At 38.8% G+C, this 72,089-nt stretch overlaps 1 protein-coding gene and 1 pseudogene across 7 annotated transcripts; both read right to left on the bottom strand.

Moving 5' to 3' along the window:
- Window positions 1-26,411: 26,411 nt before the first annotated feature.
- LOC125082607 (zinc finger protein 280B-like) lies at window positions 26,412-56,090 on the bottom strand. 7 transcript variants are annotated; one of them, XM_047698395.1, is made up of 4 exons: window positions 55,967-56,090; window positions 55,097-55,157; window positions 52,435-52,492; window positions 26,412-31,314 (listed from the first exon to the last, which is right to left on the bottom strand). In XM_047698395.1, exon 4 carries the CDS (start codon window positions 31,239-31,241, stop codon window positions 29,571-29,573), a length of 1,671 nt encoding a protein of 556 aa, XP_047554351.1. In that variant the 5' UTR covers window positions 31,242-31,314; window positions 52,435-52,492; window positions 55,097-55,157; window positions 55,967-56,090; the 3' UTR covers window positions 26,412-29,570. The 7 variants fall into 7 exon arrangements, with proteins under 7 accessions (XP_047554351.1, XP_047554352.1, XP_047554353.1 ...); XM_047698396.1 differs by lacking the exon at window positions 55,967-56,090 and adding an exon at window positions 55,814-55,959; XM_047698397.1 differs by lacking the exon at window positions 52,435-52,492 and having other exon boundaries at window positions 26,412-31,329.
- A 399-nt stretch (window positions 56,091-56,489) lies between these two features.
- LOC125081775 (zinc finger protein 280B-like) lies at window positions 56,490-63,792 on the bottom strand (annotated as a pseudogene).
- Between the last annotated feature and the right edge of the window lie 8,297 nt (window positions 63,793-72,089).

Here is a 72,089-nt window from a genome sequence, read left to right as displayed (position 1 = left end):
ATAAGTCAAGCAGAGAGAGTCAATTATCATATGGTTTCACTTACTTGTGGCGAATAAGGAATAACATGGAGGACATTAGGAGAAAGAAAGGAAAAGTGAATTGGAAGAAATAGAAAGGGAGAGATGAACCATGAAAGATTGTGAACTCTGGGGCACCTGGGTGGCTCAGTGGGTTAAAGCCTCTGCCTTCGGCTCAGGTCATGGTCCCAGGGTCCTGGGATCAAACCCCACATCGGGCTCCCTGCTCTGTGGGGAGCCTGCTTCCCCCCACCCTCTCTCTGCCTGCCTCTCTGCCTACTTGTGATCTCTGTCTGTCAAATAAATAAATAAAATCTTAAAAAAAAAAAAAAGACTGTGAACTCTGAGAAACAAACTGAGGGTTTTGGAGGGGAGGGGGGTGTGGAGTTAGGTGAGCCTGGTGGTGGGTATTAAGAAGGGCATGTATTGCATGGAGCGCTGGGTATGGTGCTTAAATAATGAATCTTGGAACACTGAAAAAATAAAATAAAAATTTTAAAAGTATATAAATAACAAATATGTTTTATTTGTTATTTTATTTATTTATTTGATAGAGACACAGCAAAAGATGGAACACAAGCAGGGGGAGTGGGAGAGTGAGAAGCAAGCTTCATGCTGAGCAAGGGCCAGACATGGGGCTCGATCCCAGGACTCTGGAATCAAAACCTGAGTCAAAGGCAGACACTTAACATCTGAGCCACCTATGCTCCCCCAAGATTTTATTCATTTATTTTAAGGATATACAGAGAAAGAGAGCACAGGCAGGGGGAGTGGCAGGCAGAAGGAGAGGGAGAAGAAGACCCTAGGATCATGACCTGAGCCAAAGGCAGATGCTTAACCAACTGAGTGACCCACATGGCCCCCTTGAAGCCTTTGACTTGAATTTGGGTTGGGACGCTGTGAGGAAGTTACCACTTGGCCAATAGAAAGGATAGTGATTCCCCCATTCCTGTCCCAAAGTGACCTCTATGTCATTAAAGGACCATACCTTGGAGAAGAGGAACTATAGAGATATTTTGAGCATTGAGGAACACATGATTCAAGTGACATTCTTACTCAGGAACCAAGAGCATCACCATGCCCTCCAGTACAGTGGGGATATCTGAATATCCCATCTACTAGAGATACAGCTTACACCAGATCTATAGGGGACATAGAATCACCCAGGGGTCATATTCCCATAACTGTCAGCAGAAACTGTCAGCAGTATGGAGATACTTGCTTATTGTTCTGGTGAAGCAGGCCAAGAAGTAAGAGTATGGGTAGTTGAAAAGGCCAACAGAAAGCCTCTGGAAGTATGTCTTATTCCATTTTTTCAAGATAGTAATTTATAAAATATTATTATTGTGGGAAAATAGTAGAGATTAGGGTTACACTTAATGATGTATTGGCATTAGTCCCCAACATGCCTGCCTTTATTTCTTTAATCTGGATTCTAAACAAAAACTACCAATAACAACAACCAAAGCACATGGATCCTGCCAGATGAACATGGACTATTACAAACTCAGACAAGTAGTATCTCAGTTGAAGCTGTTCTGCTTGAGTAGCATATTTTCTAGAGCACATTAATTACCATTATTTCAGTTAAACGCATAGAGCCATAAATCTGGTGAATGCACACTTTTCCATAATTATCAGCTGGCATATAGAGTATCAGATGCTGTTCACACTCACATAGAGTAAACAATAGTACATTTAAGGTGTTGCCCCAAAACTGTTTTTACTCTTCTTCATAGACAGCATTTCCTCAAGAAAACTGGACCATCCACATATTGTACAGATCCTAACAATGATATATTATATTGCTGACATTGATTTATTTGAACAAGTTGAACAAGAGGTGGAAGTACATCAAAGTCTTTAGTAAGACACGAAAGTTCCTGAGGATGGGGAACGCACCCTATAAAGAATCAGGGGCCCATCACACCAGTGCCCTAGGGATTCCCTAGTCTAGAACATTTTTAGATACCTCTAAAATATAAAATAAATTATCAAATGTCACAACTTTCATCCTTAAAAATTAATCACAACACTTCACTAGGATTATTCTGGTTCTGGAAGCACATATTCTACAACTGGAGAAATTGCTGTGACCCATTTTCAGGTGACCAAGAAAGAGGCTAGGTTTGAAAAATCAGAGAGAAGTGAGTGTTCTACATACTCCATATGAGGCAAACACTTCAGCCTTCGGAGCATATGACCCTGGATTAGTAGAACTACCTGTCATGAGAAAAAGAATAATAAAAACATCAGGTGAAATATTTGGCAAGGCGGAATTGCTCCCAAGACTCGTAGGAAGCTTGGAGATCTGAGCATGGGCATGAGGTGGACTGTAATGGATGTAGTGGTACCCTCCGTAATGCGCTTCTCTAGGACCGAACCATGCCTCCTCCAGCCGCTGAGTGTAACTAGCCAAAAGGTCTCCCCTCAATCACGTTGAGACTAACCCTTTTTAATGGGTTATGGTTTATGGGTTCATCCAAGCCCACCAACTCTCCTAGGTGTAACTTGCATTCAGAGACTGAATGATGAATAGTTACCAGGTTCTACCCCTCTCATCCCACTTCAGGACCCTGAGGGATCTTGTCAACTCTCGAGCCCATCATGGGAGTGTCTGCCTTGTTGCAACTGCCTCACCTTCTGCCTCTGAGCAATCATGCCTCCTTCTACTCCTACTACCTGGTTGCCCTGGAAGAGTTCCCCATAATCTTTGTGGAAAAGCTTACCATCTCAGAGTCAGGAAATTACTGTGACAAAGTCTGATAGCCCAGAAAATTTAGACCAGAGAATGGCTCCCTCCATCTACTCTCCAGCTGAAGGGAGGTGGAGATGAGAGTCCTAATAGACAGAGAGAATGGCATGTGCCATTCTGTGGATAGTAAATATTCAGCATATTTATGGGAGGGACGTGAATGCCTATGAAACATATCTGCAGCTAATAGAGGATAGTGGTAGAGGCATATCTTATTTTTCTGCACTTTGCTTTATTGCACTTCACAAATATTGCATTTTTATAAACTGAAGTTTTGTTGCAACCCTGCATTGAGCAAGTTTATTGGCACCATTTTTTCCAAACTTTGCTAACTTCATGTCTCTGTATCCCATTTTGTGTTTAATTCTCAGAATTTGTCAAACATGTTCATTATTATTATATTTGTTCTGGTGATCTGTGATCAGTGATGACTTATACTGCTATTGTAACTGTCCTGGTGCACCATAAACCCTGCCCATATAAGATGGAAAACTTAATCAAAAAATATGTGTTGATTGCTCCACCAACTAGACATTCCTCCATCTCTTTCCCTCGCCTCAGGCCTCCCCATTTCCTGATTCAGAACAAGATTAAAATCATGTCACTTAATAAACATACAATGGCCCCATGGTGCTCAAGTGAAATTAAAAACTGCACACCTCTGGGCACCTGGATGGCTCACTGGGTTAAAGCCTCTGCCTTCGGCTCAGGTCATGATCCCAGGGTCCTGGGATCGAGCCCCACATTGGGCTGCCTGCTCCTCAGGGAGCCTGCCTCCTCTTCTCTCTCTCTCTGCCTGCCTCTCTGCCTATTTGTGATCTCTATCTGTCAAATAAATAAATAAAATCTTAAAAAAAAAACTGCACACCTCTCACTTTAAATCATAATCTAAAAATTATTAAACTTCATGAGGAAGACTTGCCGAAAGCCAACAGAGGCAAATAACTAGGTCTCTTTTGCCAGTTAGTGAAGTTATGAGGGGAAAACAGTTATGAAGGAAATTAACAGTGCTATATCATTGATACACAAATGATAAGAAAGCAAAAGAGCCTTATCACTGGAGAAAGTGAGAATGGTCTGGACAGAAGATTAAAACATCCACAACATTCCCTTAAGCTAAAGCCTAATCCAGAGCAAGGCCCTAACTCTCTTCAAATCTATGAAGGCTAAGAGAGGTGAAGAAGCTGTAGAATGAAAAGTTTGAATTTAGCAGAGGTCAGTTCATAAGCCATAAGGAAAGAACCCATTTCTATAATATAAAAGTGCAAGGTGAAGCATCAAGCTTTGACGTGGAAGCTACAACAACTTATCCAGAAGATATAGCTAAGTCATCAAGGTGGCTACACTAAACAATGATTTTTCAATGTAGATGAAACACTCTTCAGTTGGAAGAAGATGCCATCCAGCACTTCCATAGCTAGAGAGGTGAAGTGAATGCCAGGCTTCAAAGCTTCAAAGACCAGGCTGACTCTCTCCTTAGGGATAATGCAACTGATGGCTTTAAATTGGAGCCAATGTTCATTAACCATTCCAAAAATCCTACGGCACTTAAGACTTATGCTAAATCTATTCTATCTGTGCTCTATAAATGGAACAACAAAAGCCTGGATGGCAGCACATCTGTTTACAATATGGTTTACTGAATATTTTAAACCCACTGTTGAGACCTACTGTGCAGAAGAACAGATCCCTTTCAGAATATTATTACTACTGCTCAATGACAATGAGCCTGGTCACCCAAGAGCTCCAACGGAGGTGTATAATGAGATTAATGTCGTTTCATAACTGCTAGCACAACATCCATAGTAATTTTGACTTTCAAGTCTTGTTACTGAAGAAATATGTTCTGTAAGGCTATAGCTGCCATAGAGAGTAATTCCTCTGATGGATCTGGGCAACGTAAGTGGACAACTTTCAGAAAGGATTCACCATTCTAGATGCTACTGAAAACATTTATGATTCATGGGAAGATATCAAAAGAGCAACATGAATAGGAGTTTGGAAGAAGTAGATTCCAACCTTCGATGGGCTCAAGGCTTTAGTGGAGGAAGTAATTGCAAATATAATAGCAATAGCAACAGAACTAGAATTATAAGTGGAGCATGAATATGTGACTGAATTGCTACAAACTTGTGATAGACTTGAATGGATGATGTGTTGCTTCTTATGAATGAGCAAAGAAATTGGCTTCTTGAGAGGGAAACTGCTCCTGGTGAAGATGTTATATTGCTTGTTGAGATGACAACAAAGGATTGAGAATATTACACAAACTTACTTATAAAGCAGTAGCAGGCTTTGAGAGCATTGACTCCAACTATGAAAGAAGTTCCACTGAGGGTACAATGCTAATGAACAGCACTGCATGCTATAGAGAAACCATTCATTTAAAAAAAAGTCAATTGAGGGGCGCCTGGGTGGCTCAGTGGGTTAAAGCCTCTGCCTTCGGCTCAGGTCATGATCTCAGGGTCCTGGGATCGAGCCCCGCATCGGGCTCTCTGCTCAGTGGAGAGCCTGTTTCCCTCTCTCTCTCTGCCTGCCTCTCTGCCTACTTATGATCTCTGTCTGTCAAATAAATAAATAAAATCTTTAAAAAAAAAGTCAATTGAGATTATGCTGAGTGAAATAAGTCAAGCAGAGAAAGTCAATTATCATATGGTTTCACTTATTTGTGGAGCATAACAAATAGCATGGAGGACAAGGGGAAATGGAGAGAAGGGAGTTGAGGGAAATTGGAAGGGGAGGTGAACCATGAGAGACTATGGACTCTGAAAAACAATCTGAGGGTTTTGAAGGGGAGCGGGGTGGGAGGTTGGGGGATCCAGGTGGTGGGTATTGGAGAGGGCTCGGATTGCATGGAGCACTGGGTGTGGTGCAGAAATAATGAATACTGTTACGCTGAAAAAATAAAAAATTTAAAAAATGAGTAATAACAATGTAAGCTCCGTGTTTAGATATGGAATATAAGTATTAAATATCAAAAAAAAAATACAGTGGAAGATTGGCCTTAAAAAGGTGACACATGGTGCAAGCTGGATGAACCTTGAAGACATGATGTTAATAAATCAGTTACAAAGGAAAAAAAAAAGTCAGTTGACAGGGCAAACTTCCTTATTGTCTTATTTTAAGAAATTGGGACACCCCAACCTTTAGCACCCACCACCCTTGTCAGTCACCAGCCATCAACACTGATGCAAGACCCTCCACCAGCAAAAAGATGACTCACCTAAAGCTCATATGGTGGTTAGCATTTTTTTTTAGCAACAATGTGTTTTTTAATTAGGGTAATTAAGAGATTTGGACTTGCCTTATGACAGATGACTCAGAATGATGTCACTGATGTGAGCCTGGACCCTGAAAAATCCAAGGTATCCCAAAACACCCTTGATTCTGACACAAATTGACACAGTCTCCAAGACCACCTCAGTCTTGAAATTCCCTAGGTAGACTCAGATAACTCACTGAAACCTGTTGCATCCATAGATATGGCTTATTACAAAAAAAGATAAAGATGAAAATCAGCCAAAGGATAAGGCAACATGGGCTGGGGCTAGGAGGATTCCAAGCAAAAGCTTCCAGTTGTCTTCTCCCAGTGGAGTCATAGGCACTGATAACTTCTCCTGGTACCAATGTTGGATACTATGAATGGGGCACTGCAAACGAAGAAAGCTCACCCAACCCAGTTATCCATTGTGGGGATGGTAGGGCAGTATGCTTAGTCTTATAGACTTGCTTGAAAATTTAGCTGACTAATCTCCCCAATTCACAATAAAAGCTTTAATCCTTAGTCTTTGGTGGTATTCTTTCTTAAAGTTCTCTAAAGTCAATTATTGAAATCTGACTTAAACTAGCTGTTAATTCAATGTAAGGCTCAAATTCCTAACTTCAGTAGAGTCACCTGGTCATGAAACAATTCCTTTAATCACTCAAAACACTCAGATAGGAAATTGAGACTATATAACACTACAATTGACACTAGGATGGCATCTCAACAACTGGAGAAAGAAGTACAAACAGGAATGAGCCAAGAAGAGACAAGCAATGAATGTAGAATGACCTGCCAAATACAGTTGCAATGACAAAAAGGTAATCAATAGTTATTTGTTAAATGAATGAGACTTCACACCCTCAGGACAAGGAGGCCAGCAGGGGCACTGTGGATCTTCTCAGAGGACTGGCAGGAACTCAAGTGGTTCCAATTTAATGGACACTGTGTAAAATTTCAGAGCAGCTGTTTCCTCCCAAGGAGTAAATCCACAGCACACAGCCACCCCTGGCCTGTCCCCTGCCCTCCCACCCATCCCTGACAGTGTAGCTGCTGTCAGAGTTGAGGAACTATGCAGTGGACCGGGAGATAGAGGGCTCAGATTTGCATAATGCAACATTCAAACACACCCCCTTCCCACAGAAGCCCAGGAGGAGATAAAGAGCCATCAGAGAGTCTACCTTCAGCTCTGGGGCAAAGGGTCCTTCCAACATCTAAACCATGACCTCGATCTTCTCCTCCTCCTCCCTCTCCTCACCCAATTCCCAGGTTCATGGAGATTTCAGAGGCCACCCTTGGCGGGGGGATCCCTCTGCCTTTATTCTTCATTCCTAACATGTGTCTATTTTCATTTCAGGGACCGGTGCTGAGGCGGTGGTGACTCAGGAGCCCTCACTAACTGTGTACCCAGGAGGGACAGTCACTCTCACCTGGAGCACTGGAGCAGTCACCAATGCTCACTATCCATACTGGTTCCAGCAGAAGCCTGGCCAATCCCCTAGGACATTGATTTTTTTTTCACTTTTTTTTTTAAATTTTATTTTTTATAAACATATATTTTTATCCCCAGGGGTACAGGTCTGTGAATCGCCAGGTTTACACACTTCACAGCACTCACCATAACACATACCCTCCCCAATATCCATAACCCCACCCCCCCTCTCCCAAACCCCCTCCCCCCATCAACCCTCAGTTTGTTTTGTGAGATTAAGAGTCACTTATGGTTTGTCTCCCTCCCAATCCCATCTTGTTACATTATTCTTCTCCCACCCCCTTAACCCCCCATGTTGCATTTCCTCTCCCTCATATCAGGGAGATCATATGATAGTTGTCTTTCTCCCATTGACTTATTTCGCTAAGCATGATACCCTCTAGTTCCATCCACGTCGTCGCAAATAGCAAGATTTCATTTCTTTTGATGGCTGCATAGTATTCCATTGTGTATATATACCACATCTTCTTTATCCATTCGTCTGTAGATGGACATCTAGGTTCTTTCCATAGTTTGGCTATTGTAGACATTGCTGCTATAAACATTCGGGTGCACGTGCCCCTTCGGATCACTACGTTTGTATCTTTAGGGTAAATACCCAGCAGTGCAATTGCTGGGTCATAGGGTAGTTCGATTTTCAACATTTTGAGGAACCTCCATGCTGTTTTCCAGAGTGGTTGCACCAGCTTGCATTCCCACCAACAGTGTAGGAGGGTTCCCCTTTCTCCGCATCCTCGCCAGTATCTGTCATTTCCTGACTTGTTAATTTTAGCCATTCTGACTGGTGTGAGGTGATATCTCATTGTGGTTTTGATTTGTATTTCCCTAATGCCGAGTGATATGGAGCACTTTTTCATGTCTCTGTTGGCCATCTGGATGTCTTCTTTGCAGAAATGTCTGTTCATGTCCTCTGCCCATTTCTTGATTGGATTATTTGTTCTTTGGGTGTTGAGTTTGCTAAGTTCTTTATAGATTTTGGACACTAGCCCTTTATCTGATATGTCATTTGCAAATATCTTCTCCCATTCTGTCAGTTGTCCTTTGGTTTTGTTCACTGTTTCCTTTGCTGTGCAAAAGCTTTTGATCTTGATAAAATCCCAATAGTTCATTTTTGCCCTTGCTTCCCTTGCCTTTGGTGATGTCCCTAGGAAGATGTTGCTGCGGCTGACGTCGAAGAGGTTGCTGCCTGTGTTCTCCTCAAGGATTTGGATGGATTCCTTTCTCACATTGAGATCCTTCATCCATTTTGAGTCTATTTTCGTGTGTGGTGTAAGGAAATGATCCAATTTCATTTTTCGGCATGTGGCTGTCCAATTTTCCCAACACCATTTATTGAAGAGGCTGTCTTTTTTCCATTGGACATTCTTTCCTGCTTTGTCGAAGATGAGTTGACCATAGAGTTGAGGGTCTATTTCTGGGCTCTCTATTCTGTTCCATTGATCTATGTGTCTGTTTTTGTGCCAGTACCATGCTGTCTTGATGATGACAGGTTTGTAATAGAGCTTGAAGTCCGGAATTGGGATGCCACCAACTTTGGCTTTCTTTTTCAATATTCCTTTGGCTATTCGAGGTCTTTTCTGGTTCCATATGAATTTTAGGATTATTTGTTCCATTTCTTTGAAAAAAATGGATGGTACTTTGATAGGAATTGCATTAAATGTGTAGATTGCTTTAGGTAGCATAGACATTTTCACAATATTTATTCTTCCAATCCAGGAGCATGGAACATTTTTCTATTTCTTTGTGTCTTCCTCAATTTCTTTCATGAGTACTTTATAGTTTTCTGTGTATAGGTCCTTGATGAACACAGATGCAAAAATTCTCGCCAAAATACTAGCCAATAGGATTCAACAGTACATTAAAAGGATTATTCACCACGCCCAAGTGGGATTTATTCCAGGGCTGCAAGGTTGGTTCACATCCGCAAATCAATCAATGTGATACAACACATTAATAAAAGAAAGAACAAGAACCATATGATACTCTCCATAGATGCTGAAAAAGCATTTGACAAAGTACAGCATCCCTTCCTGATCAAAACTCTCAAAGTGTAGGGATAGAGGGCACATACCTCAATATTATCAAAGCCATCTATGAAAAACCCATGGCAAATATCATTCTCAATGGAGAAAAACTGAAAGCTTTTCTGCTAAGGTCAGGAACATGGCAGGGATGTCCGTTATCACCACTGCTATTCAACATAGTACTAGAAGTCCTAGCCTCAGCAATCAGACAACAAAAGGAAATTAAAGGCATCCAAATCGGCAAAGAAGAAGTCAAACTATCACTCTTCGCAGATGATATGATACTCTATGTGGAAAACCCAAAAGACTCCACTCCAAAACTGCTAGAACTTGTCCAGGAATTCAGTAAAGTGTCAGGATATAAAATCAATGCACAGAAATCAGTTGCATTTCTCTATACCAACAGCAAGACAGAAGAAAGAGAAATTAAGGAGTCCATCCCATTTACAATTGCACCCAAAGCTATAAGATACCTAGGAATAAACCTAACCAAAGAGACTAAGGACATTGATTTTCAACACAAACAGCAAACACTCCTGGATCCCTGCCCGATTTTCAGGCTCCATCCTTAGGGGCAAAGCTGCCCTGACCCTCACAGGGGCCCAGCCTGAGGATGAGGCTGAGTACCACTGCTGGCTGGTACATGATGGTGTTAGGCACAGTGGTAGATTCAGATGAGAAATCAGGACAAAAACGTGTTCTAGTCCTTGTGGTAAAGAGATTGCATGATCAGACACACCAACTCTCAAGCAGCCTAAATGCGGACCATGTATCGAAGGTGAAGGGAAGGGTCTGGATTGACTCCTCTAACTACCTTAGCTGAAGTGGAAGAAATACATGAATGATTTGGAAGGAACTGATTCAGGAAAAGCAAAATCCAGTTATCTCATAACCCAAAAGGAATAGTGACAACTGGATCATATCTAAGGGTTGAGATCAAACACATTTCCTCCTAAAAAGAGCACCCTCCATGATGTACTTTGCTGGTTAATTGCAGAGAGAAAAAACACTCTGTATTTATTTATAAATAAATATAAAAATAAGTAACATTTATTTAATTGGGTTGCATTTAATGTAGCATAAAATAAAAAGTATTAAAAATTATGAAAATTTTCAAAAAGGTCCTTTATGCTAAAACTTTACTAATATTAATGTAACTACAATCAATCATTTTAAACTATACTTCTGAATTTGAATGCATTCTTTAATTTTTGTTCTCAATGTTTCCACAATTGTTATCAAAATTTACACTCGTATTTCTGTATTTTATACACAGGTCCTGCCATATAAGATTAATGTAGTAGCTTCCCACTTATTAAAAAATATACAAGGGGTACCTGAGTGGCTCAGTCAGTGGATTATGGGTCTGACTCTTGATTTTAGCACAGATCATGAGCTGAGAGTCCTGGGATGGAGCCCTGTGTTGGGCTCCTCACTCAGCGGGGAGTCTGCTAGAGATTCCCTCTCTCTCCTTCTCCCTTTGCCCTGCTGCCCTTTAAAATAAATAAATCTTTGAAACATGTATATAAATATTTGAAAGACTGTTTAATATTATTTTGATTTCAGCACTAATGCAATATTATAGCACTTAGGTAATTCCAAATGTTTACTAGCCAAATAAAGGAGTGATGTTATATAATTAATCTTATTATTAATAAAACATTCCTGGTCATTTCTATAGATTTTGTGAGATCAGAGGGACATGCCTGCCATTGTCAATGGGAAGCCTCAAGTCATTACTCCTGACTATACAATGCACCAAATAGGAAAACAGGAAGTTAGTTGCTGCATATGTTTATTGGAAGCAGAATAGTGTGACACATTTGGGACAGTGCATAGCCAAAACCACACCATTGTCTTTAAGCCTGTATTAGACCAGTATTTCTCAAACTTTAATGTATTAGTCACCTGAGGACTTTATAAAATGTGGATTCTGGTTCAATGGGCCTGGAGTGAGGGCAGAGAATCCACATTTCTAAAAGCTTCCTGCCCCATAAATCCACGTGTATGTTTTAATAATAGGAAATCTGCATGAATAGTATAAATAAGGAGAATCATTGGCAGACAAGAACCTAAGAGAACTCTGACATAAAGAACAAATGAGTTTACATTATAGAAGCATTATCCCACCCCTACCCCAGCCCTCCATGCATGGATCCTGCCAGGATAAAAGAGGCTCCTCTTTCTTTAAGAACAAAAAACAAAAGCAAAAAAAATAAAAAACAAACAAACAAACAAAACCCTGTATTCCCTGGAGATCCTGCCCAATCTCCCTATTGGCTTCTCCTCCAGTCCCATTTTGAAGTGCAGACTATTCCCTATCTCTGATACAGACAGACTGCTCTTCTAAGTTCATGGCTCCCTCTCCCTTTCCCGCCAACCTTCTCATATCTTCCTCTGCAGTTAATCACCAAGGCCTTTGTATCAGGAAAGCCACTGCCATTTGTCCAGATCTTTGCTACTTGGAAGTGGACACTTAACATTCTTTCCTCCTTGAACATCTCTATTCCTGCACTTAGACCCCTAAGTGTGCTTATTCTCTTTTGTTCACCTCAGCCAGTATTTTCTCTTTCTAGTTCCCCCAGGACCCCCCTCATTTTCTAGTGAATTCAGTGAACCACACAAACATGTTAATTTATCCTCCCAAATACTCAACACGCTGACCTATGAGGAATCAGGTAAGAAGAGAAACTTCGATATGAACAACCTGGGAGGGTCTGTCTAATGGTTGAACTCTCAGCTGGGAAACCAGACACCTGTGACCCTGCCTCTGTTTTGTTCTTAGGGGCCCAGCGGCTGTGTCTTCCCAGAGTCACTAAGGAGTCACTGACCATACCCTCCCCATCTCCAACCAGCTCGACCTCAAGATGAATGTCTGAGCTCCATGCCCCATGTGAGGAGGCATAACCAGGGATAGCAGAATATATTTACAGAATCCTCTTCCTCTGCAGGGGTTGGGAAGGGAATAAGAGAGACTGGAGGCTGTTTGCCCTATTGTATGACAAGAGACAGATTTCTGGGGCATCTTCACTGTGGCTTGGATCCTTTTGTTCTTCACTTTAATCATTACCCTGATAGTTGGAGAATGGACATCAGGAGCTAGCACTGGGAGGGCCTCGGGCTCTGTATCACTCTCTTGGTCCACTGACCTGGCTCATTCACCTTCTGTCACTCTCCCATCTGAACATTCACATTTACTGAACATGTGACATGCCAGGCTCAGGCCCATAGTTCCAGATACAGCATAGACAAGATAGACAGGGTCCCTATCCTCATAGGGCTGACACCTTGTGCAGCTGACAAAGGGATTCATCACTTTCCTTCATTCCTATTCACTGACATTTATTTGAAAAGTCACTTTTCATATGGCGAGAAAGAGCTGGTTACTCACTATTGAGTGAAAGCTCTGAGAGGGTCCCAGACAGAGTATTCTACAGAGCACACAGAATGCTTTTGGGATGTACTTGCACACTCAAGAAGCTATGCGTAAGAAGAACTCAGTAACACCTTCTTTGTCCCACAAACCTTTGGCTGCTTGTCCCATTCTCCCTAGCTCTTGGTGGAAATTTGACAAAGTCCAAGCAAATGAAGTACAATTTAACTGCTCTGTAGGACTACTGGAAGTCTTCTTTTAAAAGACAGATTAGCTCTGCTTTTGGTATATCTATATAAGCTCCAACTGTACAGAACCTTAGCAGATACCAACTATGCTTTCTGGAAAAATAAATTTTAAAACAATTGTCTGGGGGCACCTGGGTGGCACATTCAGTTATGCATCCAGCTCTAGGTTTTGGCTTAGGTCACGATCTCGGTGTCATGAGATTGAGCCCAGCATCAGGCTCAGCACTTGGCGTGGAGTCTGTTTAAGATTCCCTTTCTCTCTGCCCTTCCCCCTCCTCTCTCAAATAAATAAATCTTAAAAAAAAAATAAAAAAAAAACAATAAAGCAACTATCGGAACACTTGACAGTGAAGAAAATGCAGGAAGTTCTGGATAGAAATTTATATTTTTTAACAGGTATAGTAAAACAGAGTTCCCAATTTTTATGGCTTTTAGGCTGGAGTTACTATGGATTGACATGGCTAAAACTCTTAAAGTAAACCCAAGGTCTATCTGTCTTAAAAAAGCAATCAATCAACAGACTTCAGGGAAAACACAGCCACTGAAAAAGATGCAGGGAGTTCTATAAAGAGAGCCACAGAGGGGGAAACTAACATTTGTGTATAATTTTTGCCTAACTCTCTAGCTCATCTCTGAACGAGGCATGTGGTTAGGCAGTTCCCAAGAAGCCTAAATAAGGACAAAAGGATTGACTGACATTTGAGTTACCTACCATCCAAGAGATAGGCTCTTCAGTGTCAACCCAACCAAACTTTTGCCTGTTATAAAAAATCAAAATTACTGGGGCACCTCCTGGGTGGCCCAGTCGGTTAAGCATCTGCCTTTGGCTCAGGTCATGATCCTGGTGTCCTGGGATCAAGTCCTGCATCGGGCTTCTTGCTCAGGAGGGAGTCTGCTTCTCCCTCTGTCTGATGTTCCCTCTCCTTGTGTTCTCTCTATACTGGACAGAAAAAAAAAAAAAAAAAAAAAATATATATATATATATATATATATATATATATATATATATATATTCTCTAAAAAACATCAAAATTACTTAGAGGACTATAATGGATCTGACATCAATGCAATCCATCATTCATAAAGTTCCAAATACAATCTCAAATTATTCAACATCAAAGAAACATGGTTAGTGAGTTTGAGGATCTAACATTGATGGAAGAAAAGGGCAATAAGTGCTGTGACAAGAGGACAGTAACACACAAAAGCTTTGTTTGGGCAGCACTTAGAAAGGTCAGGTGAGCAGAGAGGTCCCTCACAGCTGTAAACCTTCCAGAAAGAGTGACACTGGGCCAACACCCAAAAAAAGAAGGAAAAGAATTCCCAGGTAGGAAGAGAATCAGAGAAGGGCTTACAAGTCTCAGAGAGGCCTTTCAGCAGCACAGCCTCTGGGTCAGACAGCTACAAAGCAGTTTGGGGTCTTTAAGAGGGCAAGGATTTTTCTCATCAAGGCTAGCAGATGTCAAGTGCAGTTTCATGGGGCATGCAAAGCAGACAGGCTCTAAATGGTGAGATACATGCTCATTTGGTCTATATTTAAAGCAATTGGATGTGTAAAAAATTTATTTTGGTGCAGGCTGGGTAATGGCCATAGTCTGCACCTGAAGGGGAAAAAAAAAAAAAAAAAAAAAGCATGGGGGCCAATATACAGAGCCCATCCTTAATCTATCTGTATAAAACTGGATTCTAACAAGTAGAACGCAAAAGTAATAGGATGTGAACACTGATACTAGGTTACAAAAAGCTAGTGCCTTGTCTTTGTTGCTCTCTCTTGCTTTCTCTTGGATCACTTGTCTTGTGGGAAGTAAAATACTGTGCCCAACACAACCTCATGGAGAAGCCCACATGGGAAGCTACCAATACCTACCAATAGCCACGAGAGAAAGAAGATCCTAGTGCTCCAGCCAAGCCTTCAGCTATCCATGGCTTCTACTGATAGCTCACCTACAACTAAACACTAAGCACTTTAGCAACCTCTCAATTCTTATTGGTTCCACTCCCAGTGCCCAACTCACATCATCTTCACATCACAGATATCATTTCTTATTTTAGGTCCAGGTTGATATATATTCTTTTATTCGTCCTTTCTTCCCTCCCTTCCTTCTTCCCTTCCTCTCTCTCCCCCTTTCTTTCTTCCTTTCTTCCTTTTTACCTTTTACCCTTGCTTTATTAGATAATAAATTCATAAATTAACTTGTTATGCTTTATTCTTATGTCTTTTACACTTCTTTACTTACTGATCTGTTCAACAAGTATTTATGAGTACCCACTATGAGTTGGGCTACATTCTAGCCACTAAGGACACAGATCAATAACCTTATGGAGAATATGTTTCAGGGAGAGCAGAAAGATAAATTGTGTAGCATGTTAGAAAGTGATAAGCGCTATGGATAAAAATAAAACAGAAAATGGGAATAAAGAATGACATGAGGATGTAATTTTAAATAATCTGATCAATAGGCCACACTAAGATGATATTTGGCAAAATTTTTAGGAGGTTAGGGAGGAAACTATGCAGGGCATGGAGAACCATTGTAAGTCTTTTGGTGCAACAAATTATTTCAATCCTTTGTTTCCATTATTTTTCCTTATTTTATATTTGATAGCATTACACTTGTTTTAAATCTTTATGTTCTAGGGGCACCTAGCTGGTTCAGTCAGTAGAGCATGCAACTCTTGATCTCTGGGCCTTGAGTTCAAGCCCCATGTGGGGCATGGAGCCTACTTAAAATTTAAATTTAAAAAAATTGAAAAAATTCTAACTCATGTTGTTAAAATGTTGAGTTGATGCCTCTTTTCATAGTGTATATGTTTCTACGTGTCTTTTTATTTTTGTGACCATTCTACAAGGATATCAGCTATTTAGGTTAGAAAGGTGTAAGGAGAAGGCACTGAAGTGCCACTTCTATGAATTAAGTAAGGGAGAGTGATCTAATCAGGAACCGAGCCCAGGGCTTATAGTGCAGTAGAGTCCATCCACTATCTTCCACTGGTTTTGTCCCATCTACCTGTTAGATTCTACCATTCCCTATGTCCCTTTCTCTCCTGCTAACATTGTTTATTACAACCTGCTCATCTTTTTTCCTTACAAATTTAGGGCCTAGAGAAGGATGAGTAATGGAAGAAATACTCAAACACTGCCTGCTGTGCTGCTAATATCAGCTGCCCCATTTTTAGGCTGCAAATCCAGCTTGGCCTGAGCTGGGTTTTTTGTTTTGTTATTTGTCTCTCAGTGGTGAAGTACAAGCAGCAATCCAACTAGAACATAAAGGGGGGAGAGAAAGAAGCCAAACTTAAAAGCTATTTTGCCAACTCTTGCTCTCTAAGTCCTCTCTCTTTAAGTCCTATGCCCCAAGATGATGCTTTCTAGATGTAAACAAGATCTCTATGCCCGGATTCCCAGTCCCTCTTCCCTTTTATTTTTTTTTAAAGATTTTATTTATTTGACAGATAGAGATCACAAGTAGGCAGAGAGGCAGACAGAGGGTGAGGGGAAGCAGGCTACCTGCTGAGCAGAGAGCCAGATGCAGAGCCCGATACCCTGGGATCATGACCTGAGCCGAAGGCAGCAGCCCACCCACTGAGCCACCCAGAGGCCCCCCTCTTCCCTTTTAAACAAAAACAAAACCATTATTTCCACAGATTTGTGCTTGCTCCTCCTTCTGAGCTCTTTCAATAGAGGAGTGGGGGTTGTGGCTTGCTACTCTGAAAGTATGCACGCGTGTGTGCGCGCGCACACACACACATACACACCCCCCATTCATTTTTCAGATATCTGCAGAAGGACTTCCCTGGCTGTTACCTCCTCAAGTGCTCTGGTTAATGATGTCAGGAAGTAGCTTCTAAGTGACAACTTCACGGGTACATTTTACTTTTCATCTAACTTGCCCCCTTACTATCCACTAAAAGTACTGACATCTTCCTTCTTGAAAACATCTTCTTCTTCAGTGTTTTCCTAAACTACAAGTATGCTCCACACACTTCTCCCTTCAAAAGTCACATACACAATCTAAGACATCAAGTCCAAAAGCCTAACTGAAATATTCTCAGCCCTTTTTAGCATTTGTGACCCAAAATCTCAGCCCCATCAGTCAAGCTACTTCCAGTTTTGGATAACACATTTCTTTCTTTTCCCTAATACTTTATGTAGAATGATCTCCCATCCGGAATGCATCATCTGACCAACCCCACCCCTCTGCCTAGCATTCCCATTATGTCTATCTCCATGCTGGTCTTTCTCAAAGGTCAAATTTCATTCAGAATTTTACCTCCTCTGGAAAGTGTCCCTTGACTTCTCCAGACAGATTTACCCCACTTATTCAAGTGTTGTGATAACATATTTCTGAGCTATATATTTTCCCAGTCTTTTCTCAAATAGACTATAAACCCAAGAGGGTGGAATTTGTTCCCAAATAATTTTCTGTTTGTAATAAAAATTTTATGAAGTTGAATGAATGAATGAATGAATGAATGAATATTTAAATCCTTTAGATTCCAAAGACCCTATCACATCAGCACCTCCATGACTGGAATCATCTTGATGGACCCCAGGAAAATCCAAGCAATCATAACCTCTAATATTAGAGATGGTCCAGAAGTGGTTGTGCTGCAAGACTGTAAACTCCTTCATGACAGGATCTGTTGCCATTCTGCTTTCTGATATATTCTTCCTGGTACCTAGAAGAATGTCTCCAATATAGGAGCTGATGAGTTTTCATCCAGTGAGTGAACTCAGGCATGAATGTATTCTTGAATGGAAGGTTCCCCCCAAAGAAATATCCATCAATGTTTTCAGCGGAAAACTCTGCCTACAAGGGTGAAGAAAGAGTTCAGGACTAGGTGTGTGAATCCTTGGCCTAGGAAAAAATCTTTTCTTTTGTGCCACCCTCAAAATATCTTAACATCCAAATCTTAAAAAGGCTTCATCAAAAACGACAATAGTCAGGGCCTGAGTGGTTCCAAGTGTTTATTTAATTCCTCTAATCTTTATGTATTTCCATCACTGCCAGCAATTAACATGTATTTCTTCCATGATAAAAAAAAAATGACAAAACTACAGAGATGGACAGACTGCATTAAGGTTGCCAGGGAACAAAGATGGGAGAGGTATGCAAATGTAAAGGGGTAGCATGAGGTGATTCCTTTGTCATGCTGGAATAATTCTGTATTTTGACTGTGGTAATGGTTACACAAATGTAAACTAAAGATAAAATTATGTAGAACTAACTACACACACATCCCATACACACACAAAAGAATGCATGTAAAATATGGTGAGAACTAGACAAGGGCTGTAGTCTAGTTAACAGTACTATACCAATATCAAGTTCTGTATTTGAAATTGTTTCATGTATATAAGATATCACCAATGTGGGAAGCTGAATGAAGGGTACTTGGGACTCCATGTACTATTTTTGCAACTTCTTGTGACCATAAGATTATTTTAAAATAACTTTTTATAGGAAGATTTTTTTTAATTAGTGTTTTGCGAGAAAATATAATCCAAAACGTGGAAATCCAACAAAAAGGTAATTGTATGACTCTGGAATATCACACTAGAGATTTTTTTAAATGGTTCCATCCGACCTCAAAAACTTGTTTAATTTTATTTGTCTAAGAATGGGTAAGGATCCAGATATTTTATAACTGGTACATTTACATTAGCATATAGAAAACAGATTGGAAAAATCTAGAGGGCACCTAGATGGCTCAGTCGGTTGAGCATCTGCCTTCAGCTCCTGTTGAGTCCCGCATTGGGCTACCTGCTTGACGGGGAGCCTGCTTCTCCCTCTCCCTTTTCCTGCTGCTCCTCCTGCTTAAGCTCACTTGCTCTCTCTCTCTCACTTTCTGCCAAATAAATAAATTAATTAAAAAAAAGAAAAAGAAAAAGTAGAAAAGATAATACCAAGGGTTATAGTTTTAGGATTTCTAACCAGCTTTGTATTTAATTTAGCAGATCTACTTTAGCTATCTTATTTCAACATTTTCCCTGCTGACTATATAAATGTTACTCTGAAAATAAATTAAATAAATACATACATACATAAATACATACATAAATGTTACTCTGTCCTTGTTGAATGAGCTTTGCCATTCTGGTTGCTCATTAATGGGATAGTTAAATTAGGCATGTGCTTACTGTTTATATGATAACTGTGTTTTCAGTAATATGAAAATTATGCTTTCACAGTACTTGAATGTACCACTGAAATGCATTAACCTCATGAAAAATCCCTGGGATAGCCCCTATGTCAAAGAACAACATGACAAGCATGCTTTCAAGATCTTTAACGTTTCCCTGAACTTTGTGATTCATGAAGGTTTAATTGATACATGGAAAATCTTACTCATTTTCAGAGCTTGTACATGCCAAAGCCTGATGATCTAACACATGCCTACTGTTCATGCAGAATTATATGCATCCTCTCCCAGAAAGTGCCAATTTGTGTGTTATATTTTAATGATGTATTATTAAATAAAAAGTAAAATATATGTTACTGGAAACTTTCTTCTTAAAAAGGTGTTAAAATATTACCTTAAAAAAGTCTGTGAAATATTTTTGTGGAAGGGACAAATCTCCCCTAATGTTCTTCATCGACGTCAATCCTGAATTAAATCAGAAATTTTATTCTGGTTCAAAAAAAAAAACAGTGAGGAAGACGTAAATTTGGAAAGAAAGAAGGGAAAACTGTCTCAATATTTTTAAGATATTAAATATCTCCAAATTGAAAGACATTCAAACCGATTTCAAAATTTCAATGGGTTGGCAGAAATTATTAAATGATTTTAAAGTTACACAAAAATCTAAAGGACCTAGAATAGTTCTAGTAATCTTGAAACTTTCTATAAAACTATAATAATCAAGACCATGTGGTATGGGTGTTTCAAAAATAAACCAACACTTTATATTATATTGTATACTTTAAATTAGCTAAGACAATGTATCTTAAGTATTCTCACTACATACACACAAAAAGTTAATTATGTGAGATGATAGAATCATTAAAGTACTTAATCATGGACATCTTTTCACAATGTATACATATACCAAATCATCACATTGTACACTTTAAATATATACAATTTTAGGGGCGCCTGGGTGGCTCAGTGGGTTAAGCCTCTGCCTTCAGCTCAGGTCATGATCTCAGGGTCCTGGGATTGAGCCTCACATTGGGCTCTCTACTTGGCGGAGAGCCTGCTTCCCCCTCTCTCTCTGTCTGCCTCTCTGCCTACTTGTGATCTCTCTCTCTGTCAAATAAATACATAAAATCTTTAAAAAAATAAAAAAATAAATATATACAATTTTATTTGTCAATTATACCTCAATAAAGTTGGAGAAATAAAAAAAAACAACATATTTACAAGTGTTACAAGTTACAAGTGTGACTACTTGATTTTTCAACAAAGCTACCAATGAAAATCAAAGGAAAAAAGTGCTTTTAATAAATATACTAGAACAACTGGATATTTGTGTCAGAATAGGAAAAAAAAGGAATTCTGACTCCCTAACTCACACCAAATACAAAATTAATTCAATATGGATTATGGAACCAAATGTGAAAGCCAAAACAATAAAGACTGAGGTAGAAGAGAGAGAGAGAGAGAGAGAATATTTTTATAAGCTTGCCATCGACAAGGCACAAAGATACCAAGAATACAAGAAAAAAAATGATATATTGGACTTCATAAAAAGTAAAGCTTCTGGGGCACCTGGCTGGCTCCATCAGTAGATGTGACTCTTAATCTCAGGGTCATGAGTTGGAGTCCCATGTTGGGCATAAAACTTACTTTAAAAAAAAAAAAAAGTAAAAGCTCTGATCATCCAAAGATACTAAGAAGAAAGTGAAAGGCAAGCTACAATTGTAGGGGAAAAATTAAAAGAATTTTAAAAATATTTGTTAGTTGAATGAATGAACAGATGACCTTTCATTCTCCCTATCTCCCATCACCTCACCGTTTACATTCTCTTGAAGAAGCCCTCATGAAGCTCTCATGTGGCACTGTGCATTCCCTCAGAAGTTTAAGCACAGTCTGAAAGAAACTCAGAGCTCCAAATTGAAAGGGTTCTGGACTCAGTGGCCCAATAAAAGGTTGTTTCATCAGGTAAATTAGTCTTCTGGCAAGGGAGCTGCTTTTTGAGCTGAGGACACAGTCAAGGGGCTAGTAAAAGGAATCTATTGAGTATTTTGCATTTTTTTTTATTAAGTAGCTATATTTCTTCTTTATGAAATAGCCACATTTTTTTTTCTTTACAATAATCTCATGTTAGTGCATTAGAGATTGCTTTTAGTAATCTTTAGAAACACCGGAGTGGTTCAGTGGGCTGAACACCCACCTCTTCATTTTGGCTGAGGTCATGATCTCAGGGTCCTGAAATTAAGCCCCACATCTAGCCCCATTCTGAGCCTTGCATAAGGCTCTGCACTCAGTGTGGAGTCTGCTTGTCCCTCTCCCTCTATTCCTCCCCGACTCACACACTTTCTCTCTAATAAATAAATAAAATCTTTAAAAAGAAACACTCCAGAAAAAAAGTTTTTAATTAGTCTTTTCATGATTTTAGGTAATCATTTTGTCAACTTATATGCCATAAGACATTGTGAAATTGTTACATTTTCAAAAACAAAAAAGCAAGGTGAGGAAAACTGTATCATATAAATCCACTATCTTAAAAAAAAGTAGAAAAAATAAATTATCTAGAAGGCTAAAAAGGAATCTGAGAATTGTTAAACTTTTTGATATTTGAAGAATGTGAATTAATTACATATTCAAAGTTTTTAAACTAATGTACTTACCCCTAAAAAAATCTCATCTCAGGCTGCCAGTGTCAGCCAAAACAGCAAACTGGAGAGTGAGAAGGTAACACTGTGACCATTAACAGTTTTATCTGCATTTCCTGTGGAATATCACAAAAAAGTCTAGCATTCCCTTCTCCCTGAAGTACCCCCAAGATTGCCCCCAAGGATTCCCTACCCCCTGGTATTCCTGCCTACATGTGGTCAACTTCCATATTATATCAAGATTGGTCTTTGTAACCAACAGTATACAACAGAAGTAATGTTATTCATCTCCCAGGTAGGTTGCAGCTTCCTCCTTGCTCTCCTTGCTCTTCCTTGCACTCACTCTGCTAGAAGCCAGCTGATATCACACAAGGAACATATGACAAGGAACTGAGGCCTCCTGCCAATAGCCATGTAAGTTTAGAGGTTGATTGCTTAGTCCATCCAAGCTACTGTAACAAAATATACAGATGGGTAGCTTATAAACAAGAGAAATTTGCTGCTCATAGTTCTGGAGGCTAGAAGTCCAAGAGCAGGGTATCACCATGGTCAGGTGAGGTGAGGCTTTTTGTATCTTTGCATGGTGGAAAGGGCTAGGGAGTCTGCAAGATCTTTTATAAAAACACTAATCCCTCTCAAGAGGGCTGCACCCTCATGACCTAATCACTTCCCAAAGGCCCCATCTACTAATACCAACACTTTGGGGGCTTAGGATTTCAATATGAACGTTGGGGAACAAAAACATTCAGACCATATCATTGATCCTCCAGCCCCAGTTAAGCCTTCAGATGCTGGAGCTCCAGCCAACACCTTAACTGCAACTTCAGAAAAGAAGATGAGCCAGAACTAATCAGCTAAGCAGTTCCAAATTTTTGACTCTTGAAAGTTGTTTTATTTTTTTTTTAAGATTTATTTATTTATTTATTTATTTATTTGACAGACAGAGATCACAAGTAGGCAGAGAGGCAGGCAGAGAGAGAGGAGGAAGCAGGCTCCCCGCTGAGCAGAGAGCCTGATGCGGGGCTCGATCCCAGAACCCCGGGACCACGACCCGAGCTGAAGGCAGAGGCTTTAACCCACTGAGCCACCCAGGCGCCCCTTGAAAGTTGTTTTAAACTGGTAAGTTTGCCCTGATATTTTATACAGTCATAGATAACTAATACAGATTTTGGCACCTGGAAGGGGAATGCTGCTATAATAAATACCTAAAATATGGCTTTGGAACTGGGCAGTGGGCAAAACCTGGGAGGACTCTGAGGAGAATGTTAGTGCCAGACTGAGTAAAAACCAAACAAAATTGAATTTCGAGAACACTCCGGTATGACTTAAAAATGAGGAACATGCTATTAGAAAATTGAGAAAGGGGTTATGTAGTGGCAGAAAGTTTGGTAACACTAACACCTTCAGTTATATGAAAAGTAGAAAATGTACCTAAGTAATCAAGTCATCTAGCTAAGGAGATTTCCAGCCAGAGAGCTGAAAGCACAACCTGGCTTCTTCTTATTGGTGCTTATAGTGCAATATGAAGGGGGGATAAAAAAGTTAAGGGTGGGACTGTTAAATAAAACAAGAGCCAGAATTTGCGGGTTTTGAAAAATTTCCAGTCTCTTCAGATGGCAAAAGATGCTCAAATTAATGGCTACCAAGCAAAGAGCATACCCAGGGCACTGAAGAAATGAGGTGTAAAGATGGGAATATGACTGTAAAATTCTTTAAGGCTCAGAAAGATGAACGGTGATACACCAGAGCACCACACAGTCAGGCCAAGTTCCTCTGATGATAACCTCAATCACACAATAGGGTTTCTACTAAGCTTAAGGGTGTTGTCCCTCAGCTGTCTCAGCACAAAAAACATCTTAAGTTGTATGGTTGCGGCTCTGGAGTAGACTTTTTTGGCATGAACACCAGTAAGATTAACAGGAGACACAAATAGTTTTTAAGAGAATATACTTGAAGAAATGTCTCTAGCTTGCACTGAAAGGGCCAGAGAGTACAAAATGAAAAGAGAACTTTGGTCTTCTACCTGCTATGAGCAGGAAACAGGCTAAGCAAACAATTCAGCTATAATCATGTACTCTTTCATAAAAAAAAGGAAGTATGTCATAGGGCAGAATCAAGAGTCCTGAGATCGAAGCCAAGAGAATTCCCAGACCTTGAGTGCTAATCAATGAATGCCAACATGTACCTAGTGGGATTTCAGAATTGCTACTGATAAATTACTGCCATCTCCCTTTCCCCTTTTTGAACAGCCATGTGTATAAAGGTTGTCCTATGCTTGCCCGACCTTTGTACTGGGTGGGAATGTAGGTGGGCAGATAACTCATCTCTTTTGTTCACAGTTCTTAAGATCTAGAGCAACTGTACTTGAGATACTTCATGTAAGGAATACCACCCTAGAACCTGATCCACATCTAGACCTGATTTAGAAGGTAAGATTCAGGAGATGAATGTATTTTGCACACTAGGAGGCATGTAATAAATAATGTGACCCAGGTATGAAATCTTGTAGTTTAAAGTTATGCCCATATTGTTTTTTCCCTTAAAAGGTGGAGGCTAATTACCTTCCCCTTGGTATGTGGGCTGGACTTGGGGCTTACTTCTAATGAATAGAATATTGTAGAAAGAACAGACTAAAATGCCTGAGCCTAGGTCATAAAAGATGGTGTACAGTGCACTTCCTTGCTCACTCCCTTAGAATATTGTTCTAGAAGCCAGCTAGGCATGTCCTGAGAACAGTTAGGTAACCCAGTAGAGAGGCTCATATGGAGGAACTGAGGTTTTCTCCCAACAGTGAGCAAGGAACTGGAATTTCCTGTCAATAGCCATGTGAGTAACCCATCTTGGAAGCAACTCCTCCAGGCTCAGTCAGGCCTTTAGGTGACTGTACCTCCTGGAACTCTGAGCCACAATAACCCAACTAAGATGCTCCTGGATTCCCAATTCTCAGAAACAGTGGGAGATGATAATTTTTTTAAGCTGTTAGTTTTGTGATAATTTGTGGTAATTTTTTATAAAGCAATAGATAATATATTCCCACCTTCGTCTCTGCCTTTAGGCCAGTTTTAGCAAGAATCCTGCTAGGTTAATTTGGGGAAAACTCCCCAATATTGATATCTGACCACCCTTGATATTTGATCAAATTCTTTATTCTACAACCTAGATGTCATGAATAATTTTTAACATTTCCATGTTTTGTTATTAGAAATTTCTTTCAAATGAGTATTTTCATACTTCTACATTTTATACGATATTCATTGTGAGGGGACAGATTTCTAGAATTAAAACAGTTCATATTTTTATCAAATATTTTTTAATAACCCATGTAGTAATTTGAAAAGAATGTGTGTATATAAAGTCATTTAGTGTTTACCCCCAGTGCATACCCTCAAAGCTCCACGGAAAATTCAATTCACAGTAAACTGTAAATTCAGTATAAAACATTCAGCCTGCAAACCTTTGGAATCGACTTACTCAAAAAAGTATGTAGAATGAAGACTTCAATAAAAATGAAAATATGCCATCAAAATATTTGGGATTCAAAGCTGTAAACAAAGGTAGAAAAGTTTAAATCCTTTATTAAAGAAAAAAAAAGCTTTTAAAAAGTTCTTTACAAAAAATAAAAAGAACAATGCTAACAATGCTAAAGAAAGTAGAGGTGTATAATGAATCAAGACAAAAATAGAGAAAACAAAATTAGTTGGGATAATAAATCAAGGGTTGCTCCTTAGAAAAAGGAAATAAAAAACACTGATAAAACTGCGGCAAATTTAATGAAGGGAAAAGTAAATACATTTAAAAATTAGAAATGCGAAAAGGAATGAGATTCTGAGAAGATAATATTCAACCACAAGTGGAAATATTACTTCAGGAGAGGAAGGTTTCAGGACATCTGGATGGCTAAGTTGGTTAACCATATGCCTTCGGGTCAGGTCATGATCTCAGGGTCCTGGAATCAAGCCCTGTGCCTAGCTCCCTGCTCAGTGGTAAATCTGCCAGTCCCTCTGCCTCTCCCCCCTCAACGCTTGGGTTCTCTCCCTTGCTCACTCTCTCAAATAAATAAAATGTTTAAAAGAGAGAGAGACACACACACACACACACTAAGGTTTCTAATAGGTTGTGAATCAGGCTCAGCATAACTTTAGGATAGTAAAGAAAATGTAAATGATTGTCTCAATAGAGGTTATAAATTATCCAATAAAACTAAGCAATTTTCTTTAAAAAATATAAAGGCAGAAATTCATTAAGTAATATGAGCATTACCTTTAATGGTAAAGCATTTCTCACTAAAACCAAAAACAGAAAACTTCATTTACATCTCACTGTTTTGAAGTTCTGGCCAATGCAATATGATTAAAAATAAATACAACTGGCAAGAAGGCAAAGAGTGTGCATAATGGTACCAAACAAAAATTAACTTAAACTTTACTGGTGAAAAGATAATAAAATGAAACTTTTTTTTTTCAAAAAATTTTATTACTACAATTGCTATTTTACTTACAATTTTTGGCAACATTAACAAAATAATAAATTTCATCTGAAAGAACAAGCAAGCAAAATAGACATGGAAATTCACAAGGGGTAATAACAAAATAGTAATCTTGACAGATATTCAATATATTTGTAACAGAACAAAGTGACATCGCCTTAAAAAAATAGAGAGGTATCAATAGAAAAACAGAGAAAGCTCCTGAAAGAACTGAACTCACTGTATTCAGTTTCTTTTGATTACAGGCACAGAAATTGACTCAAGCTAGCTCAATTCTAAGAGAAGCAAAGCTTTTGGTGATTATCTCTTCCTAGCTTTTTGTGAAAACCTAGGAAATTTAACCAGATTGGAGAGGGGAAAGGGAGTGGGGAGGCTTAAAGTGCCTTTAAAAGGAGGAGTAAGAAGGTGGAGGGAGATTTCATTGTCAGTATCTTTTAAGAACATTGGTGAAGCTCAATAAACCAAAGGAAGTATCAAACAATTAAGCGAGGTAGCAAGCCATGCAGGCCTAGGAGAAAAGCATTCTAAGAGAAGAGCAGTTGCAAAGTCTTTGGAACAGGAAAAAATGTGATTTGCTTAAAAAAAGCAAGGCCAGTGTGTCAAAAATAGTGCACCAGTGGGAAAAATGGTTGAGTAGCATGGCAGAGAATGGAAAAGCAAGAGGAGGTAGACAGGGGCCATAACACCAAAACTGTAGTTGGCAATAAATAACAATTTGTACTCCTTAGGGTCATACTTTAGGTAAATAGCAAACAATAGTTAACAGTGTTGATAATACCAAGCAACCACAAAAAGACAGAACTAAAATATTTCATATTTTCACTGTTTTTAAGACAGAATTTCTGTTATAGGAACAGAATAGGGAAATAAGTATGCAAAAGTCTGCATATCTATTTATACACAAGTTTCCACCTGAGACTAAAACAATGAGCATACACACACACACACACACACACACACACACACACTCTCTCTCTCTCTCTCATTCACTCACACATACACACTCTCTCTGTCCACCTAAAGAAATAGGTTCAGGCTAAAATATTAACAAAGTGCCTTGGCCCAAGCAAACTAATAAAAAGGCCTAGTAAAATGTTCAAAGTGCAAATCAATCCAATCAAGCATTGAGCAAATAAATACAAGAGAATCTACACTCGGGAAATACTTTAAAACATAGACAATAAACTCACAACTACTTGTTTGTTATCTGTCCTCCTTCCCAATTCTAGAAGGGATCTAAGCTTCTGACGACTATCACTTCCCAGCTTTCTGTGAAAGAAAGCTTAGGTAATTTAACAAGATTGAGGAGGAAGAAAGAAATGGGGAGAGACAATGTACCATTAAAAAAGAGGAGAAAGCAAGGGGAAAAAAATGGAATTTCTCCTTGCTCAGGTATATGGACAACATCCTGGGTTCCTTAAGTCATGTACAGAGGCTTCTCAGTACATGAGTCAAGGTGGAGAAAGAAAGGATGGCACTAGCTACCCGGGAGACTCAGTCCTGGGAACCCACAGAAACAGCCAAGGGTGATGTTCAGGAACCAATCCTCAGAGAGCACTCTAGTTATGTGAAAGTCCTTGGAAGTACCAAGGGGAAAATGTTCTCCCCCACAGTATAGTCAAGGATTAGACAGCTGGATAGATTAGTTGAAGAGCAATAACTCGAAGACCTAATACCTAATGAAATAACTGGACATTTCTTATACACCAGATTGTGTCAAGGACAACTTTAAATTCAACTAGGTTGATAAGGGAAATTATACACACAACATAAAATAGCTGTTAACTGTAATACATTCATGTCTAAGGCAAGAAACAAAATTGCAGATTTCACATGTTCAACTGGGCTAAGATAAATGTACATGGGAAAAATATAAGGAAAAGCCCTATAATGGGCTTAATTTTACTCAGTCACCATGGGCTGCTTTTACCCACTGTACCTACGATTCTTGGACAACCGCCATTCCAGCTTAATAGTAAGAAAACTAAATTTAGCCTAGTCCTTGAACTAGATAGATACCATTTGTTTGGCCCTTTTCAGTTCAAATTATGGGTCCAGTGCAGTTCAAACTATGGATGTCAGGGCTTCTTTCCCTTGAGAAATTTTACTTGCTTTACTGTTCTGACTAAGAGGTATAAAGTCAGCCAGAAGGGAGAGGGAAGGGAACAAACTGAATTCCCTTTTGGATCACTAAACAGGAGGTTCACTGGCACCAGACCCCATTCTATTCATTACCCCTGCTTTTCCATCTGAAGCCAGCTGATACAGTGATTGTTTCATGTCTGCAGAGATTCCTTGCCAAGTTCCTTGCCAAAATGCGAAGCATTTTAATAGTTTTGTTTCCTTGGATGTTCTTGTGGTAAAAAAAAGACACTCTGAGACAGTATTCCTACTGCCTTGGCTCCAAGACTAGAGTGAACGTGTGTGTGTGTGTGTGCGCGCGCACCCACACTCATGTGTGCGTGCATGTGTGAGCACATGCCCTCAACCAGAATAAGAAGCCACTGGAAGCCACTGCTCTCCAGTGACTAAACTCTCAGTTCAGTTTCTGGTTCCCATTCATGCCACACCTTGTTCCTCAACTTCCCCACACTCAGGGTCTCAGAGTCAGATTACTTTAGATCAGCTCAAGACAGACACTTCTGGGAGCTCAGCAGCAAATGGGACCATGACGTACCAAAGTCATTCAAGTCTGACTAGAGTTAATATTGAAATCTTCAAGGCATGGAAAAAGTTGAAGATAAAATTAAGTACTTAAGAAAAAACTCTATAGGTTCTATATACAGAAATTAGAGATTTTCAAACTTACAAGTAACATGAAATATCAAAATAATAAATAGGTATCCACTTTCTTCTCTCTCACACACACATACACAAAAAATCTTCTATGTGTTAAGCCAGATACAGTACATGAAAACCAGGTAACAAATTTTTAAATAACATCTCAAAATTCAGATCAGACAATACTGTATTTCATGAATTTAAAAAGAAACTCACCAATGACTCATTGGTTTCACTATTTTTGATGTTACTAAGTAATGTATGGTTTGTATTTTTTTTTAAATTTTATGGCGTGTTTTTTTTTTTTTTTTTACCTTGATTGAAATACCTGCTTTAGGTTTACTAAAACTAGAATTAACGAGGTTTTTTTGAAATTCTACTTTTAAACTTGGGGGCTGATGGTTCAGAATCAGATGTGCTCACAGTAACAGATGCTACTTCCACAGATCCTGGTTGAAGAGGTCCCAGTGACACCTGAATAACAACCTTTGTTTCAGGGGGCAATCCTTCTAGTTGCTTAGGCTTTTTAAACATTTGATGACACTGGGTCTTGTGCTCCATTTTCTCCTTGAAAGTTAAAAACTGTAGCCGGCATTTGGAACACTGGTGAACACTCTTTTCCCAGTGTCCCCTATAATGACACATGTACGGTGTTGCAGTTTTGAAAATTTTGAGACAGAATGGACAGAGCAAATTCTTAGTGTTTTCATGGCATTTTCTGAAATGTGTTTCCACATCAGCAAAGGCTGATGATCTGTAATTGCAAACCTGGCACACATAGGGCATTTCGCCAGGCTTATGATTGTCCTTCATGTGCTGTAAGAGAACCTGATCTGTTTTGAATGACAATTCACAAATTTTACAGACAGCCGAAGGCTCCTGGGTAGTGTGTACACTTTCAATGTGACATTGCAGCTCGAAGGGAGTGGGAAACTGTCGGTGGCAGTGCTGGCAGGTGGTGTGGCTTTCCCAGCTGTCACCCCTCTGCTTCTCAAGTTCCAGATGGTGCTTCATGTGATTCATAAACTTGACATTTTTTAGAATTTTCAAGCAGCTGAGGCATTTAAAGGTTGTGTGAGTCTTCTGTTCTGGCTGACCATCTCCTTTATGTTGCCCATAATAAAAGTCACGAAGTAATATGACCAGACTTCCTTTCTTGGGATCAACAACCTGGTTTTGACTTGCTAGACTCAAGTCTGTTTTTGCTGGTCTATTTTCCTTTATAGGATTTATAGGCTTAAAATGGACACAGTCCTTTGGAAAAGGTGTTGCAAAAGGTGTTCCATTCTGAACCATGGCTCCATGGCTCCATTCTAAGTCATGTCCATTCTGAACATGGCTTAATGAGGTATGAACACTGTTTGAGTCTGTGCTTTGCTGTGAAGTCACTGTATGAAAGTTACCTGAAGGGGACAAAGCTGAAGCATGTCCCTCTATGATTCCGTCGCTGAGTTTAGGCCTTTTGGGATTTATATCATTTACTTCAGCAGTGGAAAGTTGCTTTGATATGCAAGGACTTTTATTCATATCTCCTACAGAAAGTGCTTCTCCTACTGGATGCTGTAATGAATTTGTGAATGTAATCAAAGGAGGACATAACTCCAAACAGCTATTAGGCACAATTTGTGAATTATTTTTAAAATCAGGTTTAGACAATGGCTCAATAATAATGGGACTATCTGTTGATCTTGATTCAGATTCAGAAACTGGCAAGGCAGTGACTGCTTCTGATACAGAGGTCACATGACTTATAGGCGGTAATTTGTGAGTAATACCTTTTCTGAGGTGACCATATTTTTTTCTCCTTGAACATGAACCTGGGGTGACTCTGTTCAAAATGTTTGAAACAACTGGTTTTGAATTTGAAGTCACCCCAACAAAGATCAGCTCAGCATCATCATTTACATGTTCCACCCCAACAAAGATGAGCTCAGCATCTTCATCATCTACTTTTTTGGTTTCTTCTATGTTCTGCTGTGGGTCTGGCTCTTGCTCTTCCTCACATAACATACATGGCTGTTCCATTTTCTATTTTTTTTTTTTTTTATTCTTGAAGGTGTGGCCACAGTCCCAGTGCTTTCTTTATATAAACTGCCACCTAAGTACAAACACACTACACATCAGTAAGTACAGAAAAATGCATTATCTTATTTAATTCTCTCCAAAACTTTTTTAAGACTACTAGAATTCACAGAGGATAAATGACAGCTTAAAGCCTACTATTATAAGTCTGTACAACTCTAGAATCATGCCTTTGCCTTAAGCTGATTACTATTTCTTCTATTAAAAAAAGAGGAAAAAACTATTGACTAATCACTAGGTGAAATCATATGTAAAGGATATATTATTTTACAAAGGCACCATTGTTCAGTGTTTAGACACATGGGCTTTGGGGTCAGAGAAGATTAAGCTGGAATTCTAAGTCAGCCACAAACCAGCTGCATCTTCTTTGGCAAGTTCAAAACTTCTAAATGTGTTTTATCCTAAAGGCGAAACCTCTTACTTCGTAGACTTAAGGTAACAGCTCTTTTTCAAAAACCACCAAGAATTCAACAGTACCTTATTTTGTAGCTGAATTAAAGAAAATTTTATAGTAAATGTACATATCTCAATTGATTCATAATTTCATAAATATTAATATAGAAAAGAAGAGTCAAATTCAAAGAACAGAATAAGAGTACCTAACAACTGTCAACAAACAGCATACTTCAATGTCAAGTGCTTAGCACATGCCTAGCAAATTGAGAACAAACTCTCTTGATAAGCTCACACCAACTCAAGGCCTTCATTATAGTCCACTGTCTCCTAAATTTCTCCTTCTAATCCTGACTTTCCCACTTAAATCCAACAGAACTGCCTCCCTCAGCCCACCTCCATCTCATTTCCACATGGCAGGCAAAGTAATTCTGTCAAATCACATATCACTGCTCAGCTCAAAACCCTCCAATGGCTTTCTCATTCACTCAGCAAAAGGCCAAGTGCTTCTAATATCTTCAGTGCCTGTTAGACCATGCTTCCAAGCCTACATACTGCCTTGCAGCATGTCCTGCTCCTCCCCCCTATCCACTTCATTCTAACCAAACTGTCTTACAATTCCTTGAACACATTAATCACTTTACTCGCTTAGAGCCCTGTATTTGCTGTCCTTCTAATATGAATGCTCACCATCCAGATACCTGCAGAGGTGAATCCTCACCATCTTCAGACTTCTGTTGCAAGTATTCTCAAAGAGGTTCTCAAATACTCCAAACAACTGCTAATTCACATTGCCAATCTCTCTTAGCTTCCCCTCAACCTTCAAGTCCTTATCACCACCTAACACATTATAAACTTTATCTACTTGATTATTTTCTACTGTCTATCCAGTAAAATGTAAACTTCAAAGGACAGAGATTATCTTTTGTTGACTGCTGTATCCCCAGCACAAAGAGTGCCTGGCACAATATGGGAGCTCAACAAATAAAGAATCTGTTAATAGTATGAATTAACAGTAACTTTCATTAATAAGAATATGTATTTGTAGAATAGACTATACTCCTTTAATTCTGTATTTTCTATGATTTACTTAGAACCTTGTCCATATCAGATATTCTGTAGGCCTATGAAGGACTAAAAGCTTCTAGCTTTTTAAAACATTTTTATCACAACCATAGTAAAAACAACAACAACATATAATATGGAATCTCACTATATAAACATATAAATAACAATTGCTTCACTACATGGATACTTATTCTAATCAATTATGACTCATCAATGGCTCACTACTAAAGGTTTGAAAAACATTTGTTTTAGGCTAGCAAGATGTAGGTACTTTAAATTATGGATCATAACTCACCAGTTTCTGAAACCTAACATCAGAATTCATTGTAACCCCATATAGACCCTTCAAACCCCATCTATAAAAATTAAAGTGGCATCAAATACATGCCATGTACCGCAAATTAGTTTAATTAGCATATCAGCATATAATTTGGGAACATATAGATATTTAATCCTGAGATGTATACCAACTTCAAAGTAAGTCAAAAAAGAAATTTTTTGAAAATAAGAAAAGTTGGGGCCCCTGGGTAGCTTAGTGGGTTAAAGCCTCTGCCTTCAGCTCAGGTCATGATCTCAGAGTCCTGGGATCCAGCCCCATATCGGGTTCTATGCTCAGTAGGGAGCCTGCTTCCCTTCCTCTCTCTGTCTGCCTTTCTCACTGCTTGTGATCTCTCTCTGTCAAATAAACAAAATCTTTAAAAAAAAAAAAAAAAAGAAAATTTATTTCTTATTTTCATCACTTGTTTCACAACTATAATTTGCTTGGCCAACAATGGTATGATACTACCAAGCACTAAGTAGAAAGTGGTGAATGCATGAAGTTTACAGTCTAGTGTGCCATGAAGAGTGATTTACAACCTTCTTAAAACTAAGATCAAGTACATAATTAGGAGATATGTAATGCAAGAAAACATACAAGGCATATCTGAAAACACCGGTCTTTAAGAGTCACAGAAATTGGTTCGGTCTGTCTATATACAATTTCATCATCTAACTCCAGGATGATGTCACCTAGTCCACTGTTTCCCAACATAAGCACCACAGACATGTCTGGACCAGATAATTCTTTGTTGTAGGGGGGTGGTGCTGGGTGCATTTAGGATTTATAGCAGTATCCCTGACCTCTACTTAGGAGATGCTAGTAGAAATCCCCTACATGTGCTATCAAAAAATGTTCTATGGGAGAACTTCTATCCTAATCTAATCTCCTGAGTATCAACTTCCACATTTCTAGTAACTGTCTTCTAGGTAATTCTACATGATGCTCTAATACCCCTCTCAAGAAATAATTCTAAATTGACATTATTAATATTCTGGGGCACCTGGATAGCTCAGTGGGTTAAGCCTCTGCCTTAGGCTCAGGTCATGATCTCAGGGTCCAGGATTGAGCCACACATTGGGCTCCCTGCTCAGCAGGGAGCCTGGTCCCCCCTTTTTTCTCTCTGCCCGCTTCTCTGCCTACTTGTGATCTCTGTTAAATAAATAAACAAAATATTTTTTTAAAAAGAAATTATAAATATTCTCCCTGATATAATAAAAATCAGAATAAAATTTAAAATGTAGGAGTTAAAAAGTAAAAAATTTAAATAAAAAATAGAATAAGATCTAATTTGACAATTAATATGACTATCAGAATTATCTGAGGATAGACTTTTAAAGCCTAGAAAAATGTATGATTCACCTAAAGTTACATGTAAGGTCTGGAGACAGAGTTTGCACTAAAATTCATGATTCCTGAATTCTAGTTCTGTATTTTTCCCACTATTCTGACTTAATGAAAGTCTAAATTTCTGGTGATGGTGCTATTAAGTTCTTAGTCTCAAAGGATCGGAGTCATACTGGACTCAATTTTAATCTCCTCGTATTTTATAAAAACTGTTCAAACCTCCCCCAACCTCTATCAAATTATTCACAGAAACTTATTAGTGGTTCTAAATAACTTTTTAGAGCATTAGTCATTCTAACTACCTTACATTTCCATTCCTATTAAAGCTCCTCTCTCCAATTTCTAGGTTTGAGTCCACCTGTTACTTCATGTTTGTACATCTGTACTAGGCTTCAAATTATCTCATCTCTGTCCTTCAAATTATCACCAACTGCATACCACCACTAGATGAATCTTCTTTTTTTTTCACTAGATGAATCTTAAAACACCTCTGTAATTATATCATTCCACTATTCCTACATGTTAAATGACTCCCCCAATTTTAAAGAATACATTTTAAGTTATGCTATGGACCAAACTGTGTCCCTTCAAAATACATATGTTGAAGCCCTAACTCCCAGTATGATAGTATTTGGAGATGAAACTTTGGGAAACTTTGGGTTCCCATCTAGTTAGATTTAGATAAATTCATGAGAGTGGAACCCTCATGATGGGATTAGTACCAAAAAGAGATATCAGAGAGCTTGCTTCTTCTCTGTCTCCCACCTACTATGTGAAGACACAGTGAGAATGTGGCAGTCTACAGGTCTGAAGGAAGCAAGGCAAATCAGCTAGCACCTTGATCTTGAATTTTCCAGCCTCCAAAACTATGGGAACAAATTCTGTTGTTAAAAAAGAATAAAAATAAACTGGGCCCCAGGAACACTGTAGGATTTTTTACCCACCTGATCTTGGTGGGTAAAAAGGCACAAGCAGGAGAAGTGAGAGGTAGGGGAGAAGCAGACTCGCTGCTGAGCAAGGAGGCCAATGTGGGGCTGGATCCCAAAGGCAGAAGCTTAACCCTGTGAGCCACCCAGGTGCTCCGGATCATGGGAATTTTCTTATCACTTCTCTTTTGGTACCTTTATTTTCTACAATTTACCAGAATCTTAAGATACCTGGGGTCATGAGGTTGGACATGTCAAAGACTTAGTAGATCTAAGGAGTTAATCCTCAATACCACTTCATATCCCCTATCAATGAAACTGCCAAGGGCTGTGGAAGAGTTAATGAGATTTCATGCCAAAGATAGCTAAGATGGCAGAGGATGATAATTCATCTCCCAGGTTATTCCTATGCATTTAAACAGCCTTCTTCATAGGGCTTTTTTTTTTTTTTTTTTTAATAAACATATAATGTATTTTTATCCCCAGGGGTACAAGTCTGTGAATCGCCAGGTTTACACACATCACAGCACTCACCATAGCACATACCCTCCCCAGTATCCATAACCCCATCCCCCGCTCTCAACCCCCCTCCCCCCAGCAACCCTCAGTTTGTTTTGTGAGATTAAGAGTTACTTATGGTTTGTCTCCCTCCCGATCCCATCTTGTTTCATTTATTCTTCTCCTATCCCCCTAACCCCTTCATGGGGCTTTTTTATAGCTACACACCAGCTTTTTTTCAGGCATCAGTCCTTCTTGAGTAGCTTCCTGAAAGCAGGCTAACCGGACTCCTTTGATATCTATCCTCACAATCTTCCCTTGCCTTTGACTCTTTTCACCCCCTATACCACTCCTGCAAATTCTTATCCCTATCCCTTCACTCCTTTCCCATCCATAGCACTCAAGTCTCTTTCCCACTACTCTCCTTCCCTTCTCTGCCATTAACCCCACACATTTGCTACCTTAGGATTTAATGCCCATTAAACACATCCTTGGGAGAAATGAGAGCTTCACAGGATCCTTAAAAACTGCGTTAGACATTTATATTCACCTTAGGACAACTAAGAAAAACAAAATGTTTTCATAAATTTTTAATAAATATTTGCTCATAAATAAGCTCAAGATGGTAGAGGAACATAAAAATGGAGTTTAATCTAGCCTAGGAGTCTAAAATGGGAAAAACTACTAAACCGAGGTTGTTCTTTCAAAAGATAGGATTATTTCTGTAGACTGGACTAAGGAAAAGCAATTTATAGAACCTCATTACTATTTTCACTTTTTCTACCTCTCTGACTTCTTTTTCCATTATTCTAACACTCATTCCCTGCAATCCAGCCACAGTGTCTTCCTGTTGTTCCCTTTAGGCTCTGCATGAAATTCTTTTCTCCCAGATGTCTCCATGGCTAACACTTCTATCTCCCTTTTTTTTTTTAATTTATTTTTTTTTTACTTCTATCTCCTTTAATGCCATATATGAACTTACCTTTACCAAAAGACTTGCCCTAATCATCCAATCTAAAATTACAACATTCCTACCCACCCCAACATTCGATCCTATGACCCTGCTCTATTAGATTCTTCCTAATTTCATAACATCACCTTCTGTATCACCGAAAAATGTATTATACTTACATTATTATTACACAATTATATTATATATGTATTATATATTATGTGTGTGTGTGTGTGTGTGTGTGTGTGTATACATATAATTTTATAGACCTTTCTTTCTCCACTGGACTTTCAGTTCTTTCCACTGGAGAAGTTCTGTTTCATTTTTTAGCTTGTTTTGTTTGTTTTTGTCTGTTTTGTTCATTGATTTCTCCCAAATTCCTAGAGTAGTCATAGCACACAAGTCTTAAATATTTGTGAAAAGAAAATGATTATCTAGGAGTTAGAGATAAATTTAACAAAGGAAAGCAGGCTGAGGGAAGAAGCAGGAAACGTTCAAACCTGGGGAACACACAATTTTCTTTAAGTCAGGGAGCCACTAAAGTATACTATTACAGCAAATATGAGAACCCTATAATCCTAGGACTCAAGAGGACTATTGTCAGTCACTTTCAACCATTTTCTCTTGTCCTTTGCTCCCAAGAGCAGGATCGTAGAAGAATTCACAAAGTAGAGATGAGCAGGATGGCAGTTCAACCTAAAAGTGGCCTGTTAGTTCAGAAGCAAGTTCTTTCTCTAAGACTGAGGATTTAGAAAGGTGGAAGTATCAGGTGAATGGTGAATGATTTAAACAGGGGCTGCAGAGAACCACAAAAAAGATGACTGGAAAAAAAAAAAGGAAAAAAGGACAATGTTAATTTTTTAGATGCCAACAAGGTAAGGTCATAGGGAATGGTAAAATAAGAAACTACAAATATTCCCTCCTTCATAAAACCAAAGAGAACAACAGCAGAAATAGTCAAAATCGAGCTTTTTCATCCCAGAAATTAACCAAAAGGCTTAATCAGGGGATTAAAAAATCAGAGGAAAATCAGAGGATTTCTTTGGAAAACACTATGGCAGTTCCTCAAAAACTTAAACACTAAATTATCATTATGACCCAGGAGTCCACTTATAAGTATTGCCTGATAGAACTGAAAACAGGTACTCAGACAACTACATGTAATGTACATACATGTTTAGAGTAACATGATTCACAAGAACTTAATGGTAAAAATAATACAAATATCCATCAATGGATAAGTAAACAAACTGTGGTATATACAAACAGTGGAATATTATTCAACCACAAAGGGGATAAAGGTGCCTCCATGTTCACTGCTGCATTATTTACAGTAGCCAAGATATCAAAATAACCTAAGTGTCCACTGATTGATGGATAAAGAAAATCTGGAATATAGAAATAATGGAATATCATTCAGCCATAAAAAATATGAAATCATTCCATCTGCGACATGATGGACCTGAGGGCATTATGTTAAGTGAAATAAGTCAAACACAGAAACACAAATATTATATGATCTCACTGATATGTGAAATCATAAATAACAATAAGCTCATAGATAAAGAGAACAGATTGGTGATTGCCAGAGGCAAGGTAGAAGGGTAAAATGGATAAAGGGGATCAAAAGGTACAAACTTCCAGTTATAAAATAAATGTCATGGAGACATAATGCACAACATGATGACTCTTGTTAATAATACTGCAGTGTATATTTGAAAGTTGCTAGGAGAGTAGATCTTAAAAGTTCTTATCTCAAGACAAAAAAAAAATTATGTATGGTGACAGATGTTGACTATACTTATTGTGGGCATTTCACAATTTAAACAAACACCAAATCATACTATATACCTGAAACTAACGTTTTATGTCAATTATACATACCTGAGACCACATTGTCCCTGCGAGGGCTCCACCCCCACTTAGCCTTCATTGTTATAGTCATATTTTAATCCCTCCATTATATTTAACCTTATTTTTTGTATACATATAGGTTTTTTTATTTTCATTAAAAATTTGGGATACAATTTCTTCCAACAGATCAAAATAAACCCTAAATCTAGCGCATGGCTTTGTTCTAGTCTCCAGCCTGAGCACATTCTTTTTTTTTTTCCCTTTTCCAACCAACTTATCATTCCTTTTTTATAATTTTTTTAAAAAATTTTCATCTTTACAGTCATATTCTATCCCTTCATCGTGTTTACTATTATTTTTGTGTATATATATGTTTTTCTTTCTTTAAAATTTTGGGAGGTAGTTTCTTCTAAAAGACCAGAATAGACCCAAGTGGGTGGCTCTGTTCTTTTTACCAGTCTGAGATCATATATATATATATATATATATATACACACACACACATATATATGTATTTTTTTTTCTTTTTCCCCCTTTCTTCTCCCCCCAGTTTTGGGTCTCTTCTGATTTGGTTAGCATACATTTTTCTAGGGTCTTTGCCACCCTTTTAGTGTATTATTCTATCGTTCATATATTATTATCTGGATAAAATGACAAGGTGGAGAAACTCACCACAAAAAAAAGAACAAGATGCAGTACCAACGGCTAAGGACCTAATCAATAAGGACATTGGTAATATGTCAGAACTAGAGTTCAGAATGATGATTTTCAAGGTGCTAGCTAGGTTCGAAAAAGGCAGGAAAGAGATTAGAGAAACCCTTTCTGAAGAAATACAATCCCTTTCTAAAGAAATAAAAGAACTAAAATCTAACCAAATTGAAATTTTAAAAAGCTATTAATGAGGTGCAATAAAGAACGGAAGCTCTTACTGCTAGGATAAATGAAGCAGAAGAGAGAATTAGTGATGTAGAACACCAAATGACAGAGAATAAAGAAACTGAGCAAAAGAAAGACAAACAACTACTGGACCACAAGGGGAGAATTCAAGAGATAAGTGAAACCATAAGAGGAAACAATACTAGAATAGTTGGGATTCCAGAAAAAGAAAGAGAGGGGCAGAAGGTATATTGGATCTAATTACAGTAGAGAATTTCCCTAATATGACAAAGGGAATGAGCATGAAAATTCAGGGGTTCAGGCACAGAGAACCCCCTCAAAATCAATAAAAATAGGTCGACACGCTGTCATATATTAGTAAAACCTACAAGTCTTAGGGACAAAGAGAAAATCCTGAAAGCAGCTAGGGACAAGAAGTAACATACAATGGTAGGAATATTAGATTGGCAGCAGACTTATCCACAGAGACCTGTTAGGCCAGAAAGAACTGGCATGATATATTCAGAGCACTAAATGAGAAAAACATGCAGCCAAGAATACTATATCCATAGGGTGAGTGGGTGGCTCAATGGGTTAAAGCCTCTGCCTTTGGCTCAAGTCATGATCCCACGGTCCTGGGATCGAGTTCCACATGGGCTCTCTGCTTGGCGGGAAGTCTGCTTCCTCCTCTCTCTCTGCCTGCCTCTCTGCCTACTTGTGATCTCTGTCTGTCAAATAAATAAATAAAATCTTTCAAAAAAGAAAGAATACTATATCCAGCTAGGCTACCATTGAAAATAGAAGAAGAGAAAAAAGCTTCCAGGACAAACAAAATTAAAAGAATTTGCAAACACCAAACCAGCCCTACAGGAAATATTGAGAGGGGTCCTCTAAGAAAAGAGAGAGCCTAATAGTAGTAGACAAGGAAGGTACAGAGACAACATACAGTTAACAGTCACCTTACAGGCAATACAGTGGCACTAAATTCATATTTTTCAGTAGTTACCATGAATGTAAATGGGCTAAGTGCCCCAATAAAAAAACACAGGGTATGAGAATGGATTTAAAACAAAAACAAAAACAAGACCCATCAATATGCGTTCTGTAAGAAACTCATTTCAGACCCAAAGACACCTCCAGATTTAAACTGAGGGGGTGGAAAACAATTTACCATGCTAATGGACATCAAAAGAAAGCTGGGGTGGCAATCCTTACATCAGATAGTTTAGATTTTAAGCCAAAGACTATAATAAGAGATGAGGAAGGACTCTATACCATACTCAAAGGGTCTATTCAACAGGAAGATCTAACAATTTTCTATATCTATGCCCCTAACATGGGAGCAGCCAACTATATAAACCAATTAATAATAAAATCAAAGAAACACATCAACAATAATACAATAATAGTAGGGGACTTTAAACCCCCCCTCACTGAAATGGACACATAATCCAAGCAAAAGATCACTAAGAAAATAAAGGCCTTAAATGACACATTGGACCAGATGGACACCACAGATATATTCAGGACATTCCATCCCAAAGCAACAGAATATACGTTCTTCTCTAGTGCACATGGAACATTCTCCAGAATATATCACATCCTGGGTCACAAATCAGGTCTCAACTGGTACCAAAAGAGAGGGGTCATTCCTGCATATTTCAGACCAAAGTTCTGAAGCTAGAACTCAATCACAAGAGGAAACTTGGAAAGAACCCAAATACATGGAGGCTAAAGAGCATCCTACTAAAGAATGAATGGGTCAACCAGGAAATTAAAGAAGAATTGAAAAAATTCATGGAAACAAGTGAAAATGAAAACACAACTGTTGAATAACTGTGGGACACAGCAAAGGCAGTCCTGAAAGGAAAGTATACAGGGATACAAGCCTTTCTCAAGAAACAAGAAAGGTCTCAAAAACACAACCTAACCAAACACCTAAAGGAGCTGGAGAAAGAACAGCAAGAAAGCCTGAAACCCCGCAGAAGAAGAGAAATCATAAAGATCAGAGAAGAAATCAATGAAATAGAAACCAAAAGAACAGTAGAACAAATCAACAAAACTAGGAGCCGGTTCTTTGAAAGAATTAATAGACTGATAAACCCCTGGGCCAGACTTATCAAAAAGAAAAGAGAAAGGACCCCAATCAATAAAATCATGAATAAAAGAGGAGAGATCACAACCAACACCAAAGAAATACAAACAATTATAAAGAACATATTATGAGCAACTATATGCCAGCAAATTGACAATCTGGAAGAAATGTACTAGAGATGTATGAAACTACCAAAAACTGAACAGGAAGAAATAGAAAACCTGAACAGACCCATAACCATTAAGGAGATTGAACAGTCATAAAAAATCTCCCAACAACAAGAAACCAGGGCCAAATGGCTTCCCAGGGAATTCTACCAAACATTTAAAGAAGAATTAATACCTATTCTCCTGAAACTGTTCCAAAAAATAGAAATGGAAGGAAAACTTCCAAACTCATCTTATGAGGCCAGCATTACCTCGATCCCAAAACAGACAAAGACGCCATCAAAAGGAGAATTACAGACCAATATCCTTGATGAACACAGATGCAAAAATTCCCACCAAAATACTAGCCATTAGGATCCAAGAGTACATAAAAAGTACATTATTCACCATGACTAACTGGGATTTATTCCTCGGCTGCAAGGTTGGTTCAACATCTACAAATCAATCAATGTGACAAAGTACATTAATAAATGAAAGAACAAGAACTATCTGGTAATCTCAATAGATGCTGAAAAAGCATTTGACAAAGTACAGCATCCTTTCCTGATCAAAACTCTTCAAGTATAGGGGGTGGGCGCCTGGGTGGCTCAGTGGGTTAGAGCCTCTGCCTTCGGCTCAGGTCATGGTCTCAGGGTCCTGGATCAAGCCCTGCATCGGGCTCTCTGCTCGGTGGGGATCCTACTTCCTCCTCTCTCCCTGCCTGCCTCTCTGACTACCTGTAATCTCTATCAAATAAATAAATAAAATCTAAAAAAAAAAAACAAAACAAAAAACTCTTCAAAGTGTAGGGATAGAGGGTACATACCTCAAAATCATAAAAGCCATCTATTAAAAACCCACAGCAAATATCATTCACTCTCGGGAAAAACTGAGAGCTTTTTCCCCAAGGTCAGGAAGATGTCAAGGCTATCCAATATCACTACTGCTATTCAACATAGTACTAGAATTCCTAGACTCAACAATTAGACAACAAAAAGAAATACAAGGCATCTAAATCAGCAAAGAAGAAGTCAAACTCTCACTCTTTGCAGATGATGATACTTTATGTGGAAAATCCAAAAGACTCCACTCCAAAACTGCTAAAACTCATACAGGAATTCAGTAAAGTGTCAGGATGTAAAATCAATGCAGAGAAATAAGTTGCATGTCTATACACCAACAACAAGACAGAAGAAAGAGAAATTAAGGAGTCAATCCCATTTACAATTGCATCCAAAACCGTAAGATACCTAGGAATAAATCAAACCAAAGAGGCAAAAAGTCTGTACTCAGAAAACTATGAATGGGGCACCTGGGTGGTTCAGTGGGTTAAAGTCTCTGCCTTTAGCTCAGGTGGTGATCCCAGGGTCCTGGGATTGAGCCCCACATAGGGCTCTCTGCTCAGCAGAGAGCCTACTTCGCTTGCTCCTCTCTCTGCCTGCCTCTCTGCCTACTTGTGGTCTCTGTCTCTGAAATAAATAAATAAAATCTTAAAAGAAAAAAAAAAAAAGAAAGAAAGAAACTGTGAATTACTCACAGAAGAAATTGAGGAAGACACAAAGAAATGGAAAAATGTCCCATGCTCATGGACTGGAAGAACAAATATTATGAAATGTCTATGTTATCTAAACCAATCTACACATTTCATGCAATTCCTATCAAAATACCATCCTTTTTTTTTCAAAGAAATGGAACAAATAACCCTAAATTTATATGGAACCAGAAAGACTCCAAATAGCCAGCAGAATGTTGAAAAAGAAAGCCAAAGTTGGTGGCATCACAATTCCAGACTTTAATTTCTATTAAAAAGCTGTAATCATTAAAACAGTATGGTACTGGCACAAAAACAGACACATAGATCAATGGAACAGAATAGAGAGCCCAAAAATAGACCCTCAACTCTATGGTCAACTAATCTTCGGCAAACAGGAAGGAATGTCCAATGGAAAAAAGACAGTCTCTTCAACAAATGGTGTCAACAAATTGGACAGCCATATGCAGAAGAATGAAACTGGACCATTTCCTTAGACCACACACAAAAATAGACTCAAAATGGATGAAAGACCTCAGTGTGAGACAGGAATCCATTAAAGTCCTTGAGGAGACCACAGGAAGCAACCTCTTTGACCTCAGCCACAGCAACTTCTTCCTAGAAACATTGCCAAAGGCAAAGGAAGCAAGGGCAAAAATGAACTATTGGGACTTCATCAAGATCAAAAGCTTTTGCACAGCAAAGGAAATAGTCAACAAAACCAAAAGACAACTGACAGAATGGAAGATATTTGCAAATGACATATCAGATAAAGGGCTAGTATCCGGAATCTATAAAGAACTTACCAAACTCAACACCAAAAGAACAAATAATCCAATCAAGAAATGGGCAAAGGACATGAACAGATATTTCTTCAAAGAAGACATCCAGATGGCCAACAGACACATGAAAAAGTACTCCACATAATTCAGCATCAGGGAAATACAAATCAAAACCACAATGAGATACCACCTCACACCAGTCAGAATGGCTAAAGTTAACAAGTCAGGAAATGACAGATGTCGGTGAGGATGCATAGAAAGGAGAACCCTCCTACGTTCCTGGTGGGATGCAGGTTGAACCGCCGCCACTCTGGAAAACAGCATGGAGGTTCCTCAAAAAGTTGAAAATATAGCTACCCTACAACCCAGTAATTGCACTACTGGGTATATACCCTAACGATACAAATGTAGTAATCCGAAGGGGCACATGCACCTGAATGTTCATAGCAGCAATGTCCATAATAGCCACACACACACACACACACACACACACACACACACACACATACATATAATGGAATACTATGCAGCCATCAAAAGAAATGAAATCTTGCCATTTGCAATGACGTGGATGAAACTCGAGGGTATTAAGCTGAGTAAAATATGTCAATCAGAGAAAGACAATTATCATATGATCTCCCTGATATGAGGAAACTGAGAGACAGGGTGGGGGGCTTGAGGGGTAGGGAAGGAAAAAAATGAAACAAGATGGGATTGGGAGGGAGAAAAAACATAAGAGACTCTTTATATCACAAAACAAACTGAGGGCTGCTGGGGGCAGGGAGGGTATGCAGAGGGTGGCTGGGTTATGGACACTGGGGAGGGTATGTGATATGGTGAGTGCTATGAAATGTGTAAGCCTGAAGATTCACAGACTTGTACCCCTGGGGAAATTAATACATTATATGTTAATAAAAATTAAAAAATTAAAAAATAATTCCCAAAAGAGAAATCCAAGATCAGATTATCCTTGTAAATTTTATCAAAACAATTCAAGAAGAATTAGCACTAAACTTTCAGTAACTCTCTAAAAATCAGATGAGGAGAGACAACTTTCCAGCTCATTCTATGAGACCAGTACTATTTATATCAAAATTAAACAAACGTATCACACACAAAACTAACAAAAACATAAAAAAAACCCAGAAACCAATATCTTTTATGAATAAGGGCAAAAATCCTTAACAAAATACTAGGAAACACAATTTAAAAACCTATAAGAGGGGCGCCTGGGTGGCTCAGTGGGTTGAGCCTCTGCCTTCAGCTCAGGTCATGATCTCAGGCTTCTGGGATCGAGCCCCACATCGGGCTCTCTGCTTGGCAGGGAGCCTGCTTCCTTCTCTCCCTGCCTGCCTCTCTGCCTACTGGTGATCTCTCCATCAAATAAATAATAAAAAAATAAAAATCTTAAAAACCTGTAAGAAGGGCTATACACTATGACCAAGTGAGATTTATGTAAGAAATGTAAAGTTGGTTCATTATATGAAAATCAATCAACATTATACCATTTCAATAGAATGAAGGACCAAAAAACCCACATCTGTCCACAAAAAAAAGTAGTGGACAAAACTGAGCACCATTTTGGGGTGGGGGGATAAAAACCACACTCAATAATTGGAAGAAGGAAACTTTCTCTGACAAGGGATATCTGTAAAAGACCCATAGCTAGCATTACAATTCATGGCAAAAAGACTGAAAGCTTCTCCTCTAAGATCAGGAATAAGACAAGGATGTCCACTTCTACCCTTCTGATTCAACATTATCCTGAAGGTGGTTTAACTGGGTAATCATGCAAGTTAAAAAAAAAAAAAGTAAAATAGCATTCAGAATGGGAAAAAAAGAAGTAAAACTGTATTGGAGGGGAAATGATTTTGTATAGAGAAAATCCTGAGGAATTATATTTGTTTATATATAACTATTATAATAAACAATATAAGATCAATATAAAACATCAATTAGGGGTGCCTGGGTGGCTCAGTGGGTTAAAGCCTCTGCCTTCAGCTCAGGTCATGATCCCAGAGTCCTGGGATAGAGACCCGCATCGGGCCCTCTGCTCCGTGGGGAGCCTGTTTCCTCCTCTCTCTCTGCCTGCCTCTCTGCCTACTTGTGATCTCTGCCTGTCAAATAAATAAATAAAATCTTAAAAAAAAAATCAATCACATTTCTATACACTAGCAATAAACACTCTGAAAATGAAATAAGCAATTCTATGTACACTAACATTAAAAAGGATGAAATACTTAGGAATAAATTTCCAGAAAAAAATGCAAGACTTTCATACTGAAAACACTGAATTATACTGAATACATTGCTGAAGCAATTAAAAAAGACCTAAGTAAATATATACATCCCATGTTTATGGATAAGATTTAATATTACTAAGATGACAAGATTCCTGATACTAATTTAGCAAAATCCCAGCTGGCTTTTTCACAAATTAAAATTCATAGGGAAATGCAAAAGACTCAGAAGAGCCAAAACAATCTTGAAAAAGAAGAAATGAAAATGTCACACTGATTTCAAAACTTACTGCAAAGCTACAGTAATCAAGAGTGTGGTACTTTCGTAAAGACAGAACTACAGATCAATAGAATACAATTCAGAGTCCAAAAATAAACCCATACATTAATGGCCAATTGGTTTTCAGCAAGAATAGCAAAATAATTAAGTGGGAAGCAGGTATGTCTTTCAACAAATGTTGGAACAACTGAACATCCACATCAAAAAACTGAGGTTGGACCCCTGCTCACAGCATATTAAAAAAAAAAAAAAAAAAAAAAAAAAAAAAACTCAAAATAGATTGTAGAACTAAATGTAAGAGCTAACTGTAAGTCTTCTTAAAAAAAAAAAAAAAAAAACAGAAATAAAGGTTTTTGAGACAACATACCAAAAGGAATAATGACAAAAGAAAAATGAACAGGATTTCAGCAAAGGGAAACCCCTTACACTGTTAGTTGAATGCAGGCTGGTACAGCAACTCTAGAAAAAAGTATGGAGTTTCCTCAAAAGGTTGAAAATAGAGCTACCCTAAGACTCAGCAATTGCATTACTAGGGATTTATCCCAAAGATCCAAATCTGGTGATCTAAAGGGGCATCTGCACCCCAATATTTATAGCAGCAATCTCCACAATAGCAAAACTATGGAAAGAGCCCAGATATCATCAACAGATGAATGGATAAAGAAGATGTGGTGTGGAATATTACTAAGCCATCAAAAATTAAATCTTGACATTTGCAATGACCTGGATAGAACTAGAGGGTATTTATGTTAATCAAAATGCTAATCAATGACAATTATCATATGATTTCACTCATATGTGGAATTTAAGAAACAACAGAAGAGCATGGGGGCAGGGAAATAAAACAAAACTAAATCAAAGAGGAAGACAAACCATAAGAGACTCTTTTTTTTTTATAATTTTTTTTTAAAGATTTTTATTTATTTATTTGACAGACAGAGATCACAAGCAGGCAGAGAAGCAGGCAGAGAGAGAGGAAGAAGCAGGCTCCCCGCTGAACAGAGAGTCCGATATGGGACTCGATCCCAGGACCCTGGGATCATGACCTGAGCCGAAGGGAGAGGCTTTAACCCACTGAGCCATCCAGGCACCCCCATAAGAGACTCTTAATCACAGGAAACGAAGGGATGCTGGAAGGAAGGGGAGTAGGGGGATGGAATAACTGGGTGATGGACATTAAGGAGGGCACAGGATGTAATGAGCACTGGGTGTTATAGAAGACTGATGAATCACTGAACTCTACCACTGAAATTAATACACTATATGTTAATTAATAGAATTTAACAACATTTAATTACAACAGGATTTCATCAAATTAAAAACTTTGTCCTTCAAAGGATACCATCAGGAAAGTAAATGGACAAGCCACGTAATGGGAGAAAATAGTTTTAAATCATATATGTAATAAGGGACTTGTATCCACAATACATAAAGACCTCTTATATCAGAAGAATAAAAAGACAACTCTATTTAAAACTGGGCAAAGGGGGTGCCTGACTGGCTCAGACTGAAGAGCATGTGACTATCTCACAGATGTGAGTTCGAGCCCCACATTGGGTGGAGAGATTACTTAAATAAAACTTTTAAAAAATGAGCAAGAAAATTAAACAGAAATTTCTCTAAAAATGATATACAGGGGCACCTGGGTGGCTCAGTGGATTAAGCCACGGCCTTCATCTCAGGTCATGATATGAAGGGTCCTGGGATGGAGCCCCACATCTGGCTCAGCATACTTGCTGAGCAGAGAGCCTGTTTCCCCCTCTCTCTCTGCCTGACTCTCTGCCTACTTGTGATCTCTCTGTCAAATAAATAAATAAAATCTTTAAAAATAAATAAATAAATAAATAAAAAATAAAAATGATATGCAAATGTCCAAGTATACGAAAAGATGTTCAACATGATAGTAATGAGAAAACTGTGAATCAAAACTACAATGATGTATCACTCACACCCCTAAGGATGGCTACTATCAAAATATATAAAAACAAATAATTACACCAGAAAATAACAACTGCTGGTAAGGATGTGAAGAAATTAAAATTCTCATGTGCTGTGGTTGGAATGTAAAATGGTGCAAAGCACCAGAGCAAAGCAACAGAGGTTCCCTAAAATATTATAAATCAAACTATTATATGATCCAGCAATCCTACTTCTGGATATATATCCAAAAGAAATGAAAACAGGATTATGAAGAAATATTTGTACACCCATGTTCACAGCAGTACTGTTCTGATAACTAAAAGGTAGATGCAGTCCAAATGTTCACTAACTAATGAAAGAATTTTAAAAAATGTGTATATACATACAACGGGATAATATCCAGCTATAAGAAGGAAGTCCTGCCACACACTACAACACTGATGAATCTCTGAGGACACGTTAGCTAAATTTTAAAAAGCCAGTCACAAAAAAAACAAATATTATATTAATTCCACTTATCTGAAGTATCTAAAGTAGTCAAAACAACAGTAAAGAAACAAAAAGTAGAATGGTGGATACCCCGGTCTAGGGAGAGAGGGAAAAGGGACTTTGTTGTTTAATGAGATGGATACGGAGTTTCAATTTTACAGAATGAGAAGTTCTAGAGATCTGTTTTAAAACAATGTTAATATATTTAGCACTTAAATGATTAAGATGGTAAAATTTATGTTATCTGCTTTTTACAATAAAAAATGAGCAAAAAATTTGAATAGACAACTCTTCAAAGAAGATATACAAATAATGCAATACAATAAGCACAAGAAATGCTGCACAACACAATTAATTATTAGGAAAATGTAAATCAAAATCAGAATAAGATACCACTTCACATCTACTGGCTTGACGATAATCAAAAACAGAAACAGTAAAAAGTGTTACAGAGAATATGGAGAAATTAGAATCCTCATATATTGTTAGTGCAACTGCTGTAAAATGGTCAGCCACTTAGGAAAACAGTTTGGCAGCATCTCAAAAATTAAATACAGCAGTATATGATCCAGCAATTTCTCTCCTAGGTATATATCTAGAAGAGTTGAAAACATAAATCCATACAAAAATTTGCTCAACAATGTTCATAGCAGCACTATTCATAATTGCAACAAAGTGCAAACTATCCAAAGGTCCATTAACTGATAAATGGATAAACTGCAGTATAGCCATAAAATGGAATGTATTCAGCTATGAAAACAAATAACAGTACTGCTATACATGTATGACATGGATGAACCTTGAAAAGATGCTAAGCGAATAAAGCTAGACACAAAAAGGCCACATATTGTATGATTCCTCCCATATAAAATGTCTACACTGGGCAAATGTACAGAGACAGAAATAAATTAGTGGTTGCCATGGGCTGGAGTGGGGGAAAGAATGAGGAAAGGTAGTCGGTTGAATAACGACCTCAAAAATATTAGATCCTGATCCCTGAAACGTATCTACGTTATCTTTTTTGGGGAAAGGGGTCTTTGCAGATGTGATTAAGAATCTTGAGATGGGAAGATTATCCTGGATTATACAAATGTGCCCAAAATACCATCATAAGTATCCTCAGTATGAAAGGCAGATTTCACGCACACAGTAGGAGAAAGCATTGTAACAAGACTGGAATAACATGGACTCAGCCAAAGAATGCGCGCCGGAAGAGGCAAACAATGGATTCTCCCTAAGAGTCTCTGGGATAGGGTGGCCCTATCAACACGTTGATTTAGGTCAGGTGATGATTTCTAACTTTTGGCCTCCAGAATTGAGAGGGAATAAATTTTTGTTGTTTTAATCCACCAAGACTGTGGTAATTTGTTATAGTAGCCACAGGAAGCTGTATAATACAAGGTTTTAGGGTTGATGAAATGTTCCAGAATTAGATAGTGGTAAAGACTGTACAATTTTGTGAAGTATACTAAAAATCATTCAATTCTGCATTCTACAGAGTGAACTGTATAGTATGTGAATTATATCTCAATTAAAGAAAAAAAATGCCTAGTGATAGGCTGGTGTGACCTCCCCCGCCCCCAACATCCTAACAACTGATAACTAAATCTTCAAAGCCCCTAAACAGACTCCATTCATGTAACAAGAGTTAGGTAATTAGAATTACAGTAACAATGCAAACTAATCTAGCCCACAAAGAGAGTTAAACTAGTATCATGTAGTCAATTTACAAATTTGTAGTGGGAGACATATGTTCCTAGGGATGGATGGGTATCTTCTTGTAGAGTGGACACTACTCTGATACTAGGTTGAAACATCAACTTAATTTTTATTAGGACTGCTAAAAATCCTGATTTGACCAGGACAATCCAGTTTGACCTGTTACCCCTGTGTATTTTTTAACAGTATCACTTTTCACTCTTAATAATACCTTGATTTCAGGGCATCCGGGTGGCTCAGTCAGTTAAGCATCTGAACCTTGATTTCAACTCAGGTTATGATCTCAGGGTTGTGAGATCAAGCCCCATGTTGGTCTCCACTCAGCAGGGAGTGTGCTTATTTTCTCTCTCTTCTTCCGCCATTAAAAAAATGATTTTGGTGGTAAATGAGTCAATATACTTGTAAGGAATCTTGAAGTTGTGAAAGTGGTGAGAGCATAGGCTATGCATGCTAGATGTTCCCTGTCATGAATCTCTAGGTAACAAATATCTCCCTGCTATTGGAAAGCTCCCAAAGAAAAAAATCCTACTAAGACTTCCACAAAGCAACCATATTTTGTTTTCAAAAATATACAATATTAATGCTTAAGCTGAACTCTCAGATCTCTACTATTCAGTGTTACTCAAGTGACCAATTTATACATTTAAAGGAATGAATAAGGAATGCACCTAAGAATTCTTGTGGTTGACAAGTATAAGGAACTTACAAAGGACAGCTTAAAATAACTTGTACACATTTTTTAAAATTTTATTTTATTATTTCAGTGGTAGCCAATTTTTTTAAGTGTTATGAAATCAAAAGCTGAAAGTAACTTTTTTTTTGTTTTCATATCAAATTGACCCTAACATAATAGTGCTGTGTTAAAACTCCTGAGTGCAAAAAAAGGAAAAGAGGGGAATCTCTCTCCTTCTCTTTCTTTCTTTCTTCTTTCTTTCTCTCATCGTTCTTTCTTTTAAGAAATTAGGGAAAAATTGTTACTCTATGGAAAGATCATCATAAGAAGTTCTATGGGTAGTCAGACATATAATGTTGGTAATGTTCTGATGTTCACTATTTTGGATGAACTACAACTATAAACATATTAAATTAGTAAAATTAGAACATATCCCTGTCCAAAAAAGACTGAGAAACAAATAAATGACACAGGAGCATAATGGTAAGGAACTGTATAGTTCTGACAGTCTCCTAACCCTAACCCCTAACAAAGAAAAGGGGAGGAAGAAGTATCAAGATGGCGTTTATAAGGAATTTGAGTATTAGGAAGTATTTGGTGAGTCTACCATATGCCAAGTACTGATCTAGGTACCAGAGATACAGTAGTGATTGAAACAAAGACCCCTTCTTCAGGGAGCTGAAACTGCAATAGAGGTAACTGAAAAATACATTAAAAAAATATACACCATAATGTTACTGCATGCAATATTATAGTATCACACAGCACATATTTCAAATATGTACTAATGTAATATAAGTCATATAAAATATTTTATATTATTATATGTGTATGTGTGTATATATATATATATATATATATATATGCATATATATAATTTCAAATGGTCATAAATGCTATAGAGAAAATAAAGGAGGCAATGGCCAGGTAGTATGGAGGCAGGCTGATATCTGTATGGCATGGTTATGGAGATCTGGGGAAGAATTCTCCAGCTGAAGGAAGAACAAATACAAAGCTCTGAGACTTACCAAAGTTAAGGACTGGTCAAGAGGTTAATGTATGCAAACCAGTGGACAGGGAGAGAAACTGGAGAAGAATCAAAGAATGAGTTTGCTGTAGTACATTAATGTAGTCCATTCTAAGTTCTTTGGTTTTACTCTGGGTATGATAGTTCACTGGGAATTTTGAGTGAGGGGTTACATGATCTTTCATGTCAAAAGGACCACTCTGGCTACTATGAGAAGAAAGAAAACTTTAGAATAATAACTGGAAGCAAGAAGGCAAGTTTAGATTATTATAATTACTAAGATTATTAATAACTTAATCATAATAATTTCATTAATAATGATTTTATAATAAAAGATTATACTAATACAAGACTGGGATGCTGAGAAGGGGTCAAAGTCTTTTTTTTTTAAGATTTTATTTATTTATTTGGTAGACAGAGATTACAAGTAGTCAAAGAGGCAGGCAGGGAGAGAGGAGTAAGCAGACTTCCCGCTGAGCAGAGAGCCTGATGTGGGGCTCAATCCCAGGACCCTGAGACCATGACCTGAGCTAAAGGCAGAGGCTTTAACCCACTGAGCCACCCAGGTCCCCCGGGGGTCAAATTCTATATTAAAACCTTGAAGGTCCACAAGATTTGTTAATAGATAGGAATTGGGATGTGAGGAAGAGGATGACACATAGAACGGGTGATGCTGAGCAAGTAAACATGAAACCAGAACTCAGGGAAAGACCTGGGTTAAGAACACAAATTTTGGAGTCTTCGGCATGTAATGTTATTTAAAACACAAGACTGCCTGAGGGCATCTAGGGAAAGAGGTTTGATATCCAAGTCCTGGGGCATTGCATTGGTCAGAGGTCAGAAACATGAGAAGAAACCAGAAAAGGATAGAAAGAAGGAAGAGTTACTTAGAACCAGCTGGGGTCGGGGGTAGGAGAGTAGTAAAAGAACAGAGAAAAAGCACGTTGTAATCCAAATGAAAAATTATTTTCAGGGAAGAGGAAATTAATGACTCTGATAAATACTGCAATAGATCACATAAATTAGTAACTAACAATTCAGGATGCCTGGGTGGCTCAGTCGGTTAAGCATCTGCCTTCGGCTCAGGTCATTATCTTGAGGTCCTGGGATGGAGTCCTGCAATGGGCTCCCTGCTCAAAGGGGATTCTTCTTCTCTCTCTCCTGTGATCTCTCTCACTCTAACTCAAATAAATAAATAAAATCTTAAAAAAAAAATAACAATTGACCATTTCATTAAGTACTGTGAAATTCACTGGAGTTCTTGACAAGAGTGGATTTAAAGGAGAATGGAAGAACTTGAGGAAGCAAACATGGACAACTCTGAAGAAATTTTCCTCTAATGAGAAGAAGACATGAAATAAAATAAGCAGAAGGGGGATGTGCAATTAAAAGATGGCTTTTTAACAAAAGGTAACATTACAATCAGTCTGTTTGCTGATTAGAATGATCCAGAGAAACTGAAAACTTAATCCAGGACGAAAAGGAGACTTGCTGGAACAACATTCCTGAATAAACAAAAGCTATTTGGAATTAATATACCAGGGGAGGCTTTGCCCTTAGCCTGGAGCCAAATAATTCACTCATAATAACAGAACAATATGGAGAAGAGTTGGAATGGTGGATTAACGGGTGTGGTTGCTAGCCTCCAACATGGCCCCAAATGAATCTTGCCTCCTGGTATTCACACTCTTGTGTAGTCCTCTCCCACAATATCACAGGGTTAGCCTATCTGATGAAGCAAATACAGAAGTAATGGTATGTAACTTCTGAAAAAGACTCTGCACTTCATCCTGGGACCAAGCTCTCTCTTTAATCACTCGCTCTGAGGGAAGCCAGCTACAGTGACGGGAGCAGCCCCATGGAGAGGGCCACAGAGTGAAGAACTGAGGACTGTGCTAACAGTCAAGTGAGCAAGCTCAGACACTGTTCATCCAATAAAACCCAAGTCTTCAGTAACTGCCAATCCTGTCAAAAGCTTCACTATAAACTCATAAGCTACCCTGAGCCAGAATCAGCCAGCTAGAGTAGGACAGTGAAATAAATATTTCTTAGGTCATTACGTTTGAGACAATGTGTTACACAGCAATAGATAACTAACTATATAATGTGTCTTACCATGCTATATACACAAGTTATTGGGCATATAACTTACTTATTGTTTTGCCTCCTGGCATGAAATGAATTCATATGGCTTCCCCTACCCAATCACATTCAATTACTTCATGAAATAAAGCCCTTAAAAGGTTGTAGAAATGAACAACTAACCCTATGTGAGCATTTTTAACCAACACACATTTACCCTGAATGAACCACTTTAATACTTTAATACATGAGCTTAAATCTTAGGTATGTGTATCTGCCCATTTTAGCCTCCTACTGCCATTGTAAAAGAAGTCAGTTTTACATAGCTTAAAATGTATGATCCTCTCATGTTCTTTAGAGAGCAGGTGAAAGAATGCCACCCTCCCTGTTTTTAAGGAAGCAATATAGAGAGGTCCAGAATTTCCTAAATCAGTGATTGTCTTGAATTTATCAGACATATTCAGGTCATACACACTTCAGGAAACACTGTCTAAATACTAGTATTTTAACACGGGAGAAAATAAGAAAAAACTAAAGAAAAATGATACAGTCTTGATCCTTATAAAGACCTCTCATCTTACCTCAGGTGTGCAGTGAAACTTCTAAGAACTTAAGATTTTCCAGGCAGGAGAAGGTCACATCCTTGAGGCAACCATAGAGGAGGATTAGGGTTACTTACACGTTACAGGAATGTTTTATATCCCACTGCCTACCTGTTATTGCCATCTGCATGTTCATCCAGCTTCTCACTTAACCAGAAGAGAACTGGAGTCCCTTCCCCCACACCTGTTCCTCCCATCTACCCTCCCTCAGTAAAGAAAACACTATGCCTGCCAACTGCCCAGTTCCAAAGCCTGGAAACCACCCCGGGGCCTGGCTGTCAGGAGGACTTCATTAGGGTGTAAGAGTCTGAAATAGAGCCCAGGCAGAGATACTGCAAACGAGAAAAATTAACAAGGCCCTGAGGTAGGGGAGAGGGAGCAATAAATGAATTTACAAATGCTTAAATCGCCTTAAAGGATCTGGGCCAACAGACGTCCCGAACAGGGAGTAGGAGGCTGGCTGGGGACGTTTAAATGCCTTAAGTTCCACAAGAGACCCCAGTGGGCAGGGGGAGGGGAAGGTATTAAGAGCCTGGGCAGGCCCCTCCTCCAGGAGGCCCAGGCTGGGCCCAGGCTTGGGGGATGGGGACGGCCAGCCTAGGGTGGGGGAGGAGATGCTGCCCGAAAGGCGCCTGCTGAGACCGGGGAAGGGGGTGTGCGTGAAGGGAGTCTCAGGACCCGCCAAGAACCGCTTACCCGACACACTTCGGAGGCCGCAGCAACAGGCACAGGCCGCTCGGGCAGAACCAGACCGGGAGCCGTGTGGCCCGCGGGACTACTGCCGCGGAACCCCTCCCATCTCTCCTCTGGGAACACTACGGCCGCGCCGCACCACGCCCCCGTCCTTACCGTCCTCCCCGCGGTCGGCACCAGGTCCTGAGCTGCACCGCCCCAAGGCGCTCCCCAGGCAAAGCCCGAGGGGACGACGCCTCCTCAGGCCCCAGGCGCCGCCGACGCCGCCGCCTCTCCACGCGCGCCCGCTGCGATCTGTGATTGGCTGCCACGTGCGGGCCCAAGGCCGGCGCGGCTCGGGGCGCTGTAATCTGATTGGCGGCGAGGCGGGTCCGGCGTCTGCGCGCGCTCTGGCGCCCCTGGTGGCTATCCCTGGGCCCGGGATCACGCTGAGAGGGGTGAGAGCAGCAGCGATGACCCTCAGTTCCTGGAAGAGTCTTGGGAGGTCAAGGTTGCAGAGCAGACCAGGGTTCAAGGATAAAGACAGGCTCCCAATCCATCAGGGGATAATTTGTCCACCTGGAGTTTAACTTTCATAATCCTCAAGTGTGTCCCTTTTTCATAAAAGCACTAGCTGCCGGCCCCCATGTTTAAGGGAACATGACCATGCAACTTGGTCTTGACGCCCATACTTTTGACGTTACATCTGGTCAAGCCATACAAAAATAGCCTGGCACCCATTTGTTTTTATAGCTTGCAGCGACTTAAGAATGAACTTTACATTTGTTAATGCCTGGAGAAAAACACAAAGAGACTATTATTTTGTAACGTGAAAATTATATAAAAGTTAATTTCAGTGTTCATAAATATTTATTGAACACAGACATACCCATTCCTTTAGGTATTGTCTATGGCTGCTTTCCTCTTAAAACAACCATTGATTAATTGTCATAAATCATATTCAAAACCCTAAAATATTATTATCTGGCCCTCTACAGATTTTTTTTAACAGATTTTTTTTTTTTTAATTGACATTTCTGCCGGAAGTCTGCCTACTTTAGCAGTGTTTTGAAAGGGAAAAAAAAGACAGCTTTTGGGCTTTTTAATCTGTAATGTGATTTTCATCTCTAGCCTATTTATATTTCTACTCTTTACTTTCTTATTAACTCTATAGGTTCTGTTGTTCCTCTTTACAATATTTTATAAAGTGTTCTTTTTTCTTAATTGTAGTGTAGTTGACAAACAATGTTATATTAGTTTCAGGTGTACAATGTAGCAATATGACATTCTATACCTTAAGCAGTAATCACCATGATACATGTAGTTACTATCTGTCCTATCTGTCGCCATATAAAGTTAACTGCTTTACAATGCTTTGAGATGAATGTCTAGGTGGTTTATTTGTAAACTTCCAGTTATTTCTCTTGTATATGATGCTATAAATTTACCTTCGTTTACTTAAGTATCAATTTAACTGTATCCTACAGATTTTGTTTCATAGTATGCTCATTATCATTCAATTTCAAGTATGTCTTAATTTCCCTAGTAATTCTCTTTTTAACACAAGGGTTACATAGTAATATGGTATTTATTTTCCAAATCTGTGGGATTTTAAAAAGCAATTCGTTTATGAATTTCTCATCTTGTTGCATTATGGTCAGATCACACAGTCTAAATATTATTGCTCCTTTGCATTTGAGGATTTCTGTTCAGTTAAGTATACCATAGACAAAGTGAAGAGGATGTAGATAGAAAGTATTTTCTATGTCTAAAATGTGTATTTGGGAAATGACCCCCCCCCCTTAAGATCTCAAAATTACTTCAATATCCTTCATTAAGTCACTATGAACTATGCTTTAGGCTTTATTCAAATCTCACTAGATTTTCTACTAAAGTCTTTTTTCTGTTCCAGATTCCCATACAGGATACTGCACTGCACTAGTCATAGTGTCTCCTTAGCCTACTCAGGTCTGTGACAGTTTGTTACTTGTTTATCATACAGTTTACTTGTTTATCATGACCTTGACAATTTTAAGGAGTCCTTGGGGTCAGATATTTTGGAGAATGTCTCAATATGGGTTCAATGTTTTCCTCACAGTTACACTGGGGATATAGGTTTTTAGAATTATAACACAGAGGTGATATGTTCTTATCACTTCCCATCAGGAATACATGCTATCACTATGACTTAATCACTAATTTCTCCACTGTAAAGTTAATTTTTTCTCCTTTCCATATTCTACTCTTTGGAGGCAAGTCCCTAAATCTAGCCCACCCTCAGGAAAGGACATGTAGTCTCATTGAGGGGAGAGTGTCTATGGAATACACAAATTATTAGGACTACGGAAATTATTTGGACTTCATGTATAAGGAAGATTTGTTTACCCTACCTTTAAATTTAGTGTTAAATTAATCTAAATTAAATAAATTAAAAATCCAGTACATCAGTCATATTACCTACTTTTCAATGACTCAGCAGTCACATGTAGCATATTGGACAGAGCAGATATAGAACATTTTCATCACTACAAAAATTTCTATTGACAGTACTGATTTATTTTTTCAAGATTTATTTATTTATTTGACAGAGGGAGAGAGCAGCAGAGGGAAAGGAGAAGCAGACTCCCTGCTGAGCAGGGAGTCCAGTGTAACACTTGATCTCAGGACCCCAGGGTCATGACCTGAGCTGAAGGCAGACATTTAACCAACTGAGCCACCCAGGCAGCCTCGACACCACTGATTTAGATCATTATTTTGTTGACCTTTCTTCTCCTTCTCTTCCCTCCTCTTCTTCATTGAGGAACAACTAACATAGTCCTTAGATTAGTTTCAGGTGTAATACATAAATATTCAATATTTGAATATTTGTATATATGTGAAATGATCACAATAAGTCTGGTGAACATCCATCTATCACCAAACATATTTACAAATTATTTTTTCTTGTGATGAGAACGTTTAAGATTTATTCTCTTAGCAACTTTCAAATATACAATATGGTATTATTAACTATAGTTACCATGGTGTACATTACCTCCCAATGACGTATTTTATAACTGGAAGTTTGAACCTCTGGATCCCCTTCACCCATTTTGCCCACCCCAACCCTTCTTCTAATCAAATACATGAACTTTAAATATGAATTCCTTCTAACTACTATAGGTCCATCTTATAATGAGCATAAGAGCAGTATGCAAGAGGTTTGTGAAAGTGCAAGAATGGACATTTACCCTTTAGGCTCCTGGTTTCCTACACCCTAGTTCCAGGCCTGTTCTTAATTATATTGCTTAATTTCTAGACTTTGGGTTTTTTTTCTGAATTATCTTTCTGTTACTGATTTCTAGCTCAATTCCCCCAAAGTCATTGGATAGTTACAAAACAGCCTTACAACTAACACCATGATTAATGATGAACTATTGTATGGAGTCTAAGAACAAGACAAAGATGACCATTATAATCACTACAATTCAACAAAGCACCTGAATACCCACGACAACTTTGAACAACAATGCTGTAGAGCTTAAATTCCCAGGTATTTGTATAGTCAGTGTTCTCCAGAAAGAAATCAACAGGATAAAAAAACAGAGATACAGGGTTTATGCAATTTTGGAGACTAAGATGTCCCCCAGGAATGCTAGTGGCATAGTTCAGTCTTAGTCTGCAACCTCAAGAACCAGGAGCTCTGATGTCCAAAGGCAGGAGAGAGGATGTCCCATCTCAAGAAAGGAGAGGGAAAATTTTCTTTTCCATAGCTTTTGTTTTCTTAGGGCTGTCAATGGATTGTATTGGATAAGGCTCACCATGTTCCTGAGGGTTTATCTTGCTCATTCAGTCTGCTGATTCAAATGCTAATCCCTAAATGCAAAGGCAAACAGTTAAACTTCTAGAAGAAAATTTACAAGGAATATGTTTACATCCTTGGTAGACAATAATTTCTAAATATGATGCACCATGAAGCACCAACCCTAATGCACATATATACACCATGAAACCACCATCCAGATCAAGATGTGGGACATTTCCAGTGCCCCAGGAGTTCCCTCAGGCACTTCTCAATTGATAGTCTAATTAAAAAAAAAAAAGATGGACACAAGGTGATATAGTCAGTTGGGCATCTGACTCTTCGTTTCAGCTCAGGTCATGATCTTAGGGTCCTGGGATTGAGCCTGGAGTCTGGCTTCATGTTCGATGCAGAATCTGCTTGAGATTCTCTCTCTATCTGCCCCTCCCACTCCTGCTCTCTTTTTCCACTCTAAAATAAGAAGTAAATAAATAAATAAATAAGACAAGACTTGAATATGCACTTAATAAAAGAGGGTGTTATCAAGTGGCCAATGATCATATGACCAAAAAAAAAAAAGGGGCGCCTGGGTGGCTCAGTGGGTTAAGCCGCTGCCTTCGGCTCAGGTCATGATCCCAGGTCCTGGGTTCAAGCCCCACATCGGGCTCTCTGCTCAGCAGGGAGCCTGCTTCCTCCTCTCTCTCTGCCTGCCTCTCTGCCTACTTGTGATTTTCTCTCTGTCAAATAAATAATAAAATCTTTAAAAAAAAAAAAAATTCTCCAGATCATACTCATCAGGGAAATGTAGATGAAAACAACAATATCATAAACACTACAACTTCAAGAAAAAGGGACTAATGGAAACAATTGACAATACCAAGTACTGTATCTGCAGCACTGAAATTCTCAATATTGTTGGTGGAAATGAAGATTATTTTAATTTATAATAATTTTTTTAATTATTATAATTTATAATAATTATTTAAAATAATTTCAAATTATTTCAATCACTCTGAAAAGGTGTTTAGCACCTTAGCTAAATCAATGTAGTTCTGGAAACTTCTCATTAGTATATATATATTCTAGAGAAATGACTACATATGTCTACCAAAAGACATGCACCAACTCATGGCAGCTTTATTCTGAAGAACAAAAGATGATCCTCAAAGTCCATCAGGAGTAAAATGGACATACACAGCTCTACCATATGCATTCAATGGGATTCTACCCAGCAATGAAAAAGAATGTCCTATGCCTGCATACAGCAAGAATGCATGCATTCCACTTATTTAAAGAAAGACAAAGACAAAAATCTGTTGTGTGATCCCATTTACTTATAGCTTAAAAACAGAAAAAAAAATGAATCTTTGGAAGTAGAGGTCAGGATAGTGGTTACTTTACAGGGAGAGTTTGGCTGGGAAGCAACATAAGGAAGCTTTCTAAGTTGCCTCTTGACAGTAGGGATCTGAAGAATTGTCACCATAAAACCTGACTCTCACTGACTATTATCATCCACAGCCATGATGTACAAATGCCCTAGCCTCAATTCTGCCTTTTCAGCATCCCTGGAGGTGGGCAAAACAGAAGTTGAGCTATAATGCTAGCTGTGGTAACCATCTGGAATACCTAGAGTTCATGGCAATCCTCTTTTTCAGATTTTACAGGTGACAGCTAGAGGTAAGTGTTGCTCAAAACAATGGAGGCTGCACTTTGAACTTAGTTTGAACTGAAGTTTGAATCATAACCTCTGTTTCAGGAGATAATGCTTCCAATTGCTTTGGCTTTTTAAAAGCTCAATGATTCTTGGTTGATGCTATGTTTTCTCCTTTGAGGTCAAACACCGTACCGGCATTTGGAACACTGAAAAGACTCTTTTTCTAGTGCTCTGACAATAATTCATGTAAAGTATGAGGGCTCTGACAATGTTGAGATCGAAAGGACAAAGCAAATTCTTAGTGTTTTCGTGGCATGTTCTAGAACGTGTTTCCATATCAGCAAAGGCTGACAATCTATAATTGCAAACCTGGCACACATAGGGCATTTTGCCAGGCTTACTATTGTCCTTCATTGATGTAAGAAAGCCTGGTCTGTTTTGAATGACAATTTGTAAACATTACAGACAGTGGAAGGCTCCTGGATAGTGTGTTACACTTTCATGTGACATTGCAGCTTGAAGGGAGTAGGAAATCATGGGTGGCAGTGCTGGCAGGTGGTGTAGATTTCCCAGCTGTCACCCTTATGCTTCTCAGGTTCCAAATGGCTCCACACATGCCTCATAAACTTGACATTCTTTAGAACTTTCAAACAGCTGAGGCATTTAAAAGTTGTGTGAGTCTTCTGTTTGGCTGCTGGTCTCCTTTTGCTGCCCATAGTAAAAGTCATGAAGTAACATGATCGAATTTTCTTTCTTAAGATCAACAGTCTGGTTTTGACTTGCTAGACTCAAAAGTCTGGTTTTTCCAGCCTTTTCAAATAATTTTTTGTGAAAAATCCATGAGATTGAAATGTGTCCTATCATTTACATAAGCCCAAGAAAATAATGCTCATTCTGAGCACGACTTAATGAAAATAGGACACCTTTTGAGGCTGTGCTCATACTCACTGTAGGAGAGAAATGGTCACAGCTGAGGAATGTCCTTCTGGGATTCCATCACTGAGTTTAGGTCTTTTAGAATTTCCACTGTTTAAACTGGAAGCAGGAAGTTCCTTCAAACTGAAGGCTTCCACTCTTGCCTCCTACAGAAAGTACAGCTCCAAGTAGACAGTGAGATAGGGAGAGAGCAAATCTGAAGGACTGTGAGGTATGACTTGTGGTGAGCTCATTTTATAATCAGATTTAGATGAGGGCTCAAAAATAATAAGACTATCTATTATCTCCATTCAGATTGGGGTGGCCACTATGAGTACCAATGGGTCATGAGGTCTGCAGGCTGCAATGCACGAGCAGTATCTTGACTCCGGTAGACTTTCTTTCTTTTGGAATATCATTCCAGGGTCATCTGTTCAAATGTTTGAAATGACTGATTTTGAATTTGAAATTGCTACGATAAAGAGAATTTCTGCATCTTCGTTTACATGTTCCACTCCTACTAATAATCAGCTCAGCATCTTCATTTTCCCTGTCCCTGTGTTGGATTCTATGTTCTTTACTGGCGGTCCTGGCACTTGTTTTTTCTCACATGACAAGGAAAGACCTGCCATTTTACAACTGATTTTTGCTTGAAGAGGTCCCTTCGACTTCTAGTGCTTTCTTTTATAAAATACTGTCTGGGGCACCTGGGTGGCTCAGTTGGTTAAGCAACTGCCTTCGGCTCAGGTCATGATCCTGGAGTCCAGGATGGAGTCCCACATCGGGCTCCCAGCTTGGCAGGGAGTCTGCTTCTCCAGCTGATCTCTCTCTTCTCATGCTCTCTCTCTCTCATTTAAAAAAAAAATACAGTCAATATAACCAAGAGTAATTATTTCAAAAACCAAAATCATTGCTTTATTAATATTTCCCTGAAATGCTGAGATAACTATTAGCATCCTTATTTTACACCTAAGGAACAGCCTCCAACTAGTTAGGTGACAAGATAGTCCTAGAGTTCTCTCTCCAGCTCCCAGGTCTCTATCAATTGCAAGCTCAACATGCCCTCTTGCAGGGCCATGACTAGGTTGAGGCAAGTGAGGAATTAGGGCACAATATTTAATGGCAAGAGTTAAAGAGATCCAAGGTCAGCATCTCAGAGCACCCGCCTCCTGCATTTAGCACCCTAGGCATTGCACTAGCCTTTTCCTACTCCCAGGTGTACCCTCTGGATATCTAAGTTCTCTTGCCAATCTTACCAAAATTTAGATCTTTTCAGTCCCCTAAAAAAAATAAATTTAAAAATTAAAAAAAAAAAAATCTTGTTCCCCCTGCAGTGTTCCTTTTCTGAGTAAACACTCCTAATCACTCAGTTGACAAATTTTGGAGACATCCTTTGCCAATCTTTCCCCCATACCCCACAGCCAATTAATTAGCAAACACTGCCTGCTCTGTTTTCCAAAGATATCCAGGACCCAACCACTCTCTTCTACCCCTACTGCCCTCTCCCTGATCCAAGACACCACGGTTCTCTCCCTGGATCATGACTACAGGCATCTTATTCTCTTCCTGGATCCTGTTTGAAGGTACCGTGTTCTGTCCCTGGATCATTGCAGACGTTTCCAGCCTCATACCTCTTTTGCCATATCTCCCCATAGTGTCCCCAGTACTCCTGTTAAAATATGTAAAAGAGCTGCTTCTGCTTATAGAACTCCAATGACTTCCCTACTCACTCAGAAGAAAGTCCAATGAACATGAAATGTCAAAAAGAGCCCTAGGCCTTTGGCCCATACCCGCCAGTCCTTGTTTTTCCTGCCTCTCCCTCCCTCCACTGCAGCTACTCCATTAGTCTTGAAGGCACCACACCCTGTATTTCCTTAGGAATTTTGTGGTTCCCCCTGCCTTGAATGCTCAGATATCCCCATCCTGTCTCCTGGGCTGCTTCAAGTCCACAGGTTCTTAGCAAGGCTTCCCTGACCATGATATCAAAAATCACCACCTCTCCCAACTCACATGCCCTACTCACCCCCAACACTATTTCTTAACATATTATTTATCACCTGTCTAACACCCTTGACCCTGAACAATAGGGGTTTGAACTGCACAGGTCTACTTAAGTGCAAATTTTTTCAATAAATACAGCACAGTGCTATAAATGTATTTTCTCTTATGACTTTTTTAGAGATTTTATATTTAAGTAATCTATACACCCAATATAGGGCTGGAACTCATAACCCTGAATTCAAGAGTTGCATGCTCTACTGACTCAAACTGGTCGCCCTCTTTATGATTTTCTTAATAACATTTTCTTTTTTCTGGCTTACTATATTAGGAGCATATAATATACAATACATGCAAATACAAAATATGTGTGAGTTGACTGTTTATACTATCAGCAAGACATCCATCAATGGTAAGCTAGAAGATTTTGGAGGAGTCAAAAGTTTACACAGATTTTTCTACTGCGCAGGGAGTTGGTGCTTCTAGCCCCTTCCATGCTGGTCAAGGGTCAACTCTATATAAATGCATCTTGCTTTTGTTTTCTATCTCCACCCACTAGACTGTAAACTGAGGGAGGAAAAGGGACTTGTGTGTCCTAAGTTCCTAGAGCAATGCCTGGCATACTGTCATTGTTAAATCTTTGCTACACAAATAATTAGCAGCTGTTATCAATATGATCACTTACGTGTACAACAGACCCACACTCACTAAGTCCAGGCTCTCCAAGCCTTTAGTGAAATACAAATCCAAATGATTTAACAGTATCATGGGAGAGAAACATTCTAGCCAGTATGTAGGCGTGGGTATGTGTGATTGAAACAAAAGTTCTGTGAAAGAATACCCTCCCTACAATGGATGTACAACCTTCTATGGCAGGTTTCAAATTTCACTGATGCTAAGGAACAGTTAGTGTTTATATTTTCCCATTTGTGAAATAAGACCGCATCTCATCAGTAACATTTAATAGTTTGTTTGACAGCATATATTCTTTGTATTGTATGGTGATAGATAGGAGAAATAATGTTATGTCTTATAGGTGATGGGATCTTAGAATGAATGAAAAATTCTAACTTTTTCCCCATAAGCTGATTATGGCCCATTAAATTTATTTTGCAATTCACTAGGAGGATGCTAGCTGCATTTTTGCAACTGGTTTAAGACAGGGATTGGCCCGCTTCCTGTTTTTGCACAGCCAGGGAGCAAAAAGGTTTTTATATTAAGTGTTTTTTTGTTTTGTTTTGTTACTTAGTGTGTATATATATTTTTTACATATGTATAAATGATATATCATGTCATGTATATAATATACCTAATACACTTATTATGTACCTATTACATTTTTTTAAATTTGTGTTGAGAAAACCAAAGGAATATTTGTGACATGTGAAAATTATTACATTCAAATTTCAATGTCCACAAATAAAGTTTTAATGGGACACATCAGTGATCACTGATTTAAGGCTTCTATTGGTGGCTGCTTTGCATTACTATGCCAGAGTGCAGCCCTACAACAGAGGCTGCATGTCTCCTGATGGCTAAAATATTTACCATTTTACAGAAAATGTTTGTCCACCAAGGTTTAAGAGAAACAAAATGAAAGATACCAAATATATTAGTTCACCACTCCCAGGAGTGTTCCAGACGATTTGGTGGGCCTCCATATTTTCCCACTCTGGGCCACAAGGGAGGCAAAAGCTGGGGCGTCCTTGTTTCTGCAATATTGAGAAATTTCTCTCGCTTTCAGCTACACCAAGTCCTGCTCCAGTGGAGCGCTCACCTTGTTCTCCAAAGACCTTTCTGAGTGAAGTCTGATCAGGAGATCCCACCCCTTTTATAAGACCATTAAAATCCAGTCTATAACATCCAAAGGCAGCTCAGGTTCAGGTTTCTGAACAGCCTATTTGAATTTTTGGCTGTAAACCAGAGTGATTGCCAAATCTTCCATGCAAATCACTCCCAACAAGGAAAGAATGTGGGTGGAACTTCAGGGCCAGGTCCAGGGACTGCCTGTCAGGTTGGGGTGGTGGTGAGAGTGCCCCCTCCTCTCTCTGTCCTCCACCACCTTATCTCCAATTTAGCTGGGTCTTGAGCTATCTGGGGTCAACAAGGGCAAGGGAAAGGGTCCACACAGCTATTCCAGCAGAGCTCAAGCTAAAGGAACCTAAAAGGGCACATGTCTTCTTCCAGGTGCTAGAAAGTTCTCACATATCACTGCAACTATGGAGAACAAAAACCTGTCTTCTCTCTGTCCCCACAAACAGTGAGAGGAGCTGGTCTCACTCCCCAATTGCCCAGGTGGTCTGAACTGGAAGAATCAGCTCCCAGGGGATGCCCAGGTTTCCCCACTTTAATCCCCATTTCATGGACATGAGCCCACTGCTTTCTGAGTCTGCTTCCAAGGATCAAAGGTCATATGCTGGTTCATATGCAAAAGTTCACTCTGGTCACCTCTCACCCCCTTCACTCTCCCTTCCCTTAGCATCTTCTAAATTGAATCTCAGGCTATCCCTTCCTATCCCTTATAGCCCTCTTTGCCTATGGATTTCTTTGGGAGAAAGGAGGGCTTCAAGCTCCCCTGACAGCCAAAAAATATTTCTATTCCCACTCCTTCCATGCATCCAAGTCACAGAATTAGAACAGAAATCCAGTTTGCTAATTAAAATGTTCTAAAGTACCACAACCTGATATGACTTTAAAAATTCCTTTCTTTTTTTTTTTTTTAATTTTTTTATTTTTTTCAGCATAACAGTATTCATTATTTTTGCACCACACCCAGTGCTCCATGCAATCCGTGCCCTCTACAATACCCACCACCTGGTGCCCCCAACCTCCCACCCCCCACCCCTTCAAAATTCTCAGATCGTTTTCAGAGTCCATAGTCTCTCATGGTTCACCTCCCCTTCCAATTTCCCTCAACTCCCTTCTCCTCTCCATCTCCCCTTTTCCTCCATGCTATTTGTTATGCTCCACAAATAAGTGAAACCATATGATAATTGACTCTCTCTGCTTGACTTATTTCACTCAGCATAATCTCTTCCAGTCCCGTCCATGTTGCTACAAAACTTGGGTATTCATCCTTTCTTTCCTTTTTTTTTTTTTTTTTTTTACAGCTTTATAAACATATATTTTTATCCCCAGGGGTAGTGTTGTGAAGTGTGTAAACCTGGCGATTCGCAGACCTGTAAAAATTCCTTTCTTACCAAACCAACATGTTGTACACCTTAAAGTTATACAATATTATATGTCAATAAAGTGGGATAAATTGAAAAGTAGATAAATAAAATGTCATTCTGTGTAAATGTGACAAATGAAACTCAAAGTGGTATTGTAACAGAGGGTCCTTAATCTTGCCTGGGAGTTATGGAAGAACTGCCTTTTGGGCCTTTGAAGTAGCTCTGGGAGTTTCCAATAAGAAAGCAGGGTTAAATAAATGATGGGTTTCCACAGTAGAAAGTTCCAATAGTGAGAAAATCTTCCTGTACCCCTATAAGTTCCTAGTACTTTACCCTGTCCCACTCTGTTCCAGCCATACTGCCCTTCTTACATTAGGACCTTTGCACTTGTTCCTTATTTCTGGGATATTTTTCATGCAGACATCCTCTTGGTTCTTGTCCCATAACCAAATCTTTGTGGCAGAACTGCTTCTCAATGGAGTCCACCTCAACCACCCTATATAAAATGCTCTCTTTCCCTCCCCCTACAATCCCCTGCTCCATTGCCCTGCTAAAGATGCCCTGTGCATCTTTCCATGGCTCTCATCCCCTTCTAATAGACCATGTGATTACTAATTTGTTGTGCTTATTGCCTACCGCCCTTGCTAGAATTTGAGTCCCATGAGGAGCGTGACTTTTGTCTGTTTCATTCACTGACTTATATCAAAGACCTGGACCACAGTAGACATTCAAGAATTTTTGTTGAATAAATGTACATGGATGGATTTAGAAATAGATTTAGCCATTCTAAAGAATTAGTTGGTACTCAGTTTTAGATGATTTCTGCCTGGTGGCAATGCTGGTGGTTGCCAATCTGTTTTCCAAGCACAGTACTGAAATTTAAAAATTTATGTGGTCTCCTTATTTCTAAAATGCTTGAAAGTAATGTTTAAAGTTGTAAAATGTGATGATGCCAAATAAAGCACATGTGTGTGGTTATTTGGCCTATGAATGATCAGTTAAGCACTTCAAATTTATTTATTTATTTATTTATTTATTTATTTATTTATTTATTTATTTTTATTTGACAGAGAGAGAGAGAGAGAGATCACAAGTAGGCAGAGCGGCAGGCAGAGAGAGAGGAGGAAGCAGGCTCCCGCTGAGCAGAGAGCCCGATGCGGGGCTCGATCCCAGGACCTGGGATCATGACCTGAGCTGAAGGCAGAGGCCTTAACCCACTGAGCCACCCAGGCGCCCCAGCACTTCAAATTTAAAGATGTGTTAATTTAGATACCTGGATGTCTCAGTTGGTTAAGCATCTGCCTTTGGGCAAGGTCATGATCCCAGGGTCCAGGGATCAAGCCCTGTATCTGACTCCATGCTCTGAGGGTAGTCTGCTTCTCCCTCCCCCTCCTCTCGTGCTCTGTCTCTTGCTTTCTCTTTTTCAAATAAATAAATATATAATCTAAAAAATATGTTAATTGAATTTGATTTTTTTCATTTTTTAAAAAGATTTTATTTGTAAGTCACTTCTATAGCCAATGTGTGGCTCAAACCTGCGAGCCCAAGATCAACAGTCGTTTCACCAGCTGAATCAGCTTGGTGATTTTAATTTAATAATTTAAGAGATTTTAATTTTATAATTCACTAGTTAATAACATAGTCAGTGGTACCATGTATGATGTGATGACATGGAATAATAGGGTTCAAAACTCTCCACAGAGATCCTTCTGGTGATTTTAGCAGTAGCTCACTCTCTGAATCGCTGAATCAGCCCAAATCCTACCTCCCATCTCCCTAAAAGTGATATTTTAGTTCATCACTTTTATAAGCCATTTAATCTATGAGGCTTAAGCCTATGGTTTTCATCCTGTCACACATATAGCCCAGAAGACATTCAAAGGAGTAAGTGAAGCTGCTATAAGAAAACCCCTTCTATTCTCATGGAGTTACTTATTACATATTTTTTCAACATTTCCATCCTGAAAAACTAAAATAGAATCCATGTTGAAGCCTGTCTCATTCTAGTGTGCTAATTCTCAGCAAGGGGTAATTTTGCTCCTTAAGGGGCCCTTGATAATATCTGGACTCGTTTTGTTTTGTTTTTAAGATTTCATGTATTTATTTAGAGAAAGAAAGCATGCACTGGGGGGAGGGACAGAGGGAAAGGAGAGAGAGAATCTCAAGCAGACTCTCCACTGAGCACAGAGCCCAACTCAGGGCTTTATCTCATGACCCTGAGATCATGACCTGAGCTGAAACCAAGAGTCGAATGCTTGGCCAACTTGGCCACCCAGGTGTTCCTGGCAATGTTTTTTGACTGTCCTGGTATTTTGATTATCATTATTAGCCTCTAGAGGGTAAACATCAAGGATATTGTTAAAACATCCTATAATATTCAGAATTCCCTCCCTGCTGAAAATCCCCCACCCCCACCACAACAAGTTATCCAGCTCAAAATGTCAGTAGTGCCTGGGCTGAGATATCCTGGTCCAGACTGAAAGAAACTTCCCACTCCTTCTCTGCATGATGTCCTTGGCAACCTCTTTATAACAAGGAGTCAACATTCCTGACCAAGAGCTAAGACAGTTGTCTGATAAACTTTAACAGGACCAAATATATTTTTGAAAATTAGTCATCCTTTCCCTGAGATTACTGCCAGTGAAGTTATTGACATTTAATCTTTTCCTTTTAGATTTTGTGTTAATGATGGTGATGACTAACTATTCTATTTTCCTACAAAATGTTCCTAACAAGAGTAAATCTTTGATTTGCTTGCTTGAAACCTTTCCCTTTGTAGCAAGACAGTAATAAAATGAAAGTGCTTGTAACTAAATCATTTTGAGATTTTTCTTTTCTTTTAACAGTAGAAATGAGCTATTTTTTCTAGAGATTTTTTATGTCTAAAAATTACCTGTAAAAACTTATAATACATTTACATGCTTTATCAGTTCCATATTATTGATCATTATAATGATAAATCAAAAAAATTGGGACCTTATGCTTCCAGGAAATTATTTTTTAAATTTTTATATCAATTTATAAATATGAGAAATAGGAGAACACACAGAGAGGGTAAACAATAAAGTTTTCTCAAGCATAAAATAGATCATGTTCTATAAAATCCTATGAGGGAAGTGAACTATAGGGGAAGATTAAATGAGAAAAAAAACTGTGAATATTCTATCCCTTACTAAGAGCTCATGCTCACATTTTTTAAATGGAAGATGGTGAATATCAGAACCTAATGTTATTTACATTCTTTTGGATACAATTAAAAGAGTGTTATTAACAGTTTTATTCACTTAAAGTGTCCATTTTTATTTTGGGCCAGAAATTACATCCTTTACAGGGTTTAAGCTTAGGATGAAAAAATCTAGATGTCTACTTAAATATGTTTGGTGATGAATATAGATTTGCAAAAATAGTTTAGGGGGAAAAAATAGACTATTTACAGGTTTATTTCCATGCTTCTAAAAGATTTCTCAGACCTCAGAGTCAACTGACACACTGTCAACAGACAGATTCCCAGACTGCATCTTATACCAGGGACACTCAGAGGGCCAGGGGAGCAATCGGGGAATCTGCATGTTCAATGTTTGTCTCTTGATTCTTAAGGGAGAATACTTGGGGCAGCCTTGATCTCTCCAGCATGATTAAAATATTCATACACCCATTCCTTAAAGGGAAGCCCAAGGGTGTGTCGAGGGTCAAGAATTCCTTTTTCCTTCATTGATCTGACACACTGAGCACATATTTCAGGACAAACATATTGTTGGGGGACCCAGTAGACAATCTGAAGCTGGAACTTGAGCTGGGAGCTTCTCCTCTCCCACTCAGAGTCTACAGGAAGGACCTTCATCTCCTTTTCAGAGGCTTCCGGATATCCGGCAATGTTCAAGGCGGCTGGGATATGTAAGCAAAGCCCAGAGATCTGGATCCAAACCTCTCAATTTGGGAAGCACTTTTGAATAATATGGACTGTGCTTCTTAAGTGTCAATGACTCTAAGGAATCATCTACAGGTCTTGTGAAAGTGTAGATTCTCGTTCAGTAGTTCTGGGTGGAGCCTGAGAGTGTGATTTTCTAACAAGCTCCAAGATGATGCCCCCGCCTCTTGACTACAGACCAAATATTGAACAGGAAGGACTAAGGAGCTTTTAAAAAGTACCAATGCCCTGGTTGATTCTTTTGATCTTATTCTAAAATGTGAGAGGAAATACCTGTGTTCTACCATCTGCTATAGCTAAAAAGAGGAAGAAAAACAAACTATAAGCCATATAGCACAATGGTCTGAAACCTAATCACCTGAATACAGAAGGAACTTAGAATGTTGAGTTATGAATAAGCAGAGAACTTAGGTTCAATCTGCTCTGTGTACACTAGAAGAGTCCACCGAGGGAAGTGACTATTTATCCAAAGTGGTTTCCATGAAGAAAGATGGGATGCCTTCTGCAGACCGGGTTGACAGAAGACCAACTTATCAGAAGGAATTTGGGCCTGTAGCCAATAAAGGAATGTGAATAGGGAGAGGCCCAGAAAGAGGGAATAGTTCTCTCCACCTCCAGGAGCCTCCACGAAATGAGCCTTGGGCACACGGATTCCCTGGAGTCAGTGAAAAGAGTGTCTGGTTTTGATTTCATCAAAGCCTGTCACCAGTCAACATCAGGATATTTCTGGGCAGCATGCGGGGCTCAGGAAATTGCTTACTCCCACCTTTCCTTCCATAAGTAGCCCCATGGCCAAAAGAGGCCTGCTCATGATCAAAGGAGGCAGCTCTTTGACCTTAACATTGTCTCCA

The sequence above is a fragment of the Lutra lutra genome, chromosome 12 (assembly GCF_902655055.1).
Source record: "Lutra lutra chromosome 12, mLutLut1.2, whole genome shotgun sequence".
NCBI lineage: Eukaryota > Metazoa > Chordata > Mammalia > Carnivora > Mustelidae > Lutra > Lutra lutra.
The sequence above is the reverse complement of the archived record's forward strand: the minus strand, read 5'-3'. Positions and strand labels throughout refer to the sequence as shown.

Coding starts and splice junctions, on each gene's coding strand:
- LOC125082607 (XM_047698395.1), bottom strand. CDS start 31,241: ATGGAACAGCCATGTATGTTATGTGAGGAAGAGCAAGAGCCAGACCCA.